At 37.1% G+C, this 70,585-nt stretch overlaps 6 protein-coding genes and 2 pseudogenes across 12 annotated transcripts in view; 5 read left to right on the top strand and 3 right to left on the bottom strand.

Annotated features, from left to right (window-relative positions):
* Window positions 1-9,450, bottom strand: part of LOC143848626 (beta-cubebene synthase-like) — a 10,828-nt gene extending 1,378 nt beyond the window's left edge. For both annotated transcript variants that reach the window (XM_077357612.1, XM_077357613.1), the window contains exons 1-4: window positions 9,324-9,450; window positions 966-1,223; window positions 443-812; window positions 71-289 (exon numbers count right to left, since the gene is read on the bottom strand). In XM_077357612.1, the coding sequence (XP_077213727.1) occupies window positions 71-289; window positions 443-747 (524 nt within the window). In that variant the 5' untranslated portion in view covers window positions 748-812; window positions 966-1,223; window positions 9,324-9,450. The remainder of the gene's footprint in view (window positions 1-70; window positions 290-442; window positions 813-965; window positions 1,224-9,323) is intronic.
* An 11,195-nt stretch (window positions 9,451-20,645) lies between these two features.
* Window positions 20,646-29,485, top strand: LOC143848628 (pyruvate kinase 2, cytosolic-like). 4 transcript variants are annotated; one of them, XM_077357616.1, is made up of 9 exons: window positions 20,646-20,770; window positions 21,035-21,131; window positions 21,223-21,320; window positions 22,858-23,013; window positions 24,489-24,759; window positions 24,885-25,555; window positions 25,701-25,836; window positions 26,419-26,772; window positions 29,339-29,485. In XM_077357616.1, exons 1-5 carry the CDS (start codon window positions 20,702-20,704, stop codon window positions 24,681-24,683), a joined length of 615 nt encoding a protein of 204 aa, XP_077213731.1. In that variant the 5' UTR covers window positions 20,646-20,701; the 3' UTR covers window positions 24,684-24,759; window positions 24,885-25,555; window positions 25,701-25,836; window positions 26,419-26,772; window positions 29,339-29,485. The 4 variants fall into 4 exon arrangements, with proteins under 4 accessions (XP_077213731.1, XP_077213730.1, XP_077213732.1 ...); XM_077357615.1 differs by lacking the exon at window positions 29,339-29,485 and having other exon boundaries at window positions 26,419-27,122; XM_077357617.1 differs by lacking the exons at window positions 26,419-26,772; window positions 29,339-29,485 and having other exon boundaries at window positions 24,885-25,196; window positions 25,339-25,555; window positions 25,701-26,412.
* Window positions 25,488-26,671, top strand: LOC143848876 (sesquiterpene synthase pseudogene; annotated as a pseudogene).
* A 1,429-nt stretch (window positions 29,486-30,914) lies between the features above and the next one.
* On the top strand, window positions 30,915-32,460 carry LOC143848629 (phospholipase D delta-like; annotated as a pseudogene). The gene is made up of 2 exons (XR_013235431.1): window positions 30,915-31,106; window positions 31,933-32,460. The product of XR_013235431.1 is annotated as a phospholipase D delta-like (transcript).
* Window positions 32,461-34,719: 2,259 nt separating this feature from the next.
* On the bottom strand, window positions 34,720-36,653 carry LOC143848875 (beta-cubebene synthase-like). The gene is made up of 4 exons (XM_077357932.1): window positions 36,586-36,653; window positions 36,283-36,418; window positions 35,138-35,350; window positions 34,720-35,013 (listed from the first exon to the last, which is right to left on the bottom strand). The coding sequence occupies exons 1-4, from the start codon at window positions 36,651-36,653 to the stop codon at window positions 34,720-34,722; spliced, it is 711 nt and encodes a 236-aa protein (XP_077214047.1).
* Window positions 36,654-49,886: 13,233 nt separating this feature from the next.
* On the top strand, window positions 49,887-51,191 carry LOC143848630 (phospholipase D delta-like). The gene is made up of 2 exons (XM_077357620.1): window positions 49,887-50,060; window positions 50,898-51,191. Exons 1-2 carry the CDS (start codon window positions 49,890-49,892, stop codon window positions 51,189-51,191), a joined length of 465 nt encoding a protein of 154 aa, XP_077213735.1. The 5' UTR covers window positions 49,887-49,889.
* A 3,339-nt stretch (window positions 51,192-54,530) lies between these two features.
* Window positions 54,531-59,218, bottom strand: LOC143848623 (beta-cubebene synthase-like). 2 transcript variants are annotated; one of them, XM_077357607.1, is made up of 8 exons: window positions 59,072-59,218; window positions 58,777-58,938; window positions 56,981-57,251; window positions 56,458-56,827; window positions 56,086-56,304; window positions 55,826-55,961; window positions 55,147-55,395; window positions 54,531-55,058 (listed from the first exon to the last, which is right to left on the bottom strand). In XM_077357607.1, the coding sequence occupies exons 1-8, from the start codon at window positions 59,201-59,203 to the stop codon at window positions 54,765-54,767; spliced, it is 1,833 nt and encodes a 610-aa protein (XP_077213722.1). In that variant the 5' UTR covers window positions 59,204-59,218; the 3' UTR covers window positions 54,531-54,764. The 2 variants fall into 2 exon arrangements, with proteins under 2 accessions (XP_077213722.1, XP_077213723.1); XM_077357608.1 differs by having other exon boundaries at window positions 55,919-55,961.
* A 7,351-nt stretch (window positions 59,219-66,569) lies between these two features.
* On the top strand, window positions 66,570-68,588 carry LOC143848870 (uncharacterized). The gene is made up of 3 exons (XM_077357929.1): window positions 66,570-67,076; window positions 67,341-68,080; window positions 68,501-68,588. Exons 1-3 carry the CDS (start codon window positions 66,570-66,572, stop codon window positions 68,586-68,588), a joined length of 1,335 nt encoding a protein of 444 aa, XP_077214044.1.
* The last annotated feature ends 1,997 nt before the right edge of the window (window positions 68,589-70,585 follow it).

Genomic DNA, 70,585 nt, shown 5'->3' with positions numbered 1-70,585 from the left:
CAAATCAATTATGTAGAGATTAGAATCTTGCAAAGAAGATGAGAAAGATTATAAGAACCAAATTCTAAACCTTTGGATTGCATTGGTCAATAGCTGGAGTTCTTCCAATGTACCATACACGTTGTAGATGTCATCCATTACCGATACAAATGAAATTATTTTGGTCATAATCATTCTACCTCGGCAATATTGTGGTTCGAAATAAACTCCTAATATCCAAAAGTACAACTCCACAATTCTATCTCTGGCAAAAGGTAACTTAGTTGGGAGGTCAATGTCCTTCCACCACCTAAAAAAAAGGATCAAGATACACTATGTTAAGATGGTAATAGAATTTACCTATTTTAAAAGTGTAAGCTCCATAATTTGAGTTAGCTTTGTTGTTTTTATGTTGTCAAACATCAATATATCTATCAAGTGCATAAACTTTGATGCAATTTACCTTGAGATATCTCGTAACTCTCGTTGATGAATTGACTGTAACATATTGAAATCCAGCTTTGCAAGCTCTAGTAGTACTTCGTTCTTCGTAGATTGTTCTTGGTAAAAAGAGACGTAGTTTCTTGCATTCAACCTTGAGAGGCTCTTGTGTAGAGGCAACCCTAGGGCTTTCTCTACATGTCTCGCAAGAGTAGAGCTTAGGTGGGGTATCATGGCCTTAAGGTGCTTTCTGGTGAAAACCAAGGCATCATCTAGTACAACTTCTCCATGTGTACTAAGATGCGCCGCTTCATATAAACGCAACATACCTTGTGTGTTGCTTAAGGTCACATTGAAGTTTCCTTGGTCGTCCTTAAATTTGCTAAATACATCTGTTTTACAATTAAATGCTTGTGACACTCATCATCAAGAAGCAACAATGAAAATTATGTGCACATATACATAGAATGGATGCATACAACTATACAAACGAGCAAAAATAAACAAAATAATGATAAAAATCAAACAAATGGCAAAGGTGATACCAGATGGAATATTATATCCTTGTTGTCTAAGTAGCCGGAATTGAAGAGAAATGGCATGAAGATTATCAGCATTGTCACCACCATTAGTATATGTATAGTACAACCGGCTTAATGACTCTTCAATTAGTATTTCGAAGTGATAGGCCAATCCAAGACGACTAAATTCATTATTTGCAATGGGTCACTTGCATTCTTTAGCATAGACTTCACTTCTTCTTTCAGTTCTTCAATCCGTTGTGTAGCCCACGCATTACACCCCTGAACGAATACCAACTTAGTGGTTGCAACAGTGTGTGTTTTGAATTCAAATATTATGTCACATGTTCTACATGTTGTAACCACCTTACAAATCATATATATGTAAAACATCATGTCCTCACATTAAGGAAATTGAGTGAGAACCAAGAAATACTTTAAAAGTATATGTTTGGACATCATAAAATATAGGGCGATGATAAATTCACACACCCTGTAGGATAATTCACCCCAATTTAATGTGAATTGACGTCAAAAAGTAGGGCTGTTCATTAATCGGGTTTAACCGAAATAACCGACCGAGCTGAATTCGGTCGGTTATTTCGGTTCGGTTGGAAGATCAATCGGTTCGGTTTCGGTTTTCATGGATGTCAAATTTCGGTTTGCGGTTTCGGTTTCGGTTTTGAGTGGAAAAAATTTGGTTTGGCCGAAAAAACCGAATTATTATAGCAAACTTGCATTCGGTTTGTTCGGATTTCAGTTTTCGGTTTAAGGTTAAAAAACCGAATAATGAGAAAACAGATTAAAATGATATATCACCTCCTTTTTACTTGGGACAGCCACCAGTGAAGTTTAGCAATTAGCAATGGCCAATGGGGTGTGTCACGAGTATTAAAAAGGGGTGAATATAATATAATGAAAAGTAAAAAAGAAAAATCGTGAGTATGAGACTTAGGTTTTCTCTTTTCTTCTCATTTCTATCTTCTTAGAAGTAGAACAGCTCCACCGCCTCCACGCCTCCACCATAACACCACGGCTCCACGGCTCAAGTCCTACCACGGGTTTTCCATTTTCTTCTCCGTTTCAACTTTCAACCCTACTCCGGCGAAAACTCCTACCACGGCTCCACGGCTCCACCATCCGACAACCCTAACCTAGGGTTTTCAATTTTCTTCTTCGTTTCTTCCACCTCCACGGCTCAAGTCCTCAACCTTGACCAGGTACCTTTATTTATTTTAATTTCTTTGGGGGAAATTTATGATATGGGTTTCTGATTTTCATGCTTGAAATGGGGAAATTTATGATATGGGTTTCTGATTTTCATGCTTGAAAGGGGAAATTTATGATATGGGTTTCTCATTTTCATGCTTGAAAGAGGGAAATTTATGATATGGGTTTCTGATTTTCATGCTTGAAAGTTGAAAGGGGGAAAATGTTTGAAAGTAATTTTTGTTCTTATCCCAAAACTAGATTATACTTTTAGAGTTTTAGGCCCTGTTTGTTTTGGATTTTGAGAACATGATTGTCAGTCCAAAACTGATTTTGTATGTTTTGGATATTGACAACATGATTGTGAGTCCAAATCTGATTAGGGCCCGTTTGGATGCCGAGAAGCTTTTGATTTGGATTTCTCACATTTGCAGCCCTTTTTGCATTGTAATTTGGATCGGATCAAAATCTTGGATCCCTAATTCAGCAGCTGACAGTGAAAAAATCAGATTTCTAAATATGCTGTCGAAATAAGAAATTGGAAATCCACAGATCTGGTAGTTTCTTTCACCCTCTTTGCTCCTCAACCTCTCCCTTAGTCCCTTTGCTACCGGATCTATTCATTTTGTACTCAAAACTCAATTCCAAATCCAAATACAACATGGGAGGTATCCAAACGGGTCCTTATTTAATTTTGAGTCCAATAATCAGTTTTGGATTCTCAATTCGTTATCAAAATCCTAATCATACAGGGCCTTAAATTCTTAAATTCCTACAGTAGCTATTACATGCATGTTCCAAATTAGTTCTTGTCCTATAAAATAGCTATTACAGGCCTGTTCCAAAATTAGTTCTCCTAGAAAATAAAATATTTCCAAATTAGCTCGACTGTGGCATCTATGTGTAATTTTTGTTATTGGATTGGATACAGTGGTGGGATTGGGTTCTCTCAACTTCACTCTTCAATTGTGGGGAAGTTATATAGGAAGAAGAAAAAGAAGAAGGAGAAGAGATAAACAGTAAAAATATCAGGTAGTTTTTTTTATTTTCAGTCTTTATAGAGAAAGGATTGCAGTCTCTTTCAAAATCTCCATATTCTTCTTATAAATTAGTTGCATGTACTAGTCATTGCTCTCATTTTGGAGCCATTTTTTTCTTCTTTAATCTATTCATAGAGATGTAGTTGCAATTTTTGAGTTTAAAGTGACCATTTACTTGCAATTTAAGTAGTGGTTTGATATTCTGATATGCATTTATGACGTACATTTCTTTTTCTCCTTAGATGTCGTACGAAGGAGAGGCTCCTAATGTTATTTTGAGCAAGGAATCTTCAAACCCCATTGACTCAAACCAAACAATTTCAACGTCACGTAAGAGAAGCGGGATGAAGCCAATGTCAGATGTGTGGGACCACTTTACCAAATTTGTTAATGAGAAGGGTGATCATAAGGCTAAGTGTAACTATTGTGAGAATGAGTTATATTGTGATCCAAAAAGAAATGGAACCACCTCACTTAGGAATCACCTACCTTCATGTAAAAAGTTTTCCGCCAATATAAACACAAAACAAGCACAGTTGAATTACCAACAGATCAAGGGTCAAGAGGGGGATGGTATTGGTACCCTTACTACTTGGAGGTTTGATCAAGAGGCTATTAGAAATGCCTTGGCCTATATGATCATTGTAGATGAGCTTCCTTTCAAATTTGTAGAGAAGGAAGGGTTTAGACATTTGATGTCGGTTGCGTGTCCTCGGTTTCATATCCCATCACGTTCGACAATTACGAGGGATTGCTACCAATTCTTCTTAGATGAGAGGACGAAGTTGAAAAATTTCTTCAAACACTCGAGTCAAAGAGTTTGTCTCACCACAGACTCGTGGTCCTCTTTGCAGAGAATCAACTATATGTGTCTCACAGCTCATTTTATAGATAATGATTGGAAATTGCACAAAAAGATAATAAACTTTTGTCCAATTTCTAGTCACAAAGGTGAGGCCATTGGAAAGGCGTTTGAGAAGTGTTTACTTGAGTGGGCGATTGATAAAGTATTCACCATTACCGTAGATAATGCAAGTTCTAATGATGTTGCAGTTGGTTACCTGAGGAGAAGAATTGTTAATTGGGGGTCTAGTGTTCTACAAGAAAAATACCTCCATATGAGATGTATTGCACACATCATTAATCTAGTTGTGAGTGATGGCTTGAAAGAGGTGAAAATTTCAGTTGAACGGGTTCGAGCGGCAGTTAAATATGTGAGGAGTTCTCCAGCTAGGTTGAAAGTCTTCAAAGAGTGCGTTGAGACCGAAAGAATCCAAAGCAAGAGCTTCTTGTGTTTAGATGTTGCTACTAGATAGAATTCAACTTACTTGATGTTGAGTACAGCTGAAAATTTTGAAAAGGCATTTGATAAGTATGATGACCAAGATCCTTTCTTTAGTAGTGAACTTGATTCAGGGAATGAGAATGGGATTAGGAAGCCCGATTGTGAAGATTGAAAAAACATGAGAAGAATGGCGACCTTACTTCAAAACTTTTATGAGCTCACCATACGGATTTCAAGCTCCTTGTATGTTACATATAATACTTTTTTTTCATGAAATTAGCGAGGTTGAATGCCTTTTAAAACAATGGAGATAGAGTGAAGACTTTGAGTTGGTAATGATGACCATAAAAATGAAAGAAAAGTATGATAAGTATTGGGGAGACGTTGATAAGATGAATAAGATAATTTATATAGCGGTTGTTCTTGACCCCCGACATAAATTGGAATTTGTGAAGTTTGCACTTACCGCAATGTATGGAGATGAAAAAGGAAAAGAGTTGGGGGGGGGAAAGTGTTTGATGCCATATATGAATTGTTTAATGACTTCAACAAGGGCAATATCAACACCGTCAATACACCTCAAGTTCACTTGGGGTAATCAAGTTCAAGTGAGAATTCTCAAAACTCACAATCTCAACAACCGAAACAATGTGTGAAGAAGATGTTGCAAGAAATGTATAAGAAGCACAAGATCGAATCGGGTGTTGGGGATAACAAATCAGAGTTGGATAGATATTTAAGTGAAGACACCGAAGAATATTGTGATGATTTTGATATTTTAGGGTGGTGGAAGGTTCATAGTCTTAGATTTCCTATTTTATCACAAGTGGCTCGAAGTGTGTTGGCGGTTCCCATCTCTACTGTTACCTCGGAGTCTGCATTTAGCACGGGCGGACGTGTTCTTGATACATTTAGGAGTTCTTTGACTCCTAAGATTGTACAAGCTCTTATATGTTGTCAAGATTGGCTCCGATCATCTTCATCTTCGGTTAATGTTGAAGAAGCTTTAGAGGATCTTGAAACAATTGAAAATGGTAAATTTGTTTTCTTTATTTTTAAATTTTTCATTGCGTTTTATTTATTTTATTTTTTGACTTGGAACTTGTTTTTTTTTTATATTTGTTTTCTTATTTGCAGAATTTTCAAACATTGGGGTCCTTGGGGATGTTTCTTCAACTAAAGATCTTTGAAGCCTGAGGTTTCTGACTTTTAGGTTTGATCTTATATTCTGTTTGTTACTTTTTTCATGATAGCCAATGTATATTTACTAGATTACTAGCCTCTGTCTTGTACTAGCCTCTGTCTTATATTCTATTTCTATTCATTGTGACATTCATCTTTGCAAGACATTGTACTTTTGCAGCTTTAAATTTCTACTGACTCAGTGATTCTATTTCTGCAGGAATATCATGTGTCATGTGTGGATCCAACACTTGTGTTGCTAAGGCATTGCCGCATTGGGCTCTTTTGAGTTTTGAGTTGGATTGCACTTTGTGAATCCTTTTGGTGTCCCAAGCATGTTTCACATCTAAGTGTTGGCATGACTGATATTCCCTCTCTAATATTTGTTATTACAGCAACAAAACCTTCCTTTTGCACTTTTGCAGTTCCCCCATGACCCTGACAAATTTTTTGAGAGGGAATTTTTTGTTCTCTCATGCTCTTGCTCAAGAAATTGCTTGTTCTGTTTATTAATGCAAGAAGTTAGGTACAATCTGTTTATGGGGTAGAAATGTGGAATTATCTGCCCTTGCTTGTGTTCAAATAGATCATGGATATGTTATCCCCTTGGCCGATGGTTGGATGAATCATGAATGATGATATGTTAATATGTTATGTAGTTCTTGCTTCTAAGCTTTCTATTGAAGATTAGTATAATAGTATTAGATCATTTGGGCATGTGTGTTGCAGGTAGTCGTACCACAGGGAAATGTTATCACTTATCAGCACTACTGTCTTTGTGTAGAAAATTTATCTAGGGAAATGTTATCACTTATCAGCACTACTGTCTTTTGATGAGGCCATTACTTTCACTCCTCACTTTATTAAAAGTACAGTATGGACCGCACCATAGGATGATCCAAACCGTCCATTAGATGGGCCACAGCCTAAATAGGTTTTGCCCCAAAAATCATTCCCATAGGTTAATCCTAATCCTCTGATCTAAATGTAAAGGGTTGATCCTAACCCTCTATAGATCAGAGGGTTAGGATCAACCTATGGAAATAATTCTTGGGGCACAACCTATTTAGGCTGTGGCCCATCTAATGGACGGCTTGGATCATCCTATGGTATGGGCCGTACGGTACTTTTTAATAAACTGAGGAAGTGACTCAAGTGAGGAGTGCCATTATAAAAAATACAGCAGTGCAGATAACCTGATACCTTTATGACAAAGTCATAAACTTTATCTAAATCACTTTTCGGTTTTTACCGAGCTAACCGGAAAAACCGAAATATTTATTCGGTTTCGGTTATTTCGGTTGGAAGCAAATTTGGTTTCGGTTTCGGTTCACATTTTTAACTAACCGAATTAAGGTCGGTTATTACGGTTCGGTCTATTCGGTTCGGTTAAAACCGAATGGACACCCCTATCAAAAAGCATTAAAGTCTGCCACATACCCTCCTTTAAAAGGATGCGAATTATCCTACAGGGGGTACAAATTTATCTTCTCCCAAAATATATTCCATTATTACAAAGAATATTGCTGGGGATAGTTGTGAGAGATGGGAGGGAGATGGAGAGACTTGAGAGCGTAGGAGTGAGGGGAACATAAAGAGCTCCCAAAAACCAGGAAAACAAATACCCAAATCTAAATAGGTATTTTATTTTCATTTGTTTTTATGGATTTTATCTGCTATCTGTACTTCCGTCCACCCAATTCTCTCCCTCTCCTTCCTTCTTAGCCCCTAGAACATAGTTGGGCGCCCCACGAATATTCCATGGAATCTGATCAAATTCTCATGAATATGTGTGGGCCGACAAGTAATAGAAGTTCATCCCATAACCATGATGAATCTTATAGATGATCTTTTGGTTTCATTTTTGTACTCTTTCATAACATAAGTCTCTCTCTCTCTCTCTCTCTCTCTCTTGTATATAAAGTAGTATAGCATGGTTTTACAATGGTGGGCCCCACTCTATGCATGGGTTTGGGTAGAGTTGGTAGTCTGGCCCCACCCCATCAATAACATTAGGGACAAAATAGTGGGCCCAACTATACATGGATTTGGATAGACATGGTAGGCTCCACACCCATAAAATGGTAGCCCCATCTCAAAACAAGTGTAAAACAGTGGCTCTATCCCATCAATAACATGTAGAGGTGCAACTTGGGCGGGCTCAACCCGAACCCGACGGGTTCAACCAGGGAGAAAGTCGGGTTGGGTTGAGTTCGGGTCCGGTTCGGGTTCGGGTTGGGTTTTCTCAACCCGGGTTGAGTTCGGGTCGGGTTCGGATTGAGGGCTTGGGCAACCCGACCCAAGTGAGCTCGGCTTTTTTAATAATTTTTTTATTTTTTAAGCTAAAAATCTCGGGTTGGGTTTGGGTTGGCAAAAAGGGTTCCTAGGATCGGGTCGGGTTGGAACTCGGGTCGGGTCGGGTTCGGGTTGACCAATGGTTGCTCGGGTCGGGTTTGGGTTGGAGTCAACCCGACCCAACTCGACCTGAGTTGCACCCCCAATAACATGAGTAGTAAAATAGTGGGCTCCTCACCGTGCATGGGTTTGGATGGAAATGGTGGTTCCACAACATCAAAACATGTGCTGTAAAATGGTGGGCCACCCATGCTTAGGTAGAGAATGATACCATAATCGAGATCGAGTAAAAAACAGGGGAAAATACAGATACACCCCCACTAGTTTCTGACACATTCAACTCCAACCCTGACTTTCAAAACGTGACAAGTACACCTCGTGAAGTTTTTTTAACCTGAGGGAGTAGATGTCGAGGCGGAAATGACCAAAATGCCCTCATCTTCCCCAATTGAAAATTAGGGTTTGATTCAAACCCTTGTTATTTATCAACATAAACCCTCGATTTAGGAGTTTTATTTGTCCTCATTCACACCATTATCATGATTTGCACATAAACACTAATATTTTAGGGCTTTTTTTGTTTTTTATCAATGTTTTTTCTTGAAATGTGGGTTTGATGTAGCCATGGGGTGGGTTTTCATTGTCTGTGGTGGAGGCGACGGTGGAAACGGCGTAACCCTAATCCCTCTGCAAATGAGGGTATTTATGTCCTCAAAATATTAACCATGGTTAGTTTTAGTCTTTCCGTCAGGTTAAACTGACAGACCGTTGACAGAGGGGGTGTACTTGTCACGTTTTGAATCCTTAGGGGGTGTACTGGTCACGTTTTGAAAGTCAGGGTTAGAGTTGAGTGTGTCAGAAACTAGAGGGAGAGTAAATGAAATTTTCACTAAAAAAATCACCTTTTTGGTGAGTTTCCTAAAACAAAGGAGGATTTGTACTTGTGGTGAGGGGGCTACAACTAATCGGTTTGATTGGTTTCCTCCTCCAAGGTTTCTTTACCATTACTCATATATTAATTGAAATTCAAGGGTTGAGATTTTCTCAGTCGGATTTCCCAAGATGTTCTTTCCGTCAAGATAGATGGTGTTGTACCCATGGTTCTAAATTTCGACTGAAATCCGAAATTCCGAAGTTCGGCCATTACCAAATTTAGGCCGAAATTTTGGAATTTCGGTCCGAAATTTTGGAATTTCGGTCCGAAATTTCTAAATGAATTAAATATTATTTTTTAATTAATACCAAATTTCGGTTTTCCGAAGGTCCGAAACGGTTACCGAAACCGAAATTTTAAACCATGGTTGTACCTACCTTTTCATGTGAAGAGAATGCAAGAAATTGATCACCCCAAATATCAGGATGAAAGTTTGCTGACCGACGAACTACCTCCTTTTCATTATTTGACGAATGGAGTGAGGGACAAGCATTGTAGGGGAGGCTTTCAAGAGCAATTACAATATGAGGAATTAAGGTAGTTATGGGCTTTGATTCAAGACTGACACACATTGGAGGCAAGGATGCTCAATAATTTATAGTGCTGGGAGAGGCACACATAGGGGTGTAAACGAGCCGAGCCGAGCCGAGCTTGGCCAGCTCGGCTCGGCTCGTTAAGCTCAAAAGCTCAGCTCGGCCAGGCTCGCGAGCCTCACCGAACTCGGATTATATGAAGTTCACACCCCTCATCTTCCCTGGACAGCCCTATCTAGTGTAATTTGACTACGTTTTTAACATTATGGGGGGTGGTCCAAGTAACAAATGGGGTTCCAAAAATGAAGTGACATATTTTGCATCCCCCTTTCACTCCATGGACAACCCTTTTAGTGTATATATTAATATATAATATATATATTTAAATATATTAAATTCTTAACGAGCCTTAACGAGCCGAGCCGAGCTGAGCCTGGCCTAAATCGGGCTCGGCTCGGCTCGTTAAGGATTCGAGCCGAGCTTTTTTCGAGCGAGCTTCCGAGCCCGAGCCAAAATTGACACCCTTAGGCACACATAAGCTTAAGAGTGAAAATGACCCAAGCAAAAATCGTACAACGTTTTTCATTTCCAATTAGAGAGAGAGAAGATTCTTTTAACTGAAAATTATAGGGGGTTGATATTTTCACCCCTATGCAGTACGCATTCGCCTCCTCGTAACGTGATTTGACGTCAAAAAGCGTTAACGTCAAATCACCTTATAAGGGGGCGAATGTGTACTGCATAGGGGTGAAAATATCATCACCCAAATTATAACAACGTTTTTCTTTTCCAATTAGAAAGACAGGTACTCACTCCCTCGTAAAGTGATTGTTGGTTATAGCTTTTCAAATACGTACAAACATCCAATGTTAGTAGCACCTTGATATTTGATCCAATGGCAGCTTCTCAAAAAGTGAGCTTCAGAGATGCCGCCATTGGATCAAATATCAAGGGCGGTATATACCTAAAAAGTATTCCTTTAATTTTCCTTTATTATTTTTCTTTTTCAACTCATTTATCTTTATTTATCTATTTTCCTTTTGATTTTCTCCTTTTTTCTGGCTCGGCTCATATAAAATCTCACAACAACAATTTCAAGTGAATCTTTATATGGTGTAAGCCCATATTGTCTAGTATTTTTTTAAAAAAAATATTGTACGTCCCACACCATAGGATGATCCAAACTATCCATCTGATGGGCCACAGCAAATAGGTTGTGCCTAAAAACTCATTTCCATAGGATGATCTTCCTCTATAGATCAGAGTAGGGCTGCAACAGGGTCGGGTTTTTCAAAACCCTAGCCCAACCCTGGATCTCATTATCTCGGCCCTGACCCTGAGTCAGGGCCCAAAAACCTCAACCCAATTCCCACCCTACAGGGTTAGCACGGCCCTAGCCCGCCCTGATTGGCCCTGATTGGGCAGGGCCGGGCCGGGCTGGCCCTGATTGACCCTAGTGAAAATACTTGTTAAGAGTGCCAAAAATAAAGCAACCACATATCATATAGAACAAAATGATCAATAAACAGAGAAGGGGAACAAAATAAGACAATATGAATTCAACAACATGACATGCAACAGAGATAATTAATAATAATAATCTAAAGAAACATCAATCCAAGATAATAGAAAACATTAGCAAAAGAAACATGCACAGATTGTTCAATTTTATAATAGAAAACTGGGTCGGGCCGGGTCAGGGTGACCCGAGGCATTAACCCAGAACCCGACCCGACCCTGAGTCAGGGCCTAAAAAATGAACCCTGACCTGCCCTTAGGGTTGGAAAATCCAGCCCAGACCCTGTTCAGGCTCAGGGCGGGCCAGGGCTGACAGGGCCAAACTTGCACCCCTAGATCAGAGGGTTGGGTTCATCCTATAGAAATGACTTTTGGGGCACAACCTATTCATGTTGTGGCCTATCAAATGTACATCCCACACCATAGGATGATGCAAGCCATCAATTTGATGGGCCACAACATAAACAGCTGTGCAATAATTTTTAAAAAGTATTGTACGGCCAACAACATAATCTTCCCGTATAGTCCAATATTTTTTAAAAAGTATTGTACGGCCAACAACATAGTATGATCCAAACCATCCATCTGATGGGCCACGACGTAAATAGGTTGTGCTCAGAAAATCATTTCCACATGATCAACCTAGCCCTCCGATCTATAAAGGAAGATCATCCTATGGAAATGATTTTTTAGGCACAGGCTGTTTATGTTGTGGCCCATCAAATGGATGGCTTGCATCATCCTATGGTGTGGGACGTACATTTGATGGTCCACAACATGAATAGGTTGTGCCCAAAAAATCATTTCTATAGGATGAACCCAACACTCCGATCTATAGAGGAAGATTATCCTATGGAAATGATTTTTTAGGCTATACGTTGTGGCCCATCAGATGGATAGTTTGGATCATCCTATGGTGTGGGACGTATAGTATTTAAAAAAAAATATTGGACAATATGGGCTTACACCATATACAACTCAACTCAACTCACCTTAGCCTTTATCCCAAACTAGTTGGGGTCGGCTAATGAATACTCAACTCAACTCAACTAAGCCTTTGTCCCAAAGTAGTTGGGGTCGGCTAAATGAATCCTTTAGAAAATTTTCAGGAAGAAGGTGAAATGATCTACCGGGCTCAAATTGACTAAGTCTAATCCTGGCACTAGTTGGATTCATCTGCATGAATCAACTTGGCACGAGTCACTTCTCATTGGAGCATCCAAATGCCTACGTTGGATATGCCCAAGCCATCTTAAGCGGTGCTCTCTCATCTTCTCCTCAATTGGTGCCACCCCCACCTTTTTATGGATGTCTTCATCTTTAATTTGATTTAACCTTGTATGGCCACACATCCATCTAAGCAGTCACATCTCCGCTACACTCATCTTATGCACATGCTACTTCTTGGTGGCCCAACATTCTGAGCCGTACAGCATGGCTGGCCTCACAGCTATCTTATAAAATTTTCCCTTCAACTTAGTAGGTATTTTACGGTCGCATAGAACCCCTGAAGCATGCTTCCACTTCAACCAATCTGCTCTTATTATGTGGTTAACATCCTCTTCAATCTCTCCTTCCTTATGCAGGATTGAACCAAGATAGCGAAAGATATCCCTCTTAGGTACCTCCTATCCAGTCATATAAAAGTTTTTATATGGGATTACACCATATAAAAGCTCCTATATAAAGTAGGGAAAGCCTTTGCTCCTTTTCATGCATTGTACGTAGATCCATTATTAAATTTGATAATATTTTACAATTGTAAATAATTAAGTCGTGCAGTTTTCTTAATTGATCATCTTAATTAGGTAAATTTGTATGCTTAACCTGCACTTTATTAGTCTGTTATTATGTACTGGGCTTCGGCTGACGATGGTTTAACAATTTCAGATTTTGAACCTCTCGGCATTGACGAGGGAGCGGAAGTGTAAGACATTCCATGAGAGTTTAATAGATTGTTTACTTTGATTTTTGATAATGTGTATTGTTGGATATGTAATAAAGACTATTTTGATTAGAGAGAGAGAGAGAGATGTTGGGTTAGTGATATAAAATCACTTGGTAATATTTTCTTTTGGAGGGGCATTCTTGGAATGTGTTTATTAAGTCTACTAAATAGGCCTTTTTATCTCTAGTGGGGTGGACTAATTCCAAAGAAGTGAGGTTAATAGCTTTCTCTATAGGAAAGGGGTTTTTCTCTCTCTCCAAGGGTTTCTTCTTCTTCTTCTTTTGCAAGAATTTGATCCAAGGTTATTGGGGTTCCTTTTATGGTGTTTTTTTGGGTTGTGAAGACATTGTAAAGAGGGAGTTGGATTTTTGCTTGAGTTGTAAGAAGAGGGTGTTGGTGGGGTTTTCACCATTGTTGGAGAGGTAAGGGTTTTGACCCTTGTTTGTAATTTCCCATTGTTGATAGTGAAGTTTACTTGCCGGATTGCCCGTGGAGTAGGCCAAAGTGCCGAACCACGTAAATCTCTTGTGTCTCTTGCTCTCTTGTTTTCTTTCTTTATTTCCATACAATCTTGATTTGTGCACATACTCGTTTGGGCTAATTCCGTGGGTTGCCGGAGGCTATTTGGTATTGTTTGGTTCGAGTAGTCTCCGATAACCGGATTATTAGAGGCGGGGTCTTGCCGCAACGAGAGAGAGAGAGAGAGAGAGAGAGAGAGAGAGAGAGAGAGAGAGAGAGAGAGAGAGAGTTTGATTATTGATTTAGGTGACCCATTGTTATCATTTAGAATTAAATCAAAATGTGTTGCCTTTGTTACTCATACTGTAGCCTTGTTTGCTTATGGAATTATCTTTGTAGGTGTACGATGTTACTGTGTTCTAAGCAGTGTATACGGTTTGAGGGAGTGATAGTAAACTCTTCGTCCAGATCAATTCCAAACTACGTTGATCACATACCAACAAATAAATGTATACAAATGAATGGTTGATAAAACATCAAGCTCAAGTCCACTGTTCGAGGCTAACATTTTAAGCAGGGTTTTGTACTAGAGAATCAAATCAAATCAAGATGAAATCTCCTCAAATTTGATTTGATTGGGCTATATTGAGTAGTTGGGAATTAGATAAGGTTTATCTCTTTCCCTTCTTATCATGATCTCTTTCTATGTTTATCCCTATGGGTGTTTTACATAAACGGGCTCTTCGTAAAGCATCTAAGAAATTCAAGAATAATAGAAATCTCTCTAAATTTATCAGTTTGCCTGTCAGCACTTTTAAAGAATATGCTTGTCATATTCTAGAAATGTAAGGCTAAATTTGGAGATTTGAAGAATTTGGTGGGTGTGTGCAACTGCTCGTTATGAAGTTGAATTTTCTCGTGTCCAACCAACAAGGAAGATAGCTGCTAGGCATATTGGCAGGGAGTTCCCTCACTACCTTTCCATATTATGCCACGTTTCTAAATTAAGTATTATGCCCAATTTTATTATAAGAATAGCCTTTACTTTTTTAAAAAATAACAAACACACCTGTAGTTTCCTGCGTGTAACAATACTATGATGTATTCAACAAGCATGTGTGTACTATCGTTTTCCAACACAACCATACCAAAACAAAGGTACGAGAAAGATCCATAAAATATAGATAGTTTTCCATTTCTTGTGCTGATCTGAATTTCACTTGTTTTGCTATTGATCCATGACTATAATAAGCAAAATGCCATTTTAAATGATTTTTAAAAACACACATTTTGTAGGACATACATTTAATACGCAGTTTGAAACCTTTTACTATAAAAGAATTTGTTATTTTGACGAAAAAAACTTTAAAAACTCATTTTTAAAATATTAAATGCAGTCCATTTTCAAGACTGGCCCCTCACTAGAAGAAAGTTGATTTTAACTACCGCTCAAAATCGCCGATAAAAACTCTCCACCTGCAGAGGGATTTAACGTCGATAAAACTTTTAGAGTGATTTAAAAAACAAACAAAAAAACACTTTTAGAGTGATTTGTTTACGGACAGTCATCAATCACCGCTAAATGTGACGTCGATAAAGCTTTTAGAGCGATTTGACATAAAAAAGCTCTGAAGTCTGCCACAATTCACTTTATAAAGGGCAGACTTGTAAAGTGATTTGACGTCAAAAAAAGTTTTTTTTGTCAAAATGACAAATTTTTTTATAGTAAAAGGTTTCAAACCGGTCAAAATCGCTGATAAAAACTCTCCACCTGCAAAGGGATTTGACGTCGATAAAACTTTTAGAGTGATTTTTTAAAAAAAAAACCTTAAGAGATTTGATTACAGACAGTCATCAATCACCGCTAAATGTGACGTCGATCAAACTTTTAGAGTAATTTGACATAAAAAAACGATGAAGTCTGCCACAATTCACTTTACAAGGGGCAGACTTGTAAAGTGATTTGACGTCAAAACAAGAGTTTTTTTTTCAAAATAACAAATTTTTTTTATAGAACCAGAGAGAATAAATACAAGAAGAGAAGATTGTAATCATGCTCTCAACATATCAATATATAACTTGTTTATTTTCTTCTTATATCGGAGTAGTTCGTAATGCTGATCTCTTCTTGTTTCTTCTTTTTCTTTATGTAATTCGAACTGTGTACGGTGAAAGAAGTCAATGGACATCTCCTCAAAGAAGGTATTTGTTCTTTGTTAAATTTGTTTTCTCTTTACACTAAAGGCCTGTTTGGATACCTCAGATTTTGTATTTGGATTTGAAATTCAGTTTTGAGTACAAAATGAATAGATCTGCCAGCTCATGTTGAGAGAGACAGAGAGGGAAGGGGGTACTTCCTACTGCAAGGGAGAGGTTGAGGAGCCAAGAGGGTGATAGAAACTGCCAGATCTGTGGATTTTCAATTACTTATTTCCGCAGCATATTTGGAAATCTGATTTTTTTAACTGCCAGTGGCTGAATTGGAAATTCAAGGATTTGATCCGGATCCAAATGTCAACGCAAAAAGGGCTGCAAATGTGAGATTTCTAAATCAAAATCTTCTCGGTATCCAAACGGGCCCCTAAATGAATTGTTAAGTGCTTGATCACAAGTCATTCGAACCAAAAATAGCCTGACCGAGGTCACAAATTACTCGAATTTGGGGCACATTTTTATTAAATCGGAATGGTTATTGAAAACTTTGATCGAAGGATATTTCTTCTCTTATTAATGCAGAGTGTAGGATTTTTACACAAAGAGAGGGTTGTGCTACTAAAAGGAACTATTATTAAAGATCATGATCCCAACTTGAGGGGCTGCTAGATGTGATGCCCTGAGCTTCCCTAACCTTCATTCCAATGTCAGGCTGATCCGCCTCCACCATTAGTTTTCTTTGTCCTTCTCCATGTAGCAATTATGTCATAGGGCTTCGTTTTCTTTCCCTTGTTTTGAGGCTAGGTGGGATGTCCTCCTCATGTCAGTCCCTTATCATTTATATATTTGAGGTCTGCCCTAGGGCCGCACTCTTTTCCGGGTAAAAAAAATCTCATTTTCTCCTCTACATCACTATTTTCATTTCTGTCTTCATGTTCAAGAACCTCACTACTAATCTCATGTTCAACAATAGAAGCATCCATCTAAACTTTTTCATTAGCCTCACCATCATCACCGCTACTTTCATCAAGCTCAATTCCATTTTCATCTTCCTCTACAATTATAGCTTCCTTGTGTTCGTCATGGCACTCCTGTTGTACATGGTTGTCACACTCATCAACTATATCATCGTCTTCTTGCACTGGCATTGGTTGATTTTGCTTAGGACAATACTCTGAGTCTTTACTGAGAATATCACATCCAGGGCATCTAATGAAGGTTATAGCATCAATACAAGGGCTATAAATTTGCCTAAATTGTTGTGAGGTGGTATAAAAGTCCTGACACTCTTTGGCCGTGATTCAGCTTAAGTTGATAACCAAAGCCTAGAAACTCTTGCCGAATCTCTCTTTCCAATTCATCCTTGTCTGAATTGGTGGATCATCAACATCTCATCATCGCGTCAAAGCTTTCCACCAATCCGCTACTCGAACTCTAAACCTTCCAACCACCAATGGCACTTGCCTTTTCACTGGAACCTTCTTGGATTCAAACACGGCTTCAACTGTGAGCACCCAATCAATTAAATCCATAGCCTCCTTTCCCCAAATAAATTCATGAATGTCAGCCACATTACATGATTCCCATTGTAGGTCATCATGTGGATGAAAACTATGCCTTGGAGCTGCTCTCCTTTTCATTCTTGCTTTGAATTCTACAGGCTCCCCTTCTTGGAATGCATGATTTTCCCATGAAGGCGATCTAGTCTACTATAATACCATCTGATCCCTCTTTTGATTCAAATTTCGAACCTCTGCAATCAATGATTGCTGTGCACTCCGTCTTTGAATAAAAAAAGGGTGATGATATATTTGCACCCTTTTTAACGTGATTTGACGTTAAAAGCATTAAAGTCTGCCACAATTCACGTAACAAGGGGTGCGAATTTATCATCTCCCTAAAAAAATCAATGAATTATGTCCCTTTCATGTGCTCTAGAGTAGTATGTGGACCTGTAGTTGTCATATCTATTTATGCCCTTTTCTAGGTGCCATAGCTATTATGCTTCACGAAATTTCCAAGCTCAAAGTGGTTGTCACTGATGTCACACAATTGGAATGGCCGACGGCTGCCATCACACCTTGTACACTATATTTGAAACCTTGCAGGGGATTATTGTTTGATGAAGTGGAAGGTTCGTAGTCAATGTAAGTCTCGGTTATGGCTGAAATTCAATCTAGATTGGATCGATTCCCACCGACGATCGAAGAGAAATGGATCTTAATCTCATTCAATATATGAGCAGCACAAGAAGCAGATAACCTTTGATCAGTTCACTGACCCAATTCCAATCAAAGCCAGGAATCAGCTCTGTTGAAATAAATTGCAATGCCTAACTTTTCATTGATCTAGCAGTGAAGATCTTCTAAGAATTCTTGAAAAAGATCTTTTGTTAAAGTCTAAAGAATGTTTAGAGATGGGAATAATTTGAGTTTGGATGAGAAAGTGAATCTAAAACTAAAGAACTAAAACCAACCAAGATTTGAGCATGCTGCAGAATTTTTCAGTAATTGTGACTAAGAACTAAGCTCTAAAGAGCTTGCGTCTTGCTGAGACTTCTGAAAGAACGAATGTAGATCTTAAGTACATTGTTCACACAATTCTCAATATGTGAGAGTATCAAATAGATTGATGATTAATCTCGAACTTACACAAACAAATGCTAACCGAAACATGAGGATTCAATTGGTTTTGTCTGAAGAACTTGAGAATTTTCAAATGTTGACTGTTGAAGCTCCCAATCAAACTTGAAGGATTGTTGTAAGATATATTTCGAACTTAGATCAGACATTAATCAGCAATCATATTCGATGAAAAGAGCTGAAAGAATCTCACAAACTTTTGTCCTTCAAGGCTAACCTAGAATGTCCATTTTCTGTACAGATCTTTTTAATCAAACCCAAAAGGACTGGAATATTAGGTGAAAGATCTCTTTAGATCTGTAATTTTAGGAGAGATTTTTATAGATCTGAAGTCTTGTTAGCTTCATCAATAAAAAGAATCAAGAGAAACTAAGGAAGATGACTGAGACTTTGAAACTCAATGCAAATCAAGAATCTGAACTTCAGCGGGATTTTTGTATCGTATAACATGAGAACATTCAGGTCACTGATCTGTGAAACGAGAACACATCTAAGCAAGGTTTCTAAGACCTCGTAGATCTGTTTAAGAGGTTGTCTCATTAGGAGAAATAAGGGCCAAGTCTTTAGAAAAATCGATTCTTACAAATTGTGGTAACTGGAAAACATTCCAAATCTGAGAGTGAATTAGAAGACTTCTTTAAATCTAGCTTTCGGTTTCAAGTTCTCAGGCATATGAAAGTGAGAACCCGAAATAATCTCAGATCTGGTTCACTTTTGGATCTTTTACAGGAAATATTCATCAAAGATGATAAAAACTGAAAGGAATGAAGAGCATTTACTGATCTGATGTTTTCATATGAAATTTGACCCAGAGATCCAATCTTTGTAGCAGAGAAACAAGAGAACAAGTGAAACTAGATCTGGATTTCTTGAGGTATCCTTGCTTTCCATCAAAGAACAAGCGATGTTCTTGCAATGGGGCACAGGAACAATGAAGGATTTCAGTAAAATCCTGCATTCAGCAAGAACAAAGAAAAGAAGAAAGATCAATAAAATGGAAATCTTAGCGTACAACAAACCTTCTCTTCAAAAAGAATCCCACCAGAAAATTTCTGCACAAGTAGAGATCTCTCCCTCCAAATCTCATATCTATTTCTTAATTTCAAATTCCAAAAGTTTGCTGAAAATGAGGGAAAGAGGCATTATATAGACATCCCCATTACAAAATATGAACTTCTTAACATACTCCTAATGACAATTTTCTTTTAAGGACAAATGACAACTACATAATGAAATACAAGTATACTAATACAGCAAGTAATCAATATACTAATCTACTATACAAGGGGCTATATGAGTGGCTGATGTTTGTCAAGGGGACGCTCTTGCCGCAATACCCCTCCATGGCATATCATAAGTGTGCTCCACTCTATTTGTACTCAGAGATGGGGTTGGAAAATTGATCTCTCTTCTTTTTCATCTTCCTTATCTATCGCACTTTCATGAATTTACGAGGAAGGATTCACCTTCACAACTATCAGACTCTTCAGCATAGAAAAACTAAACTTCCTCGTTACTCCTTACAACTTATTTTGCATTCTCCGTCTTTCATCTGCCATTTAATTACCTCTCACCATCTCTCTCCCTCCTTTCTATCTCCATGCCTTCCAAACTTACGGGGGTTCTATCTTATGGAATAGCATGAATCAACTACTTTCATTGTTCAGGTAGGGTTTGTTGTGTATTATGAGGCCACTAAACAAAGAATTAGTCACAAAATTTTGTCGAGGGACTTGGAGTCATAGAATCTATTTCTATGCTATTGTTTATCTATTATGGTATAAAAATTCTAATCAAATTATCATAGCCGTGTGATCAAGTGTGATGAAAAACATTTATCTAATTGACACAGCTTCATATTCCACATGGGTCCACTAAAGTGTGCTTTAATGCATCATTCGTGTGACATGCCAATTTAGGGCTGCAAATGAACCGAGCCGAGCCGAGCTTTGGGGTGTTCGGGCTCGGGATTTGAACAAGCCCCCTCTAAATCTGGCGCCTTAACCACACTCGGCCAAACTTTCATTTGTGATAAACAACCCACATGGTCCACTAAAGTGTGCTCTAATGCATCATTCGTGTGACATGCCATAGGTAATCATGCCCAAATATTCCACATGGGTCCACTAAAATGTGCTTGATGCATACTTCATGATGCCATGCATTAAGTGATCCAGTCCATTGCCAGTTGTGCATGTGGAACATATATAGGGTGATTAAATTTAAGTCCTTTGTTTACCCTGCATAATTGGAATACTAGGAGTCAAATATCCCCCTTAACTTATCTTACATATTTTTTTGGTAGGTAGGTTGGGATCAAACCTCTAACAATACAAATGGTTTGAAGGGCATTTTGGCAATTCAGGTTGGTAGAATGGTAGCACACTCTAACAGTTCCTCGATAAGTAGAGGCTTTTGTCTCTCCAAATTCCGCGCCAAAAAAAATATCATACCAAACCAAACTCCTTTCTCGTTTCTCTCTTCCGATACGATACGATACAATGCAAGGAGGGCAAATGGTGGTTGAAGAACCCGTGCGTCTCGTTTCCGTTCTCACACCCACCATGCCAGTAATCTCTCTCTCTCTCTCTCTCTCTCTCTCTCTCTCTCTCTCTCCCCCCCCCCCTCCCATTTACAGCAGAGGTCTCAGTTAGAGCATCATTTTATGTTTTACATTGAATTTTTCTCTGTTTCTTTTATTTAATGTTGTGTCCAAGGTCCTCTTTTTCCCAATAATTGGAAATTTTCTTTATATAAAGTTTATGGCATAAAAACACATGCAAATTCTTTAGTATTTTAACCCGAATTGTGCTAATGACCTTTAAAATCTACAGTCTTTTGTCCCATCATTGACCAAAATTGTTGGGACCCTTGGACCAAAATCACGCTCTGTTGAAGTGATTGAAGAATGCCTAAAAGCAGAAATGTCAGGTGATATTATGGATGATTCTCAGAATGCATTGCAGAGTTGGAACTTATTTCCATTTCAATGACTAATGTGATTTTATTTTGTAATTGACAGTTGCACGCTTTGATTTCTCTTGGTCAAATGATGACTACCACCAGGAAACTCTTGATAAACTGAGGATAGCTGTGAAAAATGTTAAAAAACTATGTGCTGTAAGTTGCAATTTATGTCCTATTTAGTCTATTTTAGTGAAATTTCATGGATGTTGCAAGGTGCTAAATACCCTTTCGTTGACATAAGATTCACATATTTATAGGCTTGCTTCTTCCAAAACTACGTTAATAAAGTTGGTCTTAGTTTTCATTAAGTGATAGAAAGTATAGCATGTAATTTAGCATCTTCATGTTCAGGTATATAGATATTATATGTTGTGGATGATTCTTTTACTGCTATTTTGATTTCTTCAGTGTTTCATTTGCCACCCCTTAACTGTTAAGGCCCTGTTCGTTTAAGATTATGACAACCGATTGTATGTGCCAAACAAATTATTGGACTCAAAATTAATGTAATTTTGACTCCAATAATCGGTAGGAGGCTTAGAATCGGTTGTCACAAACTCAAACGAACAGAGCATAAGTATTAGGATGGTTCGTCCTTTTTCCTCTCTTTTTTTTCTTATGATGTAAGGCAGGTTATAGGAAGGGTAATAAATCCCCAGAAATTATAGGGATGTGCTGGAATATAGATATTGAAGGATTTTTTTAGAAATCGGATAATCTAAATCATAGACTAAGAGTTCTGAAAATTGCAGGAAATTGCAGAAGTTGCATGGTTTTTCTAGAAGGTATAAAACTAAACCCAGAGGATAAAACTGTTGTAGGCTTATAGAAAGAAAATTAACAGGAATAAACATTGATGAAAACTGAATTAAAGATCAAACTAGAGATAAAAAAAATTAATAATAATGGAAGTCTTAACCTACTGAGGTATTGTATGTTATGGATGATTCTTTTACTGCTATTTCAATTTGTTCAATGTTTCGTTTGAAACCACTTAACTGTCAAGTATTAGGATGAATCATCCTTTTTCTTATGATGTAGGACAGGCTATGGTAAGGGTAATAAATTCCAGAAATTATAGGGATGTGCTGGAATATAGATATTGAAGGAATTTTTTCTGTTCAGAAATCAGATAAATTAATCTGTTTTTCTTTCTTTCTCTGATAATTTCATGTAAGTTGGGAATTATTTCCCATGGCCATTCAGATTTTATGATTGGTTTCTGTTTCTAATGTTTGCTAATATAAAAAACAGAATAAAAAAGAAGAGATCGACTCTCTTTCCCGCACAATTAGCACATTCTTCTGCTGTTTTTTAATTTCAGCATTAGGGACTGTATAACCCGAGGGGAAAAAAGTTCTATTTGCTTCTTCTTCTTCTTTTTTTTGTAAAAGCAAATAGATTGTTGCCTTTGAAGAAATCTAAGGCAAACAGACCCACAACAGAAGTTGGAATCTAGATCTTTGCCTTCGAAGAAATCAGCTCCATTCAAAACTAGATCTACTTAAAATGCTTTTAATAATTCACTGGCAAGAGACCATGTTGGTTCCTCCCAGTATGATATAATATAGACCATGTTGGTTCCTCTCAATGTGATATAGTGACTTATCTATTTTACTATATGCTGTCAATCTCTCATGGTTTTTTTATTTGCATAGCTTTAGTGTCTAATTCATCATTTTTTTTTCAGGTTATGCTGGATACTGTGGGTCCTGAGCTTCAAGTTTGCAATACATCTGGGGACCCCATTGAGCTGAAGGCCGATGCCCAAGTTACGCTTACTCCAGATCTTTCTCAAGAACCCTCAGCTGAGGTCTTACCTATTAATTATGCTGAACTTGCAGAGGTATGCTTGAGATCTTAGTTTTGGAAGAGGGGGCAGCGCTGATGTTGATTTTTCATTCTGCTTTCTCTTTGTTATTGAAGTAGTTCTCTTTCTTTTTTTCTAAACGATAAGTAGGTCTCTGAATTGTGAAGTATTCATAATCTTCCATTCAAATCATATGAATCCTTTGGGAGAAGTGGTGTCAGAAATGATGTAAATATTTTCTGGATAAAAAGCAAATTTTTTTTTCTTCTATCCCACAAATAGCGGAGAGAGCTCTTAAACCAGCTATGTCCTGTCAGTCTGTCACGAAGAAAAGAAAGTAATTTGATACTTTTGGTAATAAACAGTCCTTAAATAACAACTGCCTGTAGCAAAATAGTTTATCCAAGCTTGTTCATGGTGAAATACATCAAACATCCAATAAATAAATGCTAGAATTATTGACCAAATGTTCTCTCTCATTTGCTTCTGAGTTTATATCGCTATTTCTTTATAAGGATTAAAATTCTGAGATCTTAAGACTTAAGTTAATGTAAGACTAAGAACTCTACCCATATTTCAAAAATTGGATTTTGTCGGACAATTTTATCAGAGTTTTAACGAACTTTTAAATTTTTTTGGGTTTGCGATTGCGTAGTGGTGGATCTGAAGGTCATGTTTCTGGTTATGATCACAAATGCCATTTGAAAGTTGGATTTGTTGGGCATTTTGAAAGGGGTTTGTGGCCATTTTAGCATTTGTGTCTTATGTATAATCTAACACGGCCTAGAATATACCCTTTTAATAACTTCGGATGTCTACTATCTGACTGATTCTTTTGAAAAATTAAATCAATAAAATAAAAGAACTTGTTAAAGATGTACATGTTTTAGAGTTGTCTCTTGATTACTAAGATTTTAGTCAAAGGATTTTAAATTCAACAATGACAAGACTATAAAATTCATCATTGGAGCACTACAACTAACAAATGCAAAGCCGGGCATGACAAAATGTGGCTTCTACATATGCTCCTCCTTGGTAGAGGAAAATTTTGTAGATATGTAGCTAATGCGAAAGCGCAATAGATATGTAGTAAAATATTGTTGAGTGACTGAAAAAAGCTAAAGGAATTCTTGGTCCTCGAATTTGGCTCATTAGAGAAATAACCTGCATATCTCGTGGAAAATTTAAATATCAAATGACAAGTCAAGTCCTCATTGGAGAGGGTGAGATCTCTAGGACCCAACAATTCTAATAGCTCTTCTATTTTGAAGGTGATTACATGCTTACTGTGAGTATCCGGCCTAGATAAGTTTCCATATACTTTGGCTTTCTTCGTTTGTTTTTTGTATCCATTAGTTAGTGTATAAAATATTCCTTTTCAACATCTTCATCCGCATCGTCATCATAATTATCCTTACTTGAATCCCCTTTCATTGTTTATCTAGCAATAAGAATGATTCATGCTTTTTAAACTAGTAGGATGTTTTTAATAGTGTAAGGTGTTTGTCCAGGGGCCTGATGCATTGGCTAGACAACGAATTGAAGAACTGAAAGAAGAAGTGAGTTGCATGCTAAGCAATTCCAGTGATCCCTTCCTAGAAATGAATTTGATCGATACACTTGAACTCCTTGGAGTGGCCTATCACTTCGAAACACAAATCGAAGAGGCATTAAGCCGGATTTACATTGCATATACAAATGGCTGATACAATGATGATGATCTTAATGATGTTTCTCTCCGATTCTGACTACTTAAACAACACAGATATAATGTCTCATCCAGTATGAGTAACTATTTGTTTGATGTTCTATTAATTTAGTGTGCTTTCACACATTTGTGCGTATCATTTTCATTTTCATCTTTGATATTTGATGATGAATGACGCAAAATTCTATTTGTCAAACAGATGTATTTCTCAAATTTAAGGACGACGAGGGAAACTTCAATGTGATCTTAGCAAGCGATGCATTAGGTATGTTGAATTTATATGAAGCGGCACATCTTAGTACACAAGGAGAAATTGTACTTGATAATGCCTTGGCATTTACCGCAAAGCACCTCAAGTCCATGATACCCCACCTAAGTCCTACTCTTGCAAGACATGTAGAGAAATCCCTAGAGTTGCCTTTACAGAAGAGCCTCCCAAGGCCGAATGCAAGACAATACATCACTTTATACCAAGAACAGTCTACAAAGGATGAAGTACTGCTAGAGCTTGGTAAGTTAGATTTCAATCTCTTACAGTCAATTCATCAAAGAGAGCTAAGAGACATCTCAAGGCAAATTGCAAGAACTGAATTTGTATGAAGTCCAGCAATATTAGTGTTTTTTGCACTTGATATGTTGATACTTTTCCTTAGGTGGTGGATAGATATTGACCTCCCAACAAAGTTACCTTTCGCTAGAGACAGTTGTGGAGTTGTACTTTTGGATATTGGGAGTGTATTTCGAACCACAATATAGCAGAGCTAGAATGATTTTGACCAAAATAATTTCATTCATATCTATTATGGATGATATTTACAACGTTCATGGTACACTGGATGAACTCCAGCTATTGACTGATGTAATCCAAAGGTCTGGGATTTGCATTCTCATCTTCTTTTCAAATTTCCAATCCATAATTGAGAGATTTATAACTAAAAAGTCATTCCTTTATATTTTCTTTGACCTAAAAATGTAAATTTCAAGCTGAAAATGTGAATTTTTACTGAATTTTCAGATGGGATATTGGGGCCATGGATCAACTACCAGAGTACATGAAAGGGTATTTTCATGCTCTCGTTAACACGGTCTCTGAAATTGAGGAGGGATTAACGCTGGATGAAAAATACCGTATAACTTACTTAAAAGAATCTGTATGATATGCATCGTTAATGTTTGCTATTTATGTATCTAAGTAGATATAGTAACTATATCTTTCATTAATCCAATCTTCGAAAGTTCCCCAAGTCGAACAGCCCTAGTCAATTGTTTTTAGGGTAATGATAAATGCGCCCCTTTTCGTCGCTTGGGACAGCCAGCTGCATTGTACGTGGCAATCAGGTCACTTCATTCCTTCAAATGTGAAGTACATCAGCCCCTTTGCAGTCATAGATACACTCTAGCTGGGTGTCCCAAGTAATGAAAATGGGCGCATATATCATTTCCCATTTTTTACCTTGTCCAGAGTACTCGTCCAAGTATGAGTTTTTCTGTATCAAGTCAATCTAACGCCTTTGACTCAGCTGAGTTATTGAAAAATTTACTGCCAATCATTGACTCACCCAAGTGAATTCCCTCTTACATTGCACGAGTTCTAGTCCAAGTGCATATTTTCAAACACTCCATTAAAAATGACAATAAAGATGGTTTATTGGTTGAGTTTTTTTTCTCTACAGTTGGTTATCCCTCTTACATATACTTCCCAAGTTGTAATTTTCTACAGTTGGTTATCCCAGATGAAATGTTTGAATAGAGCTTACTTCGAGGAGGCCAAATGGTTTCACTCAGGGGATCGTCCAAACATTTGAGGACTACATGAACATTGCGCTAATCACTGCTGGTTACCCATTTCTGATCATAGTTTCTTACATTGGCATGGATGAAATTGTGAAAAAAGAGGCCTTTGATTTGATTAATAGCTTCCCCAATATCATTAGGTCAACTTGTATACTGGGACGAGTCCTTAATGACATCCAATCACAGAGCTAGAGGCGCATGAGAAGTTGCAAGAAATGGTTTCCGTTGCGTGGAAAGACATCAACCAAGAATTCATTAATCTGAATCATATTCCGATGCCTCTCATTATTAGGGTACTCAATTTTGCACGTGCGAATGAAATGATATGCCATTACCGAGATGGATACACTGATTCAACACATGAGATCAAAGACTATATCGCCTTATTGCTTGTTGATCCAATTCCCCTGTGAAAATGGAGACTATGCTTTGATGGTTCCTTTTACTCCGAACTCGTGGGTAAAAGGGAAATTTCCTAAGAGCTTTTAACAATAAATTGTCTCTGTTATGAAGTTTGAAAAAGTCCATCTGTTTGTCTCTCTTAAGCTAAATAAGGGTGCATCTGTTTGTCTTTCTCTTAAGCGAAATAAGTTGTCGTTTTGGCTATTGAGTTGTTTAGATTTTGTTATTGTGTCTGTTGTGAAGTTCAAAGTGCATGTTTGTCTTTATCTTAAGCTTAATAAGAGTGTCATCCTTTTAGGAAACTATGAGAATTTAGCTTTTGATTGAGTGTTTGATATGTTTACATTTGTTATAAGTGTTTTAATTTTGTATGAAGTAACTCGTGCTCATTAACAGTGTGATTTTAACCAACGATACCAATTGTTACGTACCCGAATCGGTTCGTAGCGTGATTGATCTTCTTAGAGGGAAGATCAGCCTCTTGATCCACTTCGAGGGAAGGATCCGTCCTCCTTTGTGCACAAGACACAATTTCTCAAACTAGTTTCTTCCTTCATTAACATTAGTATGTGCTTATATAAAGCACTTACAAATAAACATAGAAAATGATAAATATAGAAAGATCTTATTATAAGAATAGAAATAGCTAATTAGAGACTATCCTAATCTAACCTAACTACTAAATATATCAAGATATGATCTTATTCACTAAAATATCTAATTAATCTATTACACTAAGTGGGACCCATCTAGGTACGTATCATTCCACCTGCCTTGAAATCAACCTTGTCCTCAAGGTTGAAGATTAAGCACTGGTTAGAGAAAAATGAGATCTTGCGTCACTTTCTTCTTCCCTTCGTCTTCTGATTAGTCATTATTGCACATGTCGTCATCAAGAGCTTACGCGGCTCCACCTTAAAACTAGTCTCACCGGACCGTTCATCAAAGCTCATTCGTTTCGATTTTTTGGAACGGTTTGGCTATTGATGCACGGATGGTTGTGGGAGAGGATTTTCATGCTGGTGTTGGATGTGTCGAGAGGAATGACGGATTTTTAGGCGACGAACTCGACGACGCAGAAAATCAATGACGGCTTTCTTTTGTGGTTTCTTCGGTTTTTCTTCTCTCTTCTTTCTTTCTCCGTTCTTTTCTGCTCGTTTTCTTTTTCGTCTTTCTTTTTCATCGTGCAAGACTTCTGGATTACCATGTCGATTTTGTTCAAGCTTTCCACAAATTATCGTTGCCATTAAAATGAGATTTAATCCCTAAGCCACTAAGTCCTCATTCCTAAACTCTCCATTCACTAAATTGAGGCACATATTATATGACAAATCAACATACCCCAATATCATTTTAAGGTAACCAAGTCCCCATAGATATTTTCAAGAAGTTCGAATCAGATATTCTGAGGGTGCTGATAAATTCACCCCTTCTAAGGATGAATTCACCCCCCTTGACCTGGCTTCACAACCGGTACAAAACCAACACAAAACCAGTACAACTCTGAAATACCCTGGAATATCCCCATTTGAAATCCGTTCCTTCCCTTTAGAGGGAGGGTATTTTCGTCCTTACCCTAATTAGGTGATTCGGGCTTTTCTTAAGTTAGTATATATACTAATCTTTGGATAAAACCTACATATCATTTGCAAAATATAAGAGCGGAGGCTGTGGGTGAAGAGCACAACTGGTACATCAAATAGGAAGAAAAAGAAAAATTAAACTTGTGTGGTCGCACATCCATCTAAGCATTCGCATCTCCACTGCACTCATCTTATGCAAGGAAAATTTCTTCCATACAAAGAATTGAAGAATTTGGATAAATTTGAATCCAAAATTTCCCCCATCTTTTAGGGATAGTTGGAAGACTACGTATTATCTAAGACCTTAGTATTTCTCCTTCTTTTAAATACTGTATCTAGGAGATAGAGTTGTTGCTTTGCACTTTCGATTGTAATATCATTTTACCTTGATACACTAGTAAGGTCCTGCCTAACCTATGCTTACCTACCAGAAAAAATTTCGTATGAGAGTCCTACAGGCCAAGTGTGATCTAGCAACGGTAAATCAATCCAAAATCTAATATGGACCATGGTACTGTTTTCTAAGTGACAGAGGGACCCTCCTTTACTGACAATGGCATTTGTTTGAAAATTTAATCGTTAAACAAGGGTATTTTTGTTTTCTTATTAGAATCATTGTTTTATTGAAAACAACTTCTCTATTGAAGCTTTAGATACAGGGATCAAGAAGATTAAGTTGGACCCAATACTAAGCTAATGTAAGCTTCTTTCACGATTATTCGAATTTGTGATGATATCTTGGTGTCATGTTTTTAGTGAAACTCGATTAGTATATGTTTTATTTTATTTGATTTCTAGATTAAAAAGTGATAGGATGAACTTGCACCTGTAATTAATTTTATATTCTTTTGTCCCCATCTTGTAATTACTGCAGGAAAGATCAAATCTTCCCATTAAGAGCTGCTTTTCATATTTCGTGATTCTGCTCGAGGTGCGAGTGTTGTTAAGATTGAGGGCAAATGGCTTCTGAACTTGTTAATTCGGCTACCAGTGAGAAACTGAAGGAAATGGACTGGACTGAACTTATCTTATGTAGTCATTGCTGTATTGGATGTATTATTTTGGATACTTCAACTTGCGTTGCACGAAATTATATTTAAGAAAATAAATGGTAGAGTGAAATGATTCTTGCGTTTCCTGGGAAATGTGGAGGGAAGGTTTTTATGAGAAATGGGGACCGGTGAAAATTATCATTTCCCCATAATTTGATGAGCAATCCACTTGTTTTTAGAGCAGGCCTTGGAGCATAGTCATAATAGGATCCAACGTTAGATGGGCTGTCTAACCAATTTAGTGGATCAGAAACTACACTTAGATCTGTTTGCATACAACGCTGGAAGATTTCGTCTTATTCATTTAATTCATCTGAAGGCGGTTCTCTCCCGTAAAACTGAGCTACGAAATGTCTTTCTAAGAAATTGCCTGTCGTTGGGCTTAGGGCTTAGGGCTTAGTAGGATGCATTAGTAGTGGGTCCAACATTTGAATGCTGTCAACCGTCCATATGAAAGGCCTTGTGTTGGATCCCCTTTGACCCAAAAATAGTGGACTGGCATTCTAACTCTTTTAAAAAAAATTTAATTGTGTACTAAGCTTAGTAGGACATAATAGGACACTCCGATGGACGGTCTGATTTAAAATGGATCGTGATCGTGACGTGGAAAGTAGGATCCGAAGAACAATCCGAATCCGATCCGACCGATAAGGAATTTGAATGGATCGTGACTGTGACATAGGTGGATCCGTTGACACCCCTAGCTAGTTCATTTTACGAGAATCTTTAGTTCTTGCACATGTACAAACAAGAATCGGTTATCACTGCCATTATCAATTACTGACACCAAAGGAATGGAATTGTCTATCCTTTATGACTAGATGGTTGAAAATAATATTTGTTTACATGCCAACTGATAATCCATTCACCAGCATTTCCATCTTTTCAGTTTCCATAAATTCTTTTAATAAATGCTTGGCAATATGTGATGATTCCAATAACCATTTTAAAATCATTCTTTTGAATTCGTCAAGTATATTATCATATGCGGCACACCTGAATTGCTTCTTTTTTAATATGTTTTTGATATCTAGACATAAACATGATTTATATCGCAAATTCGTCACCTGAATTGCTTCTGTTTGAGATATTATTTTGAAAGTGTCAAATATGAAAGCAGGTTTATCTTATGATGCTAATCCAGAAGATTATTTGAATTTTTACTGTCTTGGAAAGCATGAACCTTGTTAGTAATCCTAATTCTTTCTTGGAAGAGAATCTTTTTCTTTTTAAAAAAAATTTATGTCATAGTAAAAGACTAAAAGTTGAGCATATTTAGATACATATAGGGAATTGGTTTTGTCACCCATTAATCTAGGCAATTTGCACCATTTTTTCACATGGAATGCCATGCTTATTACTAGTTGTCTTACCTCTAGAACCTTATTTCGCAGTGTCTATCCAACAAGTTCCTAAGATTTATGATCTATGTTCATTCAAAAGGAATGATAGTTGATGACGAGTATGTACTCATGGGATCTGCTAACATTAACCAAAGATCATTGGATGGTTCAAGGGATACAGAAATTGCTATGGGTGCTTACCAACCCAAACACGTGGGCTGGAAGGCAGAGTCATCCACATGGCCAGGTTTGAAATTTTATTAGTCTTAATAAATGCATAGACAATGTGCCATTCATTTGCTAGGGGAATTTTTATATACTTAAAAGGTTAAATATAAAAATCTTGTATAAATATCTATAATGCTAAAATGATTCTACCAAGTAAATGACTAAGATATCCTGATGCACTTTTATCTGTTAACCATGCTAAAACTAGCCATTCAAAACAAAAGAAACAATACTAGCCAAAACTGTCTACTGAAATTCAGGAACTTCTATGGGAACAATACATATCCTTACTCATAAAAAAAATACACATATCTATGAATCAGAAATAATACAAGGGATGTTCAACATTTGCGCATTAAATTTCTAGACCCATCTTTAATGAACGGAATGTAAATTCTTAAAATTGGAAAGAGTGACCAAACATTATGCAATTATACTTATGGAAATTCGTACAATAATGCTAGATGGAGATTAATAGAGAATTGGGATTGAGCCTCTAGCTCAATGGTCAAGGCTTTGTTCTTCAACCGGGAGGTCGGAGGTTCAATCCCAAGCTTTCCTACACCCAAAAAAAAAGATTAATAGAGAATTTTGTATTTTAGTGCATTGAACTTATCTTATTGATTTTTATTGTTTAAATCCTGGTTGTTTTGGATTTTGAGAACCAATTTTGAGTCAAAAACTTATTATTGAACTCAAAATTAAACGTAAATTTGAGTCCAATAATCAATTTTTGACTCACAATTGGTTCTCAACATCCGAAAAGACAGGTATTAAGAAGATCATTTAGATGTCTTGTGATTATAAATGTACAACTAATCCAATGTGATACGGTTTTTTTATAGGTATATGGGTATCGGATGTCGCTCTGGGCAGAGCATTTAGTAGGCTCTCTGGAGGATTCTTTCCGCGAACCACAGACATTGAAGTGTGTTAGGCATGTAAATCGGCTAGCAAAAGATAGCTGGAAGTCATATGTATCTGATGATATGAAAGAAATGAAGGGGCACCTGATGAAATACCCAATTCAGGTGGAGAGAGATGGAAGAATTGGGCCATTACCCGGTAATGAAAATTTTCCTGATGTGGGTGGTAAGATTCTTGGAGCTCAAACCACTCTCCCTGATGTTCTAACCACATAATTTGTCAAACCCAAAGAAACTGGATAGACTGAGCTTCAAAGAATTTAATACAGTCCAACCTTTCGAAAAGAATTATGGGTTGGAATAGTGTGCTAATTCATGGGTTAGATGAGATTTTTTATTTTTGATTCTTTTTGTTGGCTAATTGTAATCTAGATCCCTTATTTATCACTGATATCAATTGTTACAAGGACATTAAGTTTTCTCAATGAATGGAGTAAATTACTGGTACAGTTATTTTATGGTTCATGGAATTCAAATGATCTGGCTGAAAATCCTGTAGTTAATTTTTTTTTATCAGTTTCTCTTGCTTGATCTTGATTCAATGGTAATAAGACATGGGACCCACTTGATCGATCGGCCTCCTAAAGAGTCAAAGCAGGTGGGGCTAACTTCCAATGATCAAATAAACTGCAGTAAGTTTCACAATTGCAAAGTTTCATTGGGGGTAAAGTCCCATACAGGGCTAAAGCTTAAAATCATTTTTATACTAACAAAATTATATACTGCTTGTTTGGGATCACTTGAATTTGGATTCTTTTCAGAAGTATAATTTTATAAAAGAAGGGCAGGTACTGTTAAATGATATTTTCAGATTATGGGTTAAATACAGCTCAACTCCACTAAACCTCAACAGTTCTAAAGAAGCTTGGACCAAGATCCAATAGGCCGGAATGGGTGAAAATGGACGATGACAATGAAAATTTGGTTGCTGAAAAACAAATTTGACACAAAAACAGTTCTGTGGCAATTTATTTGGAATTCTGAGTTTGAAAAATGGTGATTGTTCCTGCAGTTTGTGGAAGATACTATCCACTCAAGAATAAGACAAGAATTCAATAGAATTCATTGAGGGAAACATTGGAAAGCAGATTCAAAGCGATTGATTTGAGCGAAAAATGAAAATTATAGAAGTTTGCACTTGGTGGGAAACTTGTTTTGCTCAGATTTTTTTTTTGAAAATGGTTAAAGGCACATGTAATTCTTTCAAGCAGAAAATTGAAAAAAAAAAAAAAAATGCTACGAAATTGACATAAAATGGGGAAAATTGGAAGAAATTGTGAGCTTAAAAATATATATAGGAATTTGAGAATTTCATTATGAATTCACTACCAATGGTGATTGATCAGTCACTATTTTCGTTTGAAACAAAAGTCAAATGCAAACTACCCAATCAAGGAGATCGAACGGAATTTTAAGCTTCGGATCGTGGAAAAATGAGAATTTATTCCAGATCTAACTCTAATACCAAATTTGATGTAGACTTAAGGTACATCACTCATGAAAGTGCAAAATTTCAGTAGGAAGCTATTAATAACAATTTAGAGCATAAATAGAATGAAGAAATTCCTCAAAAAACAGTCCAAAGCAACAATTACAGTCCAAAACAATGTATGAATAGTAACATGCATAAAATGGGCCGAGAATTGATGAAATATAGCAAGAAAAATGATTAAGACTAGGAAAATATTGGATAGGAATCGAGATGGATGGATGGAAACAGAATTTTTGTTGAACTATTTGGTAGAAAAACAGCAGGAAGTACTTAGCTTGGAGATGGAGTCATGCCAAGAGGAAGGAGATGAAAGGCCTTCAACGTATACGAATTCCTTTCTAACATCACACTAAGAGCTCCTTACAAGCTCCAACTTCTCCCTCCCCCAACCTGGGGTTACAAATCCTTCTCCAAATTTGCCAAAAATCATCTAAGTCACCTCAAAATCCAAAGACCCCTTATATAGTGGGCGTCCAACTCTATTCCCTACCAATTACAAAAGCTCTCACTAAAAGGCCCCTCAAACACTCACTAATTATAAGTATACCCTACATACAAATACACCCTACTAAAAAAGAAATAACAAGTAATGCCACTTAAGGATTATTATATTTGTGTCCCTACCCTTTGTCCTCATCATTCTTGCAATTCGATTGTGCACGGTAAAGACATCAATGAACATTGCCTTGAAGAAGGTATAATCTGATCCTATTCTTTTCTCATTACACTAAACGAATTGATAAAGTCAATCAAACCGATAGTCGTATGATTGTAGTTCGAATATTACTTGAATTTGAGGCATATTTTTGCCAATTCGAAAGGCATTCGAATACCTTGTGTCGAAGGATATTTTCTCTTATATCAGTAGAGTGTAGGATTTTTGCACCAACAAAGGAGTTAAAAATAGTTGTCTACATTGTGACTATTGGATTAAATCTCATTTTATGACATAATCATTGGCTAAATTTACACAAGCATAAGTTCTTATTTTATATAGAATTAAAACATTTCTTACTATCAAAATCTAGAAAACTTGAATGCTCAAACAATAGCTAATTTCTCATAGCTTCCTCATAAGATAACCCTTAGTATAAGAGAAATACAAATAGATGGACTCTTTGAAACCTTGTAGCAGAGTCATTTATTATTAAAAAGGTCTCTTGGAATATTTCCCTTGTACTCATACAAGGGACCATCAAACGATGTTCTACATTTTAAATGGGAATTGGATCAACCATCACTAAGGTGATACGCTCTTTGGTCTCATGTGTTGAATTCGTGTATCCATCTCTGTACTGGTATAAGACTTCGATCACACGAACAAGATTGACAATCCGAATAATGAGAGGCATCGGAACAGGAGTTGGTTTAATGCAGTCTTTGTTGATGTCTTTCCACGCAACGGAAACCATTTCTCGCAACTTCTCACATGACTCCATCTCTGTGCAACTGTGCTCCTTCATGTAGAGCTCCACACTAGAAGAAATGTGTCCTCTTTCTTGTTCAATCTACATGTTTGAACACAAAAATTATTGGTGCTCAAGTTACAAATGTTGAAAATAGGACTCTCTTTTTTTTTCTATGAATTCATCATACCTTGTGTGATTGGATATCATCAACGAGTCAACAAACTATAGAAGCCGACCTAACGAGATTGGGGTTGCTATTAATCCAATCAAAGGCTTCTTTTTTCACAATTCCATCCATCCCAATGTAAGAAACTATGATAAGAAGTGGGTAAGCAGAACTGATCAGCGCGGTGTTTATGTATTCCTCAAATGTTGGATGATGCCCAGAGTGAAACCATTTGGCCTCGTTGAAGTAGGCTGTATTCAAACATTTTATCTGGGATAACCAACTGAAGAAAATTAGAACTTGAGAAATACATGTAATAATATATAAAAGTTTAGTAAGCATAAACTATTAGGGTTGCAACTTGGGACGGTTTTACCCGACCCACATCGACCTGAACTGAAAATATCCTGGGTCGAGTTTAGAAATCATAGGTCTTGGGTTGGGTCAGGTTTCATGTTGAAAATCCCAACCCTACCACAAATCAGGTACGGTTTAAAGAAAAAAAAAAAAAAACCCGGCCCGACTCTAATAGGTGTGCTATGATTTTCTTAAATATCTCTTAAATAACATGCCAAATTATTTTCAAGTATACTGATATAATATTTTTCATTGAAGTGATAAGGTTTGTGACGTGAAAAAGTAGTTCTTTCCTAAATTTATCCACTTGAGAACTTAAATTTAGAGATTTTCGGTGTGAAGATTTGAAATTAATCACTATTGTAAGCTAAACTTTAAAAACCCGACCCAACCCGAGAAACTATCTCGGGTAGGGTAGGGTTTATGAATTATGGGTTTCCATAATGAAGGGACCCGACCCCAGATAATTCTCGGGTAGGGTAGGGCAGGGTTGTGAAAAACCCGACCCGAGATTCAACCCTATCTCTCTTATCAGTTTACTGCAGTGTTTCAAAACTCAAATTTGGACTAGAAATTGGCCGGCGTAAAAGGGAGTTGACTTAGGCAAGTTAATGGTTGGTACAATCAAATTTTCATTAACTTATGCATGTTAAAGGAGTTTTGAATGACTTGGGGGGTAGGGAAAAACTAATACTTGGATGAGAACTTGGTCAAGGTAAAGGGAATTGACTCATGTGAGTCAATGACTTACTCGGAGAGTATTTAAATATATTTAAATAGTGATTTAATGAAAGATGTAGTTATAATATCTTGAAGTGGATAAAAAATAGCAATGCATATCATACAGCTTCTTTCAAGTAGGGCGCACGATATTTTTCATCTGGCATTAATCCCTCCTCAATTTCTGAGATAGTATTGAGGAGTGCGTGAAAATATACTTTCATGTACTCTGGTAGCTTATCCATTGCCCCAACATCCCACCTGAAAGTTAAGAACATACATTTTAGCATTAAATAAGTTTTTTTAGATCTAAGAAACCTATAAGGTTTTTTAGATCTAAGAAACCTAAAGAATAACACAAATCACGCATGTAGAGATTAGAAACGTTTAAAGAAGACGAGAAAGATCATAAGATCCAAATTTCAAACTTTTGGATCGCATTGGTCAATAGTTGGAGTTCCTCCAATGTACCATGCACATCGTAGATGTCATCCATTACCGATAACAATGAAATTATTTTGGTCATAATCATAATTATTTTCTTTTTTCTTCTCTCTGTTTTTTTTTTTTTTGTAAATTTAAAGAATAGTTCAATAGCAATCATGCTTGGGCACCATATAAAAATCTCTCTCTCTCAGTGATCTCCTTTGAACTCTTAATGTGAAGAGTGATCGCATACCATTATGTATTTGAAAACTATCACCATTAGAGAGTAGGCTTTCACTCGGATGCCTTACTTATTGGAAATAATCCCATTTCCCTCGAGGTTTTCCATATTCTATCACTTGATTATTTCATCACTGAATAACACTTTAGTAAGAGGGTGGCCACTCCCCTTTCCTTACTAGTTTTTCGGATATGGATATGTATTTTAATTTTCTCATAGACAATATTGAATATTGATTTCACTAGCTTCTTGAGAAGATAAAACATTTCTCAGGAAATACTATTATCCGTGTTAAAAATTTTACCGGTTTAGTAGCAATATATTGCCACTTACTCCGACTTCATGGATAAAATAATTTACCTTTAGTGACTCTCAGTGTCACTTCTCCAATCTCATGGAATATTATCACATTTATGCTCTTGGATTTCTTTGAATCCAAATCACGTCCTTCATTCTGGATTTTCAATCCAAATCTCATCTCTTTGCTTAGATTTTCAAATCCAAATCTAACTTGTAATCTTGGATTTACTTCAATCCAAATCATATATTGAATTTGCTCAAATTCAAAATGCTCAGAATATTTTTTTAGTTATGCATACTATCTTCTCAAAGTAGATAACTTGATATCATTTTTAAGATAGAATTTCTCTATATAGCATGCTACTATATACATGATACTCTTTAACCATGTATTTTCAAATAAAAAAGATGTTCACTTTATGATTATGTCGATCATATATTCACAATATGAATACCAACTGATGATAACTCAATCATAATGCATGAAACACAATATCTATCAATATATAGGCATAAATAAACCTTCATCACAAGAATGACCTTCATCTCTGATCATATCCGACATCCATGTGTCTGTTTTTCTCTTTCTTAATTACTTCTAAAAATCATGTCATGCATGAAATGTACATGCCAGATTTTACGTCGCTCTAGTAGTATGGTGCACAAAACTCTAAAATTTAAATTATCCATTAGCCAAAATACTAATAGAATGTATATGCAATCACAATCATTCGGTTGATTGTCAAGGATGCAAGCACGATGCTTGATGCTACTTTGGATAATCACCAAATGACAGCCCTAAGCAATAAATTATTCATATGAAACTAAATGCGTACCTCTTTCTCCAATTCTACATTGAGTTTCTTACCCGCAATCACCGAATCGATAACCAAATCGAACCAGTCTTTTAATCGCCACCAAATGGAGGGTAATTAAAGTCTTTAAATTGTTGGGACAAATTGGTATGGTGGATGAACAAAAATGTTTACAACAAAGGAAGAGAAGTAGGCAAGGCAAGCAAAAGGCTTTCTCTAAAGACTTTAATTTCCCCACTTATGCAGGTGGCTACCATGGAAATAAGTCCCGAGGATACAATGCCTACACTAAGAACAAGGGCTGCACCCCAAGTTCAAAGCAACCAGTATGCCCTTTAAATAACAAGAAAATAGAAAGAATAAAAAGGAGAAAGACGCTTTAAATATGAGATCCCAAGTCTTCTTTCATAGAAGGTAAAAAGACACGAAAGCACCCTTTCAAATGAATCCTTTCATTTAAAACAACACCTTTCCATATATAACACAAGTGTCTTTTGATTAGAAATACATTTTCACATAAAAAGAAGTGTCTCTTTGTAAAATCTCATTTTTCTATTTTACAAAATAAAATATTTTAAAAATATCCAACAGATCTAGCCTAACTTTCCTACGTTTAAGCGAAATTAAAACATTGCGCTTTTGGAGAGAAGAATAAAATCAATTTTAAAGTTTAGAATTTTGAATTTTCTTGTATGTCTTGAAATCTCTTGTATGTCTAATTGCATTGGTTTTATTTCTTTATAAGGATTAAAATTCTGAGATCTTGAGACTTAAGTTAATGTACGACTAAGAACTCTACCCATATTTCAAAAATTGGATTTTGTCGGACAATTTTATCAGAGTTTTAACTAACTTTTTAATTTTTTTGGGTTTGCGATTGCGTAGTGGTAGATCTGAAGGTCATGTTTCTGGTTATGATCACAAATGCCATTTGAAAGTTGGATTTGTTGGGCATTTTGAAAGGGGTTTGTGGCCATTTTAGCATTTGGGTCTTATGTATAATCTAACATGGCATAGAATATACCCTTTTAATAACTTCGGATGTCTACTATCTGACTGATTCTTTTGAAAAAATAAATCAATAAAATAAAATAACTTGTTAAAGATGTACATGTTTTAGAGTTGTCTCTTGATTACTAAGATTTTAGTCAAAGGATTTTAAATTCAACAGTGACAAGACTATAAAATTCATCATTGAAGCACTACAACTAACAAATGCAAAGCCAGGCATGACAAAATGTGGCTTCTACATATGCTCCTCCTTGGTAGAGGAAAATTTTGTAGATATGTAGCTAATGTGAAAGCGCATTAGATATGTAGTAAAATATTGTTGAGTGACTGAAAAAAGCAAAAGGAATTCTCGGTCCTCGAATTTGGCTCATTAGAGAAATAACTTGCATATCTCGTGGAAAATTTAAATATCAAATGACAAGTCAAGTCCTCATTGGAGAGGGTGAGATCTCTAGGACCCAACAATTCTAATAGCTCTTCTATTTTGAAGGTGATTACATGCTTAGTGTGAGTGTCACGCCCCGAACCCAGAATTCGAGGTAAGGCGCACGTGACAGCCGCCGCATATCCATAGGGTCGCCCCCACAAGCATGCAAGGCTCCTTTACAATCAACTATTCTCAACATTCAGAGTAACTAATAAATGCGAAAATTTTAGTCTCAATTAGAGCTCAAATGAAATACAAATATAGATTAGGTCCATAAGTCTAAATCCAAACAATTCTTATTAGACGACAATCACCTTAATAAAGTAACAAAAGTCTCTAACTCGAATAATGAAAGAAAGCAAGAAATTTCCTAAGCTCCAATCCAAGTGCCTGATCTCAGCAAGTCTACTGTCGCTCCTCTGTATCTGAAAATTGTTAAACCACATAATGAGCTAACAGCCCAGCCGGTTTTCCAAATCCAAGCCAGCTAATAGGAAAACGAAAACAATGCTGGTGCGGAAAATAGGTAACATGCTATAAAATTTAGCCAATGAAGAAATTGATAAGAATCAAGAAAATCATTTCTACATAAGCTATATAAGAAAAATACATGTTTTTACAAAAACAGTTCCAACCACTCGGTTATGCAGTTTTCCACTTTGAAATCATTGACAAAGAATATACATTTTCAAACACTTGGTTTTGCATTTTTTTCTACTTGGAAATCAAATACTTAACAGTCTTCTCTGTGGCCAATTTCCAACCTTATTGGCAAGTAGCGTAACCCAAGGCGAACACTCGTTCGCGGCGAACACTCGTTCGCGGCGAACACTCGTTCGCAAGACTCACAGGTCCTAAAGCGCACAATGTAATATTATCAATAGCCAGAGGACTCCCTACTGGCCGCCCGAGATCAACCTTACGGGTAGATAAAATTTAACCGGTCTACGTGATCACGTCCAGTGTACTCACCCACTGGCAGGTTGGGCACTAGATCCCCACCAGAGATCAACCTTACTGGCGGAATCCATTCCATACCAAGACTGTATATAAATATAGAGAGAAGCAATTTAATGTTTGCAATACTGTGCCATAAATTTTGTAAACGCTTCAAGCCATAGGGGACTCCCCCCATCCCAATCTATGAAAACCATATCGTAAACAAAATGCTTTTCAAATTTTTGCTTCATGAATTCTAGTTTTCAAAATCATGTTCTTCATAAAGCTTTTTATGTATAGGAATGAAAACATTTCAAGACTAAAGGATACCATGCATAATGACATTCAACTATTTAGAATGACATGCTAAAAAACGGTCAGTGAGAATCTTCTCCAAAACAAGTTCCAAGTGAGAGTAGATATGCAAAAATTGTAATAGAAAGCTTTCAACTTAGCTAAATGTAAATATTTGATAATACACTGACATAGGGTAGGATCACCTACTTTAAGCGCTACTCCAAGAATTTCCTTTAGCGAAGTACCCAGTTTGAAACTTGCGGCTGCTAAATTAGCAGAGATTCACCAACGAATGGAGTTTATGGGCGAGATCCAATGCTATTATAAAACTATCAAGAAATGCAACTTTTATAAGTTGTTTGCAGATTTCTTGAATCCGCACGATGAGGGCAGCAGAGGCTTCCAATGGCTAAAAATATAAAAATCTACTTGAGACAAGAGTTGCAAGGTAAGGCTCATCAGTTTCTAAACCTTGGAAGCAAGCTTCAAGTGGCAAAAGAAATCCATTGCAAGTTTGGGTAGAAGTAGATATCATAAGGCTTCTGTGCATTTTGAAACTCACGACCCTTCTCACCTTCTATATGATTTCCCTCAAGATTTTAGTGATTTTCGTTCATGTATAGAGGCACCCTCTTTCCTAGAAAGTAATTCAAATCAATTAGGCAGTTACCATTACATTTAGTGTCTTACTTTATTAAGAATAGAATCCTAATTAAATAGAGAATTAAAGACCTTCAATTAGCCTATGAAGCAGCTCCTTTCTAAAGATATGATATCCCAATATTTCCCCCCATAGGAACTGTCCCAAACGATGTGGCTCACATGCCCTTTTCGTTGCAAGCAATATTTTGAAACAAGGAATTATTGACCTTCCCTTTTTCCTTTTTGAAATGTTTGCTACCTTATTTTCTGTTAGCTGAAAATCCATAGGAGGAAACCTATCAAGATTGAATCTTGAAAAGATAGAGATTCCTAAAAAATCCTACCCACTAGTGGAAGATTCTATTCAAAGCCAAATTTAACTTTAGTGAAGGTGTTATATACGGTCAACCTTAATGTGCTTTCCAAAATGAGCAGCCTTTTAAAAGGTGTTTAATGGACTTTACTCCATTGATGATAATAGCACCCTTTACCATTTTCAATAAAATTAATCTTAAGTTCATTTGGTATTAACTCCCATTTCAAAGAAAATTCACAAGCTTCATTTTGGTAACGACACTCATTTCTAAGCAATTAATCCTGAGCTTGATTTTTGGTAATGACACCCATTTCAAGAAGTTAAAACAAGTTCAAGCATTGGGGCTGGGTGTTACAGTGAGTATCCTAGATAAGTTTCCATATATACTTTGGCTTTCTTCGTTTGTTTTTTGTATCCACTAGTTAGTGTATAAAATATTCCTTTTCAACATCTTCATCCGCATCGTCATCATAATTATCCTTACTTGAATCCCCTTTCATTGTTTATCTAGCAATCATAATGATTCATGCTTTTTAAACTGGTAGGATGTTTTTAAAAGTGTAAGGTGTTTGTCCAGGGGCCTGATGCATTGGCTAGACAACGAATTGAAGAACTGAAAGAAGAAGTGAGTTGCATGCTAAGCAATTCCAGTGATCCCTTCCTAGAAATGAATTTGATCGATACACTTGAATTCCTTGGAGTGGCCTATCACTTCGAAACACAAATCGAAGAGGCATTACGCCGGATTTACATTGCATATACAAATGGCGGATACAATGATGATGATCTTAATGATGTTTCTCTCCGATTCCGACTACTTAGACAACACAGATATAATGTCTCATCCGGTATGAGTAACTATTTGTTTGATGTTCTATTAATTTAGTGTGCTTTCACACATTTGTGCGTATCATTTTCATTTTCATCTTTGATATTTGATGATGAATGTCGCAAAATTTTATTTGTCAAACAGATGTATTTCTCAAATTTATGGACGATGAGGGAAACTTCAATGTGATCTTAGCAAACGATACACTAGGTAAGTTGAATTTATATGAAGCGGCACATCTTAGTACACAAGGAGAAATTGTACTAGATAATGCCTTGGCATTTACCGCAAAGCACCTCAAGTCCATGATACCCCACCTAAGTCCTACTCTTGCGAGACATGTAGAGAAATCCCTAGAGTTGCCTTTACAGAAGAGCCTCCCAAGGCTGAATGCAAGACAATACATCACTTTATACCAAGAACAGTCTACAAAGAATGAAGTACTGCTAGAGCTTGCTAAGTTAGATTTCAATCTTTTCGTCGCTTGAGACAGCCAGCTGCATTGTACGTGGCAATCAGGTCACTTCATTCCTTCAAATGTGAAGTACATCAGCCCCTTTGCAGTCATAGATACACTCTAGCTGGGTGTCCCAAGTAATGAAAAGGTGCGCATATATCATTTCCCATTTTTTACCTTGTCCAGAGTACTCGTCCAAGTATGAGTTTTGCTGTATCAAGTCAATCTAACGCCTTTGACTCACCCGAGTTATTGAAAAATTTACTGCCAATCATTGACTCACCCAAGTGAATTCCCTCTTACATTGCACGAGTTCTAGTCCAAGTGCATATTTTCAAACACTCCACTAAAAATGACAATAAAGATGGTTTATTGGTTGAGTTTTTTTTTTTTCTACAGTTGGTTATCCCTCTTACATATACTTCCCAAGTTGTAATTTTCTACAGTTGGTTATCCCAGATGAAATGTTTGAATAGAGCTTACTTCGAGGAGGCCAAATGGTTTCACTCAGGGGATCGTCCAACATTTGAGGAGTACATGAACATTGCGCTAATCACTGCTGGTTACCCATTTCTGATCATAGTTTCTTACATTGGCATGGATGAAATTGTGAAAAAAGAGTCCTTTGATTTGATTAATAGCTTCCCCAATATCATTAAGTCAACTTGTATACTGGGACGAGTCCTTAATGATATCCAGTCACGCAAGGTATGATGAATTCAAAAAAAGAAAGAGAGAAAAGTTGTATTTTCACATGTTTTAATTATCACAATATTGCATATAATTCATGGGTTTCGAACATGTAGTTTGAAAAAGAAAGAGGACACATTCCTTCGGTTGTGGAGTTCTACACGAAGTCGTTCTACACGAAGTCGCACAGATCCGCAGAGCTAGAGGCGCATGAGAAGTTGCAAGAAATGGTTTCCGTTGCATGGAAAGACATCAACCAAGAATTCATTAATCTGAATCATATTCCGATGCCTGTCATTACTAGGGTACTCAATTTTGCACGTGCGAATGAAATGATATACCATTACCGAGATGGATACACTGATTCAACACATGAGATCAAAGACTATATCGCCTTATTGCTTGTTGATCCAATTCCCCTTTGAAAATGGAGACTATGCTTTGATGGTTCCTTTTACTCCGAACTCGTGGGTAAAGGGAAATTTCCTAAGAGCTTTTAAAAGAAAATTGACTCTGTTTTGAAGTTTGAAAGAGTCCATCTGTTTGTCTTTCTTAAGCTAAATAAGGGTGCATCTGTTTGTCTTTCTCTTAAGAGAAATAAGTTGTCGTTTTGGCTATTGTTGTTTAGATTTTGTTATTGTGTCTGTTGTGAAGTTCAAAGTGTATGTTTGTCTTTATCTTAAGCTTAATAAGAGTGTTATCCTTTTAGGAAACTATGAGAATTTAGCTTTTGATTGAGTAATTGATATGTTTACATTTGTTGTAAGTGTTTTAATTTTGTATGAACTAAGAACTCGTGCTCATTAACAGTGTGATTTTATACCAATGATTATCTCATTAAAATGAGATTTAATCCCTAAGCCACTAAGTCCTCATTCCTAAACTCTCCATTCACTAAATTGGGGCACATATTATATGACAAATCAATATACCCCAATCTCACAATATACCCCAATATCATTTTAAGGTAACTAAGTCCCCATAGATATTTTCAAGAAGTTCGAATCAGATATTCTGAGGGTGCTGGTAAATTCACCCCTTCTAAGGATGAATTCACCCCCCTTGACCTGGCTTCACAACCGGTACAACACCAACACAAAACCAGTACAACTCTGAAATACCTTGGAATATCCCCATTTGAAATTCGTCCCTTCCCTTTAGAGGGAGGGTATTTTCGTCCTCACCCTAATTAGGTGATTCGGGCATTTCTTAAGTTAGTATATACACTAATCTTTGGATAAAACCTACAAATCCTTTGCAAAATATAAGAGAGGAGGCTGTGGGTGAAGAGCACAACTGGTACATCAAATAGGAAGAAAAAGAAAAATTAAACTTGTGTGGCCGCACATTCATCTAAGCATAAGCATCTCCCCCACTCATCTTATGCAAGGAAAATTTCTTCCATACAAAGAATTGAAGAATTTGGATAAATTTGAATCCAATTTTCCCCCTATCTATTAGTTCTATTTTTAGGGATAGTTGGAAGACTATGTATTATCTAAAACCTTTTGTATTTCTTCTTCTTTTAAATACTGTATCTAGAAGATAGAGTTGTTGCTTTGCACTTTCGATTGTAATATCATTTTACCTTAATACACTAGTAAGGTCCTGCCTAACCTATGCTTACCTACCAGAAAATTTTGTTTGGTAGAACATGCATTTTCAAATTGTATCTTCTTAATGGATGCATATTTTTTCATTAAAACAATTTTAAAGCATATTTTCTTTAGTTGCGCCGTGGATTGCATGGGGTTTCTTACTAGTGATATATATAAGCGTGATCTTGATTTCCTAATAGAGGGTCTTGAGGGCCTCTGTGTTGTAGATGACAATACATGGTTGTAGAGAGAAACAAATTAGGTATTCACATAGGCTAATGGGGACCGGTGAAAATTATCATTTCCCCATAATTTGATGAGCAATCCACTTGTTTTTAGAGCCCCTATAATCAGGCCTTGGAGCATAGTCATAATAGGATCCAACGTTAGATGGGCTGTCTAACCAATTTAGTGGATCAGTCATTTAATTCATCTGAAGGCGGTTCTCTCCCATAAAACTGAGCCACGAAATGTCTTTCTAAGAAATTGCCTGTCGTTGGGCTTAGTAAGTGGGTCCAACATTTGAATGCTGTCAACCGTCCATATGAAAGGCCTTGTGTTGGATCCCCTTTGACCCAAAAATAGTGGACTGGCATTCTAACTCTTTTAAAAAAAAATTAATTGTGTACTAAGCTTAGTAGGACATAATAGGACACTCCGATGGACGGTCTGATTTAAAATGGATCGTGATCGTGACGTGGAAAGTAGGATCCGAAGAACAATCCGAATCCGATCCGACCGATAAGGAATTTGAATGGATCGTGACTGTGACATAGGTGGATCCGTTGACACCCCTATCCCTATGCACTAAATTACAAATGCACATCCTTATGTATTTATACTATTTGCTACTAAACTACTCACCCAAGAAATAGCAAATTGGTCTATCCTTGAAAGTCCCTTCTGAAATTAGATTTATAATTTGAAATCTTATTTGATAATTACACCATTTGCTCGAAAATTGGCTCCATCCAGTATATTGCGGACTTGTAAGCATTAATAATTTTTTTTTTTTTACTTCAAATTCTCGCACGCATGATTGAAATATTGTGACCGTATTTAGTCCTAACTGGACCACCCATCAGAGATAAACTTGCAACCCTTTACGCCAACCCTAGTTCCAACACCATGTGTTTGCATATAGCTCCTAGCTAGTTAATTTTACGAGAATCTTTAGTTCTTGCACATGTACGAACAAGAATCGGTTATCACCCCCATTATCAATTATTGACACCAAAGGAATGGAATTGTCTATCCTTTATGACTAGATGGTTGAAAATAATATTTGTTTACATGCCAATCCTAACCCAGATTAGACCCTTATGACTGTTAAAACAACAATTTTTACTTGTAACAAAAATGAGAGCGATGGCCCACAATCCTACCCTACATTAAACCCTATTTCAAAAAGGGAGACATTACTAGTCCTTCCCTCCCAAGATTGCTTGTCCTCAAGCGATTCAATCAAGGTGATGGACGGAGGCCAATTTTGAATCGAAGCTATCTTTTGTTGATCTACCTTAACTCTTCCCTTCCTTATTATGTGCCCTAGACACCAAAGTTCCATCATTCTAAATATGGAAACCATGATCATACTACGTCTCCCATATATCAACCTAATGTTAACCCATAAAAGCAAGTGAAGGATCCCCTGTTTCCTTATTGTGTGGTACTATTGGTTATGAAGGTAACCTTTATGCCCTCATTGACTCGTGACTATGTTGTGAAGTAGAAGTTTGATATATGTTACTCTAAAATGTTTCTTATGGTCATGACTGGTGCGGTTGGAAGGGGCATGTCTGGGAAGTGAATTGTTCTGAAGCTAAACGACAAGAGGAATGGAGGAAGAGTCTTTGGTAACATATTCTTTGGTTAAGATGTAAGCATTAACTAGATCTTTTGCAGCAAATCTGTGTTTTCTTCATTGTTTTTTAATACTATTATGTACTCCTCTATATGAGTACTATTATATAATATGTTTGTTTTTCTAGAAGTTTGTAGTTGCATACTGGGTGGGCATTATTCTGAGTGTTGACATGATCCTGAAGGATTAGAAACTGCTCAATCAGACATAGCCAAATATGTCTAGGGAAAGTGTTAGATGTATCAAAATTAGTTAGATAGAAACATACCATGATACTATCCCAAGAAGAGAAACTCATGTTAGTCGCATGCTCTATTTCTCAGTGTGAAGAAAACACTTTCAATGGAGAGAATCGGATGAGTTTTGCGGTTGCTAGTGTGCCCCACCATGGACAAGTGGAACAAGTTGGAGTTAATAGGACGTCCATGTGGGTCCCACTAAGCTACTCAACCTGGGAATCCTTGTAAGACTCTTAGGATTCCTCATATGAGTTGGAGTTGCATTCTCTCTGTGCAACTCACTCCCAAGGAGAGTAGGAGTTTCGCAAGGAGTGTGCTACTCATTCTACAAATACACCTTATGAAATCTTTCCCTCTGTTTTCCTGTGTCATCTTCCTATAGTTGGTGATGATCTCCGGTTCTATTGTTTCCTTCGGATTTAGATCATGGAATACACCAATCGTTCTTGTAGCATTTGATCCCATTCGGACAATTGATCGGATGGTCTCAAAATTTGTAAGACGAATCCACCTTTGATACTCTCCCCTGTGCTCTTTGTGCACAGCTAAGCCAACTTAACCCTTCACCTAGCTACCAATGATGGAACCTCGACTCAACACTTGAATAAATATCAAGTCTTGAGTTCAATGAGTCAAAGTACATCATATGGAGTGATTGCAAGCACTATAATATATATTATATTTCCATCCCAAGGTAAAGTGCTTGGTACCTGTAATGTATAAAAGGGAAAGGCTGAGCATTTGAGCTCTTAATAGACTTATAACAAAGTGTTGGAGTGTTATAGTTACAGGGGCACTCTTGATAAGTCTACCTATGTGAGTGTGGGAGTGGTGCCGCTTCCTATGAGACCTGGCTAGTTTCTAGAGCACTCATGAAACCAAGATATAGACACAAGGCCAATTCATGTGTCGGTTTTTTAGAAATTGCCTAAAGAGATAAATTCTTATGTGTGAGATGTGTCCGGTTAACCAAATAGAATCGCTAGTTCAAAGACATGTCTACTATGCAATTCTGGTTAACTTTGATGTGTTTTCACTAAGTAAAGGTTCAAATCGAAAGATACCTTTATTTATGCATAAAAATTCCAAGCCTGATGAGAAAATCTTTTTTGATTTTGAAAATGGTGGGGGATTGTTAAAGATTTTTCAAAATCAAGTGTTTTTGGTCAAAACAATTTTTGGAAAATATTTTCTTTAAGTGTGTTTTGGAAAAAGAAAAACTTTTCTTTGGAAATAGTTGCTTTTTGCAAGAGAAAGAGAATAGTGTAATGTAGTTGAAAAGATAGTCCCAAATCGGATGAGAGAAAAGAAAGAGAAGGGCTTATAAAGCACTACACTTTTCTATTACTTGTTTGATTGCACTTTGGGTTGAACCCATGGTTGGACCCGCGGGACGGTGCAACGCACCGTTCGCGCACGCGCACGCGCACACGCACGCGCGGCGTGGGCAATGGGCTATAGGGCGCATAGTGGCGCTTTATTGGCGCTTTTTTAGGCGCACTTTGCACTTCGCACGCCGCATCGTAGCGAGGAGCGATTGGAGCCTTTAATTTTTCCAGATCTGATCTGGACCGTTGGATCTAGACGATTGTGGATCGGTCTAGTGGGTGGGCCGAATAGTTCAAAGGCCCATCAAGCCCAAGCCCAGTGTCGAATAGTTCGATTGGGTTGGGCTTTGATTCGAGCACAACGGTCGGCCCAGCGGGCCCAGTGCTCCAACGGTCAGTGGGTGCGATCCATTGGGTTGTGTCCCTTCCCAACGGTCAAGGATCTAAGGGGTGCGATCTGTACCATAGATGGATCATCTAACGGTTAGATGGGAGGACGGGAATTTAAATATCCCAACAGACTCTCTAGGATTGATCTGGTTCGTTGAATCGCGTATGGGCGCGATCTAACGGCCAGAATTCAAACCGATCTGGAAAGACTCTATACAGGGGTGCTTTTCACACTGAAAAGACACCAGAGGCTCTATAAAAGTTGCAGAACCCAACCATTTCAAAGAACAATCGAATTTACCCATTTCTGGATAAATTCTTAAGACTTCTAGTGCATTATACTCTCTTTCTTGCTCCCACCAAAATTCGTTTTACTAAACTATTTTCTTATTGTTTATCTAATTACTGTTATACTGCAGTAACAGAAATTAGACTGATTCTCTCAGGCTTGTAAGATTCTAAGGGCATTTCGGATTTGACTCCGCTTGTGCATAGCGTCGTCAAATTAGTAGGACATTCCTACTGGCTTCATTGTATCTTGGAGGCAGTTCGCGGATCCCCTTTGCACACTTCTAGTGGGGGCGAAATCTGTCTTAAGGAAAGCGATTTCGCGCCTTGAAGCAAACTGGTTACTTCTTTTTCTTTCCAACAGATACATAATTATTTCTCTAACAAAAATTACGTTTAAATTTGAGTCTAATAATCAGTTTGGCACTCACAATCGGTTGTCATATTCTTAAATGAATAGGGCCTTAGCTTTATGTGGTTGCTCAATTTTATTTTGAAATGAAAGATTCAAGCACTTCAAAAAGAAATGTGCATATTTTTCTTGTAACTTGAGAATGGAATGCCATGCTTATTACTAGTTGTCTTACCTCTAGAACCGTATTTTGCAGTGTCTATCCAACAAGTTCCGAAGATTTATGATCTATGTTCATGCAAAAGGAATGATAGTTGATGACGAGTATGTACTCATGGGATCTGCTAACATTAACCAAAGATCATTGCATGGTTCAAGGGATACAGAAATTGCTATGGGTGCTTACCAACCCAATTACACGTGGGCTGGAAGGCAGAGTCATCCACATGGCCAGGTTTGAAATATTTTTAGTCTTAATAAATGCATATGCATTGTGCCATTCATTTGCTAGGGGAATTTTTATATATTTATAAGGTTAAATATAAAAATCTTTTATAAATATCTATAATGCTAAAATGATTCTACCAAGTAGAATGACTAAGATATCCTGATACACTTTTATCTGTTAACCATGCTAAAACTAGTCATTCAAAACAAAATAAGCAATACTAGCCAAATCTGTCCAGTGAAATTCAGGAACATCTATGGGAACAATACATATCCATACTCATCAAAAAAAAAAAAAAAAAAACATATCCATGAATCAGAAATAATACAAGGGATGTTCAACATTTGGGCATTAAATTTCTAGACCCATCTTTAATGAACGGAATGTAAATTCTTAAAATTGGAAAGATTGACCAAACATTATGCAATTATACTTATGGAAATTCGTACCATAATGCTTGATCGAGATTAATAGAGAATTGGGATTGAGCCTCTAGCTCAATGGTCAAGGCTTTGTTCTTCAACCTGGAGGTCGGAGGTTCAATCCCAAGCTTTCCTACACCCAAAAAAAAAAGATTAATAGAGAATTTTGTATTTTTGTACATTGAACTTATCTTATTGATTTTTATTGTTAAAATCCTGGTTGTTTTCGGATGTTTCGAACCAATTGTGAGTCAAAAACTGATTATTGAACTCAAAATTAAACGTAAATTTGAGTCCAATAATCAAATTTTGACTCACAATTGGTTCTCAACATCCGAAAAGACAGGTATTAAGAAGATCATTTAGATGTCTTGTGATTATAAATGTACAACTAATCCAATGTGATACGGTTTTTTTATAGGTATATGGGTATCGGATGTCGCTCTGGGCAGAGCATTTGGGCTCTCTGGAGGATTCTTTCCTCGAACCACAGACATTGAAGTGTGTTAGGCGTGTAAATCGGCTAGCAAAAGATAACTGGAAGTCATATGTATCTGATGATATGAAAGAAATGAAGGGTCACCTGATGAAATACCCAATTCAGGTGGAGAGAGATGGAAGAATTGGGCCGTTACCCGGTTATGAAAATTTTCCTGATGTGGGTGGTAAGATTCTTGGAGCTCAAACCACTCTCCCTGATGTTCTAACCACATAATTTGTCACACCCAAAGAAACTGGATAGACTGAGCTGCAAAGAATTTAGTACAGTCCAACCTTTCGAAAAGAATTATGGGTTGGAATAGTGTGCTAATTCATGGGTTAGATGAGATTTTTTATTTTTGATTTTTTTTGTTGGCTAATTGTAATCCAGATCCCTTATTTATCACTGATATCAAGTGTTACAAGGACATTAAGTTATCTCAATGGATGGAGTAAATTACTGGTACAGTTATTTTATGGTTCATGGAATTCAAATGATCTGGCTGAAAATCCACTTGATCTTGATTGATCTTTTTTTTATCAGTTTCTCTTGCTTGATCTTGATTCAATGGTAATAAGACATGGGACCCACTTGATCGATCGGCCTCCTAAAGAGTCAAAGCAGGTGGGGCTAACTTCCAATGATCAAATAAACTGCAGTAAGTTTCACAATTGCAAAGTTCCATTGGGGGCAAAGTCCCATACAGGGATAAAGCTTAAAATCATTTTTATACTAAGAAAATTTTATACTGCTTGTTTTGGATCACTTGAATTTGCATTCTTTTCAGCAGTATAATTTTATAAAAAATAAATGATATTTTCAGATTATGGGTTAAATGCAGCTCAACTCCACTAAACCTCAACAGTTCCAAAGAAGCTTTCTAAACTTTGGAGGACCCAGATCCAATAGGAATGGGTGAAAATGGACGAAGACAATGAAAATTTTGTTGCCGAAAAACAAATTTGACACAAATTAGGTTCTGTGTCAATTTTTTTTTGAATTCTCAGTTCGAAAATGGTGATTGTTCCTGCAGTTTGTGGAAGATACTATCCACTCAAGAACAAGACAAGAATTCAATAGAATTCATTGAGGGAAACATTGGAAAGCAGATTCAAAGGGATTGATTTGCACGAAAAATGAAAATTATAGAAGTCTGCACTTAGTGGGAAATTCTTTCAAGCGGAAAATTGAAAAAAAAAATGCTTCGAAATTGACATAAAATGGGGAAAATTGGAAGAAATTGTGACCTTAAAAATATATATAGGAATTTGAGAATTTCATTATGAATTTGTCACTATTTTCGTTTGAAACAAAAGTCAAATGCAAACTGCCCAATCAAGGAGATCGAACGGAATTTAAAGCTTCGGATCTTGGAAAAATGAGAATTTATTCCAGATCTAACTCTAATACCAAATTTGATGTAGACTTTAGGTACATCACTCATGAAAGTGCAAAATTCAGTAGGAAGCTATTAATAACAATTTAGAGCATAAATAGAATGAAGAAATTCCTCAAAAAACAGTCCAAAGCAATAACAAGTAATGCCACTTAAGGATTATTATATTTGTGTCGAAGGATATTTTCTCTTATATCAGTAGAGTATAGGATTTTTGCACCAACAAAGGAGTTAAAAATAGTTGTCTACATTGTGACTATTGGATTAAATCTCATTTTATGACATAATCATTGGCTAAATTTACACAAGCATAAGTTCTTATTTTATATAGAATTAAAACATTTCTTACTATCAAAATCTAGAAAACTTGAATGCTCAAACAACAGCTAATTTCTCATAGCTTCCTCATAAGATAACCCTTAGTATAAGAGAAATACAAATAGATGGACTCTTTGAAACCTTGTAGCAGAGTCATTTATTATTAAAAAGGTCTCTTGGAATATTTCCCTTGTACTCATACAAGGGACCATCAAACGATGTTCTACATTTTAAATGGGAATTGGACCTCAACAGTTCTAAAGAAGCTTGGACCAAGATCCAATAGGCCGGAATGGGTGAAAATGGACGATGACAATGAAAATTTGGTTGCTGAAAAACAAATTTGACACAAAAACAGTTCTGTGGCAATTTATTTGGAATTCTGAGTTTGAAAAATGGTGATTGTTCCTGCAGTTTGTGGAAGATACTATCCACTCAAGAATAAGACAAGAATTCAATAGAATTCATTGAGGGAAACATTGGAAAGCAGATTCAAAGCGATTGATTTGAGCGAAAAATGAAAATTATAGAAGTTTGCACTTGGTGGGAAACTTGTTTTGCTCAGATTTTTTTTTTGAAAATGGTTAAAGGCACATGTAATTCTTTCAAGCAGAAAATTGAAAAAAAAAAAAAAAATGCTACGAAATTGACATAAAATGGGGAAAATTGGAAGAAATTGTGAGCTTAAAAATATATATAGGAATTTGAGAATTTCATTATGAATTCACTACCAATGGTGATTGATCAGTCACTATTTTCGTTTGAAACAAAAGTCAAATGCAAACTACCCAATCAAGGAGATCGAACGGAATTTTAAGCTTCGGATCGTGGAAAAATGAGAATTTATTCCAGATCTAACTCTAATACCAAATTTGATGTAGACTTAAGGTACATCACTCATGAAAGTGCAAAATTTCAGTAGGAAGCTATTAATAACAATTTAGAGCATAAATAGAATGAAGAAATTCCTCAAAAAACAGTCCAAAGCAACAATTACAGTCCAAAACAATGTATGAATAGTAACATGCATAAAATGGGCCGAGAATTGATGAAATATAGCAAGAAAAATGATTAAGACTAGGAAAATATTGGATAGGAATCGAGATGGATGGATGGAAACAGAATTTTTGTTGAACTATTTGGTAGAAAAACAGCAGGAAGTACTTAGCTTGGAGATGGAGTCATGCCAAGAGGAAGGAGATGAAAGGCCTTCAACGTATACGAATTCCTTTCTAACATCACACTAAGAGCTCCTTACAAGCTCCAACTTCTCCCTCCCCCAACCTGGGGTTACAAATCCTTCTCCAAATTTGCCAAAAATCATCTAAGTCACCTCAAAATCCAAAGACCCCTTATATAGTGGGCGTCCAACTCTATTCCCTACCAATTACAAAAGCTCTCACTAAAAGGCCCCTCAAACACTCACTAATTATAAGTATACCCTACATACAAATACACCCTACTAAAAAAGAAATAACAAGTAATGCCACTTAAGGATTATTATATTTGTGTCCCTACCCTTTGTCCTCATCATTCTTGCAATTCGATTGTGCACGGTAAAGACATCAATGAACATTGCCTTGAAGAAGGTATAATCTGATCCTATTCTTTTCTCATTACACTAAACGAATTGATAAAGTCAATCAAACCGATAGTCGTATGATTGTAGTTCGAATATTACTTGAATTTGAGGCATATTTTTGCCAATTCGAAAGGCATTCGAATACCTTGTGTCGAAGGATATTTTCTCTTATATCAGTAGAGTGTAGGATTTTTGCACCAACAAAGGAGTTAAAAATAGTTGTCTACATTGTGACTATTGGATTAAATCTCATTTTATGACATAATCATTGGCTAAATTTACACAAGCATAAGTTCTTATTTTATATAGAATTAAAACATTTCTTACTATCAAAATCTAGAAAACTTGAATGCTCAAACTATAGCTAATTTCTCATAGCTTCCACATAAGATAACCCTTACTATAAGAGAAATACAAACAGATGGACTCTTTGAAACCTTGTAGCAGAGTCATTTATTAAAAAGGTCTCTTGGGATATTTCCCTTGGGACCATCAAATGATGTTCTACATTTTAAATGGGAATTGGATCAACCATCACTAAGGTGATACGCTCTTTGGTCTCATGTGTTGAATTCGTGTATCCATCTCTGTACTGGTATAAGACTTCGATCACACGAACAAAATTGACAATCCGAATAATGAGAGGCATCGGAACAGGAATTGGTTTAATGCAGTCTTTGTTGATGTCTTTCCACGCAACGGAAACCATTTCTCGCAACTTCTCACATGACTCCATCTCTGTGCAACTGTGCTCCTTCATGTAGAGCTCCACACTAGAAGAAATGTGTCCTCTTTCTTGTTCAATCTAAATGTTTGAAACACAAAAATTATTGGTGCTCAAGTTACAAATGTTGAAAATAGGACTCTCTTTTTTTTCTATGAATTCATCATACCTTGTGTGATTGGATATCATCAACGAGTCGACAAACTATAGAAGCTGATCTAACGAGATTGGGGTTGCTATTAATCCAGTCAAAGGCCTCTTTTTTCACAATTTCATCCATCCCAATGCAAGAGACTATGATAAATAATGGGTAACAAGAAGTGATCAGCGCGAGGTTTATGTATTCCTCAAATGTTGGATGATACCCTGAGTGAAACCATTTGGCCTCGTTGAAGTAGGCTCTATTCAGACATTTCATCTGGAATAACAAAATGAAGAAAGTTATAACTGGGGAAATACATGAAATAATATATAAAAGCTTCTTACGTAAACCTTGAGCATAAACCTTGAGCATAAACTATCTCTCTTATCAGTTTAATGCAGTGTTTCAAAACTCAAATTTGGACTAGAAATTGGCTATGGTAAAAGGGAGTCTACTTAGGCAAATTAATGGTTGGCACAATCAATTTTTCATTAATCTCCGCATGTTATATCAAGGAGTTTTGATGGACTTGGTAGCTAGGGAAAAACTCATACTTGGACGAGAACTTGGCCAAGGTAAAAGGGAGTTGACTCATGTAAGTCGATGACTGACTCAGAGAATATTTAAATAGTGGTTTAATGAAAGATGTAGTTATGATATCTTTAAGAGGATTAAAATATAACAAAAATAGCCATGCATATCGTACAGCTTCTTTCAAGTAAGATGCGCGGTATTTTTCATCTGGAATTAATCCCTCCTCAATTTCTGAGACAGTATTGAGGAGTGCATGAAAATATACTTTCATGTACTCTGGTAGCTTATCCATGGCCCCAACATCCCACCTGAAAATTAAGAACATAAAATTTCTGCATTAGTAAAATCCCAAATGAATGACACAAATCAATTATGTAGAGGTTAGAATCTTGCAAAGAAGATGAGAAAGATTATAAGAACCAAATTCTAAACCTTTGGATTGCATTGGTCAATAGCTGGAGTTCTTCCAATGTACCATACACGTCGTAGATGTCATCCATTACCGATACAAATGAAACTATTTTGGTCATAATCATTCTAGCTCGGCAATATTGTGGTTCGAAATAAACTCCTAACATCCAAAAGTACGACTCCACAATTCTATCTCTGGCAAAAGGTAACTTAGTTGGGAGGTCAATGTCCTTCCACCACCTAAGGAAAAGGATCAAGATACACTATGTTAAGATGGTAATAGAATATACCTATTTTAAAAGTGTAAGCTCCATAATTTGAGTTAGCTTTGTTAATTTTATGTTGTCAAACATCAATATATCTATCAAGTGCATAAATTTTGATGCAATTTACCTTGAGATATCTCGTAACTCACGTTGATGAATTGACTGTAACATATTGAAATCCAATTTTGCAAGCTCTAGTAGTACTTCGTTCTTCGTAGATTGTTCTTGGTAAAAAGAGATGTAGTTTCTTGCATTCAACCTTGAGAGGCTCTTGTGTAGAGGCAACTCTAGGGCTTTCTCTACATGTCTCGCAAGAGTAGAGCTCAGGTGGGGTATCATGGCCTTAAGGTGCTTTCTGGTGAAAACCAAGGCATCATCTAGTACAACTTCTCCATGTGTACTAAGATGTGCCGCTTCATATAAACTCAACATACCTTGTGTGTTGCTTAAGGTCACATTGAAGTTTCCTTGGTTGTCCTTAAATTTGCTAAATACATCTGTTTTACAATTAAATGTTTGTGACACTCATCATCAAGAAGCAACAATGAAAATTGTGTGCACATATACATAGAATGGATGCATACAACTATACAAACGAGCAAAAATAAACAAAATAATGATAAAAATCAAACAAATGGCAAAGGTGATACCAGATGGAATATTATATCCTTGTTGTCTAAGTAGCCGGAATTGAAGAGAAATGGCATGAAGATCATCAGCATTGTCACCACTATTAGTATATGTATCGTACAACCGGCTTAATGCCTCTTCAATTAGTATTTCGAAGTGATAGGCCAATCCAAGACATTGGAGTGCATCGACTAATTTCATTATTTGCAAAGGGTCACTTGCATTCTTTAGCATAGACTTCACTTCTTCTTTCAGTTCTTCAATCCGTTGTGTAGCCCACGCATTACACCCCTGAACGAATACCAACTTAGTGGTTGCAACAGTTTGTGTTTTGAATTCAAATATTATGTCACATGTTCTACATGTTGTAACCACCTTACAAATCATATATATTTAAAACATCATCTCCTCACATTAAGGAAATTGAGTGAGAACCAAGAAAGACTTTAAAAGTATATGTTTGGACACCATAAAATATAGGGCGATGATAAATTCACACACCCTGTAGGATAATTCACCCACCTTAATGTGAATTGACGTAAAAAAGCATTAAAGTCTGCCACATACCCTCCTTTAAAAGTATGCGAATATTTAAAAAAAAACAGATTTTTAGGGTCAAATTTAGGAAAAACAAAAATTTCGGCCGAAATAAATGACCGTTTCAGATTTAATCGATTTCGGTGTCGGTCTCCACCGAAATCTGAAATTTCGGTCGAAATTTAAAACCATGCTCCAAACTACTATTTTTCTTCCTATTTAAACTCAACACTGTGGAGGTAGAAATCCAAATTAAAGCCGTTAGGTTTTGTGACTAGTAACTCCCTATTTCAAGTCAAACCATTTAGGTGAAGAACTTTTCCAATAAAAATATTTCTTGGAGAAAAAGCGAATGACCCCAGGCCCTCATCTGCATGTACCCCATAACGCAACCTTCCTAGTATGGTCACCCAAGGGTTCCAAACCTAGGTGCACCACCCCGAACAGATCAAAATGATATGAAGGGAAAGAAACATGCTTAGTATATATTATAGATAGATAGATGGGATTTGCTTGGGACCATTGCAGAAGGCATTTTGCAGACCGGATGGTGCATGAGAGACTGGTGGGGATGCAACTCGGATCAGGTTCAACCCAAAAAAAGGTCGGGTCGGATTCGGGTTCAAGTTCGGGTTGAGGGTTTGGGCAACCTGACCTAGTGAAACCCGACATTTTTTATTGAAATTTTTTTGTAAGCTTAGAAACTTGGGTTTGGTCGGGTTGAACTCAGGTCGGGTTGGAAAAAAGGGTTCCTCGGGTCCGGTTGGGTTGGCCTCAACCCGACCCGAGTTGCAACCGTAGAGAGCAGCCACTCCAGATGAATTAAATGAGTAAGACAAAATGTGAGCCTATGTACCTGCTCTCACATGCAACAGGCAGCTGCAAAAGCCCTTTAGAGAAAGTCGCTAACAAATCCCTAGATGGATAGATGGTGTTGTACCCATGGTTTAAAATTTCAGTTTCGGTATCCATTTCGGATATTCAGAAAACCGAAATTTCGACCGAAATTCCAAAATTTTGGTCCTCCCGTTCTAAATTCCGAACAAAAATTTTGAAATTTCGGATCAGAATTCGAAATTCCGAAATTTCTGCCGAAATTTTGGAACGTTTGTTTTTTTTTTTTAAATATAAATTGCATTTTCTAGAAATTTCGGACCGAAATTACCGAAATTTGGTAAATGGCGAAATATTTAATTTTGCCAAATACCACTTTCGGTCCCCACCGAAATCCGCAATTTCGGAAATTTCGGTCGAAATTTAAAACCATGGTTGTACCTACCTTTTCATGTGAAGAGAATGCAAGAAATTGATCACCCCAAATATCAGGATGAAAGTTTGCTGACCGACGAACTACCTCCTTTTCATTATTTGACGAATGGAGTGAGGGACAAGCATTGGAGGGGAGGGCCATTACTAGAGTTGCACCCCTAGAGTGCAGCCACTGCAGATGAATTAAATGAGTAAGACAAAATGTGAGCCTATGTGCCTGCTCTCACATGCAACAGGCAGCCGCAAATGCCCTTCAGAGAAAGTCGCTAACAAATCTCTAGATAGATAGATGGTGATGTACCTACCTTTTCATGTGAAGAGAATGCAAGAAACCGATCACCCCAAATATCTGGATGAAAGTTTGCTGACCGACGAACTACCTCCTTTTCATTATTTGACGAATGGAGTGAGGGACAAGCATTGGAGGGGAGGGCCATTACTAGATGAGGAGTTAAGGTAGTTATGGGCTTTGATTCAAGACTGACACACATTGGAGGCTCAATAATTTATAGGACTGGGAGAGGCACACATAAGATTAGGGGTGAAAATGCCACAAGCAAAAATCGTACCACATCTTTCATTACTAATTAGGGAGAGATGCATCTTTGGAGAATTTACATGATGGGTGGCCGTGAAAACACGTGAAGTCTAAAAAAGTAGTTACGGCCCACTTTTTTTGATGATCCAAACCGTTCATCTGTTTGGGCACAACGTAAATAGGTTGTGCTCCAAAAATCATTTCCCTAGGATGATCCTAACCCTCCGATCTGAACTGATCTGAATATGGAGATTTCCAAAAGTCATTTATGAGATCTTCTACAGATCGGAGGGTTAGGATCATCCTATGGAAATGATTTTTTAGGCACAACCTATTTTCGTTGTGCCCAAACAGATGAACGGTTTGGATCATCAAAAAAAGTGAGCCGTACCTAGTGTTTTTAGACTTCACGTGTTCTCACAGCCACCCATCATATAAATTCTCGCATCTTTGATACCGCGTCTTTTCATTTCCAAAATTCTGTGCGGGCACATGAATCATGAACCCCCGCCCCCCATGTTTCATTGGCTCGTAAGTCTGACACATCTCATGTCCTTTCCGAACTGTGGACTACAAATACGTACAAACATGCCCTTGATATTTGATCCAATGGCAGCTTCTCAAAAACTGAGCTGCAGAAATGCTGCCAGGGCAGTATATACCTAAAAAGTATTCCTTTAATTTTCCTTTCTTTTTTTTTCTTTTTCAACTCATTTATCTTTATTTATCTATTTTCGTTTTGATTTTCTCCTTTTTCTGGCTCGGCTCATATAAAATCTCATAACTACAATATCAAGTGAATCTTTATATGGTGTAAGCCCATATTGTCCAGTATTTTTTTTAAAATATTGTATGTCCCACACCATAGGATGATCCAAACTATCCATCTGATGGGCCACAACGTATTGGTTGTGCCTAAAAAATCATTTCCATAGGATGATCTTCCTCTATAGATCATAGGGCTGGGTTCATCCTATATATATAGACATGATTTTTTGGGCACAACCTATTCATGTTGTGGCCCATCAAATGTACGTCCCACACTATAGGATGATGCAATCCATCCATTTGATGAATAGTCATGATTTTATACCTAAGCATTGTGATCTTTGGTGAATAGTCAAGATTTTATACCAACAATCACATTTGTTCCGAAATGAAGCATCTATTCGAATGAACAGGCACATCTGTTATGAAATGGTGCATATGTTCAAATGAACAGACACATCTGTTTTGAAATAATGCATTGATTCTAATAGACATGTCTATTCATTGATGATCTTTCGGAATAGACATGTCTGTAGAAAGTGAACAGACACATCTGTTCTATAAAGATGCATTGATTCAAATAAAAAGATAATAGACATGCCTATTCATTGATGATGTTTAGAAAGTGACTATTGATTGGTTATACTGTTTTCAACAATTTTTGGAAGCGTTCTGCCCTTTAGGTAAAATAATTTGGCAAGTGGCTCATTCCGATCAACAATGTTCACGTCCGTTCATCAATTTGATGATCTAATGGTTGATCCGAGGGTCCAAACTGATCCGATCATGGTTTGGAAGCGTTCGGGCCTTTATATGCAAGATCTGATTGATATGACCATGGATCTTAATCAACCAGTCTTCGAACTTCGTGCAACTGCTCCTTGAGAAGTTGAACTTTCTCGCGTCCAACTAACAAACAAGATTGCTGCTAAGAAGACGCGCATTGATAGGGAGTTCCCTCACTTCCCTTCCATCTTACGCCACGTGTCAAAATTAAGTATTATGCCCAATTTTATTATAAGAATAGCCTTTACTTTTAAAAAAAATAACAAACAGACCTGTAGTTTCTTGCATGTAACAATATTAGGATGTATTCAACAAGCATGTGTACTATCGTTTTCCAACACAGCCATACTAAAACAAAGGTACGAGAAAGATACAAAAAATATAGATCTCTTTCCATTTCTTGTGCTGATCTAAATTTCAATTGTTTTGCTGTTGATCAGGATTATAATAAGCAAAATGCCATTTTAAATGGTTTTAAGAAACACATAAAGAAACGTTAGCACATCTTTTATATTAAACATAAATCCCCATCCTAACACCTTTCTAAAGCTAACCATCAAACTTCTAAATAATTTGGAAAACCGCTAATAATAGAATCTTAATAAAATTAAAAATTTGAAACTACTAAAATAAAGAAACTGTTGAAGATATAAAACTCCTAACAATATATCTTAGGAGTTTTTATATGGTGCCTGAGCGTGAAGTCCCGTGTGGGTAGTACTGTCATTGATATTTGATCCAACAACAGCTTTCTTTTTAATCAAGAGGATGTTGTTGGATCACACATCAAGGGTGTTACTTTTGTCGTACCACCCACACATGACTTCATGGGTGGGCACCATATAATTTCCCTATTTCATAGAATCTAAAATATAATTCGTTGCTAAAGATAATGGTAACTATTCGCAACAAAATGCCTCGGCTCCAAGTTGTCAAAAGATGCGGTTGCATCTACATCTCTCTCTCTCTCTCCAGATCTTCAATTTCTTACTGTCTTGATGTAATGTATTTTTGTAGTTTCTTGATTCCCCTTGAACTCTTTCTTTTATCAACTTTCCTGGTCGGGGCTTAATTCCTTCTCTTAATATAATTGTGAACGTTCTTCTAACTTCAAGGGCTAAGGCCTATTCATTTTGAATTTTAATTTCGATTCCAACAATCAGTTTAAGGCTCAAAATCAAATTTATGTTTAATTTTAAGAACAATAATCAGTTTTGGACTCACACTAGGCTGGGATTCGGAATCCATTCTCATAATCCAATACTACTTCTACTTTCTTTTGACTGAACCGAGAACTTTCTTTAAAATATAAATCAAAACTATTCGAGATTTTAGCAAGAGAGTCCAAAACGTGCCTCACGTTCTTGCTTTCGCCTTTCCCTTAAAGGAAGACCTAATAGGCTAATAGTACCTGAGTCCGTGGTCCTCCTCCGCTATCTTTGCTTCAATTATTTAAGTTTATTAATGAAAACTGGGGTTGTACATCTCTATCTTCCAACAACTTTATTAACTGCACTGCCCCAATTGTAAATTGCCAATGTACCTTCTCTATGAGAACTAGGCCCACACTCACGTGATGCCCAGCAATATGGACCGTTCATCGGCTAGAAGGTATGAGTTTAAAACGTCTCATCGTTCAAACGTCATCTCATTGACTTTAACATGTCAAGTCACATGTCAACTTTTGTCCCATACAGAGCTTAAGCTTAAATTCATTTTTATACTTCTTGTTTCGGATAGTTGAATTTTGAGAAAATGACAAAAAAAAAGGGCTTTGATATGATAATGACGTGTCAAGGGGGAAGAGTTGTAAATGACCAATGTAGAGTGACTTTGACGAGAATACCCTTACATACGTATTTCTCTCTCCCTCTGCCCCCCTCTCTCTCTCTCTCCCCCTATCAAATCAAATTAGAGGTTATGATGATTACTTTCAGCTGTTGGAAATTTAAATTTGAGAAACCCAAAGCACTTTACAGTATACACCCACCCACCTCTCTCTCTCTCTCTCTCTCTCTCTCTCTCTCTCTCTCTCTCTCTCTCTCTCTCTCCGGCAGTCTTCTCTACCTCTCTCTCCCTGCCACCGGCACAAAAGAGGTTGGTATCCCTCTCACTGTGACTTTATTTTCTTGAAATGATATTTTTTTTTTTGGAAATGGCCTCACTGTGACTTTCTCCTTCACTTTTGTCAAAGATCAATGGTTTAAATCACTAAGTTTTGGAAAAAATGGTTTAAATCAATATTTGTGAAAAATTATTTTTTAAAACCCTTAATATATTGAAAATCAGTTGTAATTTTTCAAAGATCAATGGTTTAAAGCAATAGTTTCTCAGAAATTTATTTTCAAACCCATAATCTGCATGGTTTACACCACAAATTTTAAGAAAATCAATTGGAAAATTCCTAATTTCTGCAAAATCAATGGTTTAAACCTACAGTTTGTAAGAAGTTGAGATAGCATTGGTTTAAACCACTAATATTTTAGAACTCAGTTTAGAAAACCTCTAATTTTTCAAATATCAATGGTTTAAATGAACAATTTCTTTCAGATTCTTGGTTTAGACTCCACAATCAATTGTTTAAACCAATAATGTGTGAGATATCATTGGTTTAAACCACTAATACTTTAGAAGTCAGTTGAGAAAACACCTAATTTTTCAAATATCAATGGTTTAAATCAATAATTTGTAACAGATTATTGGTTTACACCTCTAAAGTTTGAACAATCAATTGTTTAAATCAATAATGTGTTATATATCATTGGTTTAAACCACTAATATTTTAGAACACAGTTGAGAAAATCCCTAATGTTTCGAATATCATTGGTTTAAATCAACAATTTCTTACACATTATTGGTTTATACCCCTAAAGTTTGAACAATCAGTTGTTTAAACCAATAATGTGTGAGATATCATTGGTTTAAACACCTAAAATTTTAGAACTGAGTTGAGAAAACAGCTACTTTTTCAAATATCAATGGTTTAAATCAATAATTTCTCAGAGATTATTGGTTTACAACTCTAAAGTTTGAACAATTAATTGTTTAAACCAATAATGTGTGAGATATCATTGGTTTAAACCACTAATACTTTATAACTCAGTTGAGAAAACCTCTAAATTTTCAAATATCAATGGTTTAAATCAATAATTTTTCACAGATTATTGGTTTACACCCCACAATCAATTGTTTAAACCAATAATGTGTGAGATATCATATGTTTAAACCACTAATATTTTAGAACTCAGTTGAGAAAACAGCTAATTTTCAAATATCAATGGTTTAAATCAATAATTTATCACAGATTATTGGTTTACAAACCACAATCAATTGTTTAAACCAATAATGTGTGAGATATCATTGGTTTAAACCACTAATATTTTATAACTAAGTTGAGAGAACCTCTAAATTTTCAAATATCAATGATTTAAATCAATAATTTATCACAGATTATTGGTTTACACCCCACAATCAATTGTTTAAACCAATAATGTGTGAGATATCATATGTTTAAACCACTAATATTTTAGAACTCAGTTGAGAAAACAGCTAATTTTTCAAATATCAGTGGTTTAAATCAATAATTTCTCACAGATTATTGGTTTACAAACCACAATCAATTGTTTAAACCAATAATGTGTGAGATATCATTGGTTTAAACCACTAATATTTTATAACTCAGTTGTTGAGAAAACCTCTAAATTTTCAAATATCAATGTTTAAATCAATAATTTCTCACAGATTATTGGTTTACACCCCACAATCAATTGTTTAAACCAATCATGTGTAAGATATCATTGGTTTAAACCACTGATATTTTAGAACTCAGTTGAGAAAACCTCTAATTTTTCAAATATGAATAGTTTTAATCAATAATTTCTCACACATTATTGGTTTACACCCCACAATCAATTGTTTAAACCAATAATCTGTGAGATATCATTGGTTTAAACCACTAATATATTAGAACTCAGTTGAGAAAACCTCTAATTGTTCAAATATCAATTGTTTAAATCAATAATTTCTCACAGATTATTGGCTTACACCACACAATCAATTGTTTAAACCAATGATGTGTAAGATATCATTGGTTTAAACCACTGATATTTTAGAACTCAGTTGACAAAACCTCTAATTTTTCAAATATCAATGGTTTTAATCAATAATTTCTCACACATTATTGGTTTAAACCCCACAATCAATTGTTTAAACCAATAATGTGTGAGATATCATTGTTTTAAACGCCTAATAATTTAGAACTCAGTAGAGAAAACCCCTCATTTTTCAAATATCAATGGTTTAAATCAATAATTTCTCACACATTATTTGTTTACACCCCATTCCATTGATTCCTTCGTAGGGGCATAAACCACCATTCGATTGGTTCACTCCAAAGTACCATTCTATTGCATTGCACCAATACTAACCTCCCTTCCATGGAAAGGTATGTACTTCCCTTTCCATTCTCCTCTCTTTCCATTTTTAGCACATTTAAATTGCTTTAAACAACTTCTAATCAGTGTTTAATTTTGTCTTTACAGGAGAGAGGAACGAAGGGCTTCTTTTGTCTTACACATCGACGACACTCTAAAGGATGTGGTATCATTTGAATACGTGGGCGGGAAGATGTTGCCTCTTATTGTTGGTCGGAGAGCAAAATATAGAGATTTTGAGAATCTAATTCATAGCAAAATTGGGACCAATCGAAGTGACGTTTCTCTATCTATAAAGTGTCGATATGTTTTCGACTCATCTCATATCATCTTATATGATATTCGAGATGACGACGACCTTGATTTAGTAATGATGCTCTTTGATAGTACGGTCATTAACACTGTGAGCCTATATGTAACTAAAGATTTCAGATTCGGAGGAAACAATTCTCCGGAGCCTATGATTCCTTCCTCATTTGCTGAGGCTTCGAGGCCGAATATTAGTACTGTCCCCGTGGTTCCTGCATCACCGATTGTAACGGCCGTTGCTCGAAAAGAGAAAAGAACGCTTGACGGTATTCATACCATACATCGGTAAATTATAGTATTGAACGTTGGGTGCGATTAATATTCATTCCTTTCATTTGTAAATCAATTACTTTAACTTTAATTGGCTACCGATGTGCAGGTATGAAGTGGACTTGAATCAGGATTTTGAAGATCCCACTTTGAATGAGACCGACGCGACTGAGACCGAGTTTGAGAAAACCCAACTAGGCAGAAACGATTGGGGACTTCTGTAGGGATTTTGGAGGTGATATTCATGCTATTGATTTGTTTCCACCGAACGATGGCAGTAATAACGACGATGAAGAGGACTTCGGTTATGATGAAGAGGACTTCTGTGACGATGATGAGATGGGTGATGAGGAGGAGGATGAACCTAGTAATTATCTAGGCGATGCTTTGGGAAATACCAATATAAGGCAGCCGATGGAAGCGGATGAAATGGTTGTAGGGGGTGATGAAGTAAATGTGATCGTGGGACCTGAGGATTTCACGGTCGGGGCAATCTTCCCAAATCTTAAAGTCTTTCAGAAGAAAGTCACAGAGTAAGCAATCCGGCATCGGTTTGTGTTTGTCCCACAAGAGACAAATCTCACAAAGTACGGCGTTAGATGCAAGGATCGTACATGCCCATGGCGTATCACAGGGACCACTTATACATATTATGTTAAGGTAAAAAAATTTATCCCTCAGCACACATGCTCAAGCACAATGAAAGGGAATGATCATCCCATGGCCACTGCAAAGTGGGCTGCTGAGTGCTCTCTAGCCTTATTCGAAAGCCCAAAAGATGTTAGGGCTCCTATGATAAGACGGTACATCAAGGCCCACTGGAGAATAACAATGTCGTATCGAAAAGCCCACATGGCAAAGATGATCATACAGGAAATTATGTGTGGGAATGCCGAGGCGTCATATCGCATCCTGCCTGCATATGCTGATGAGTTGGTAAGAAGGAATCCTGGCACAGTAGTGCGGTTGTGCCGAACTCGAGAGCTGCGGCCAAGAGGGGATGATGCATTTGGGCGTTTCTTTTGGTCATTTGGCGCTAGCATTAGTGCGTTCAACCGAAGTGTTAGGCCCCTCGCCCTAATTGATGGGACCCATCTGTGGGGGAAGTACAGGGGGACTCTACTAGCCGCAACTACGATAGATGGCAACAATGGGTTATTCCCGCTAGCACTTGCAGTAGTCGAGGCCGAGACGTATGATAGCTGGGTATGGTTCCTGCATTTGTTCCGTCAGAATTTCATTTCGGTAGGACGAGATGTCATCACGATTGGGTCCGACCGGATGAAGGGGTTTCCTAGAGCCGTAGCGGAAGGTCTCCCAGGGTCGCACCATTTCTATTGCATCCACCACCTCAGTGCCAACTTCCATGGAAAATTTATGAGTGAAGACCTGCGGAAACTTTTTATGAATGCTGCATATTCCCTAAGGGAGGGTGCTTTTAAGGATGATTCCTAAACAAAATGGATATAGGAGATTCCTAAACAAAATTGGGCCAGCGCTTATTTTGAAGGTTCTAGATATAACGTGCTGACAACTAATGCGGCTAAGAGCTTCAATGCACTTTTAAAGGGCGCAAGGGAGTTGCCTATTGCAGCACTTGTCGAACAGACAAAATGGAAACTATCTGACTTCTTTCAGTACCGTCAGAAGGCAGGTCAGAAGTGGACGACTCGTTTGACCCCAAACGTGGAAGACTGGTTGGCCGAACAATGTATTCTAGCAGGTGCTTATATGGCGCACCAGTGTGGTTGGACCGTATATGAGGTCAAGTCCAAGTACCACGTTGATGAGGTGGACTTAGAAAAGAAAACATGTACGTGTCGTTTGTTCCAAACGATGGGAATGCCGTGCTCCCATGCGATAGCAGCCATGGGACTGGACCAACGAGACCCATACAGTTACTGCGAGGAATGGTATCATGCCGATACGTATTGGAGGAGTTACGATGGAACAATTTACCCCACGTTAGACCGATCGCAATGGCCTGAGCGTACCCATCCTTTGCCGTTGGTATTGCCGCCAAAATCAAGACGACAGCCAGGCCGACCGAAAAAAGTGAGAACGGAGAGAGGGATGCAAAGAGGAGTGCACCATAAGTGCGGTACTTGCGGTCAACTTGGACATAATAAGAGATCGTGCAAGAATTCGCCCATCGTAAGTCCTCAGCCAAACGCGGTCCCAATCGGGCCTTCCGCACCAATGGGAAACCGGTATGTAATTTTTTAACTTGTGTTTTCCCTTATATTATGATTCTCAATACAATCCGTGCCCCAGCTTTAAATTATTCTTCTAAATTTTATTGCAGGCCCGTCCTATCCCGGCCGCCTCCGTTCTTTTAAGTATGATTCTTTTGTTGTATTTTTGGGATCATTTGAATAGAAGGGACTTGGATTTCGTTGATAGAAACTGTTTTGAGGGTCGTCATCTAGACGCAGCTCGAAAATTTTTGGTCTAAGGACCAATGAACCACTGCGCAATTCAACCAGTGAGGATTCATCTGAAGATTATGAAGTTATATGGGAATGGCCTAGCATTATGTGTAGATATATTTTTTGAGAAATTTTACTGTTTTATACCCTATAATGTACAGCCTTCAATTTGTACCTAGAAAATGGTTGATTATATAACAGCTCTAGCGTTGGATTTGCGCGTAAGAAAATTGTTTACTCTCTATATTTCTCTTCATCAATGAAGTTTGCAACAGAGGTTTCATTTTAGATGCTACTTTCATGCCATTTGCAAATGGGGTATCCTTGATCTTTATTGCACTGGGGGCAATTATGAAGCCAAGTTTTGTTCCGCCTAAAATGGGTATCCTTGATCAACCACACTCACTGTCAAAAAGTATAATGCTATATAAATATAAAGCTCCAAAAATATCCAACCATCATATAGCAGCTGTAGAAATATAAAGCTAATACAGCCTAAAACATCTACAAAGAGACTCCGAATATTAAAAAGGAGTCGGACCCAAAAAATTGAGCCATCAGCAAATAACTGCATCCATCTACTGCTCTGGAGGAGGTGGTGGTGGATAAGAAGAGGAACTGCCCGGGTGCTGACTCGACGGACCACCGGAGAGGTACTGATAAAGGGTAGAGAACTGGGCGTCAACTTGAGTGGAGAGCGACTGGAAACGCGTAGACATCTCTGTGTCAACATGGGTAGTGAGCCGCTCAAACTGCGTGGTCATAGATCGCTCAAGAGCCTCCTGCATGGCTGCGAAACCCTGAGACAAATCCGAAGAGGCATAGGGCGCCGCAGGGGCCTCAGTGTCCGGAGCGTCCTCGTCTTCTTCTTCATCAGGGTCTACGGCAAATTCTTCATCAGGGTCAACGGCAACAACTTCATTCGCAAGTGCCATGCGCCGGAAGGTCCGATCATCAAAAGGAGCGGTGGGAGTGTCAGTTGCCTCACTCTCCAGAGTGATACCGAAGTGGCGAAATACACAGGTAAGGAGCATGCCATACGGCAGTGAGGCGCGGTGTAGAGAAAGAGTCTGGAACATGAAGCGAAAGATGATGTATGGTAGACAAAGCCGGTGACCCTCAAGAATGCAATATATGAGGTATGCCTCAAGGGGTCGGATGGCATTGGTCATGCCACCGCGTGGGGTGAAGTTGTTGAACATGAAGTTATGAAGCATTTTGGCCACGGGTATGAGGTCAGAAGTTTGCACAAGCATGTTGGGCCGATAGTGCTTGGCAATTCGGCCAAACACAGTGTCGTGATCAAGATCTGGGAGGGAATGGATCCCATTGCTTGGCCAAAAGTAATGGTCAAAGCCGTCGGAACTAATTGCGAGAATCTCAGCAAGTTGATGAATATTGAGTTTGATGGGGGTGTTCTTGACACGAGATTCAATTCAGAAGTAAGAGGGAATGATAGTGAGATTGGTATAGAAAAGACGAACTAACCGAGGGTAGACAAGCTCGTTGAGATGAAGAAATTGGGTCCACCCAACGGCATCAAATCGCGCTTGAAGGTCGAAATGGTGGAGAACGTCGGGCTCAATGAATCGGCCGGTGAGGATGCCCCGATTAGCCAGTTTTGGCCATGTCTTCTTCGCTTGGGCGGAGGAGAAGTATGAATCGAAAATAACCTCAGTTTCTGGAACCGGAGCTTTAGCCTTGGCTTTCTTTCTTGATGGTCCTTCATCGTCTCGCCCGCCGGAGGAACCGCTAAGGTTTGGATTTTTTGTTCTAGGCATGCTTGGAAAATTAGGGTTTGAAGAGAAGGAAAAAAGAGAGAGAAAAAGAGGGATTTGAAGCCCTAAATGGAAGAATATGATGAAAGAAGGGGAGAGAATGAAGAAAAACGGGTTGGATGTAGGATGGAGAGGAGAGATTGAGGAAAAGAAGAGGAAGGGACACCTAAAAGATGGAAAAATGAGAGAAAGAGGAAAGGGTTTCAAGAAAAATGGTGTGGGTAGGGTTTAGGAGAGAAATGTAGGGTTTCGTAAGGAAGAAGAGGATCGAGGATGGAGGGAGGATGGATGGTGGATTTAGGGAAAAAAAAGAAAAACAAAGGAGGTTTTTGAGATAGAGGAGAAAAAGGGAAAAATAAATAAATGAGAAAAAAGGAGTCCGTCCACTCATTATGCACGCTTGGGCCGAGTCTCGGAATTCCGTAAAAACATTCGGAATTCCGAGACCTTTTTTTTTGCCTAATTAGGTTATTGCGGAATTCCAAGAAAAACCTCGGAATTCCGACCG

The sequence above is a fragment of the Tasmannia lanceolata genome, unplaced genomic scaffold, assembly GCF_043159265.1.
Source record: "Tasmannia lanceolata isolate RefF3 unplaced genomic scaffold, GAP_Taslan_0.1 ptg000016l, whole genome shotgun sequence".
In the NCBI taxonomy this organism is placed as follows: Eukaryota; Viridiplantae; Streptophyta; class Magnoliopsida; order Canellales; family Winteraceae; genus Tasmannia; species Tasmannia lanceolata.
Note: the sequence above shows the minus strand (reverse complement) of the source record. Positions and strands in the feature narration are given on the sequence as shown.

What these genes read in the sequence shown, in the direction of transcription:
- LOC143848870 (XM_077357929.1), top strand. Translation starts at nt 66,570, where the DNA reads ATGAAAGGGAATGATCATCCCATGGCCACTGCAAAGTGGGCTGCTGAG. An exon ending in CCGAGACGTATGATAGCTGG is followed by an intron (nt 67,077 to 67,340) that starts GTATGGTTCCTG and finishes AAATGGATATAG; the next exon opens with GAGATTCCTAAACAAAATTG. An exon ending in TCCGCACCAATGGGAAACCG is followed by an intron (nt 68,081 to 68,500) that starts GTATGTAATTTT and finishes ATTATATAACAG; the next exon opens with CTCTAGCGTTGGATTTGCGC.
- LOC143848630 (XM_077357620.1), top strand. Translation starts at nt 49,890, where the DNA reads ATGATCTATGTTCATGCAAAAGGAATGATAGTTGATGACGAGTATGTA. An exon ending in AGAGTCATCCACATGGCCAG is followed by an intron (nt 50,061 to 50,897) that starts GTTTGAAATATT and finishes GTTTTTTTATAG; the next exon opens with GTATATGGGTATCGGATGTC.
- LOC143848628 (XM_077357616.1), top strand. Translation starts at nt 20,702, where the DNA reads ATGCAAGGAGGGCAAATGGTGGTTGAAGAACCCGTGCGTCTCGTTTCC. An exon ending in CCTAAAAGCAGAAATGTCAG is followed by an intron (nt 21,132 to 21,222) that starts GTGATATTATGG and finishes TGTAATTGACAG; the next exon opens with TTGCACGCTTTGATTTCTCT. An exon ending in ATTATGCTGAACTTGCAGAG is followed by an intron (nt 23,014 to 24,488) that starts GTATGCTTGAGA and finishes GTGTTTGTCCAG; the next exon opens with GGGCCTGATGCATTGGCTAG.
- LOC143848623 (XM_077357607.1), bottom strand. Translation starts at nt 59,203, where the DNA reads ATGGCCCTCCCCTCCAATGCTTGTCCCTCACTCCATTCGTCAAATAAT. An exon ending in CATTCTCTTCACATGAAAAG is followed by an intron (nt 57,252 to 58,776) that starts GTAGGTACAACC and finishes GTATTCGTTCAG; the next exon opens with GGGTGTAATGCGTGGGCTAC. An exon ending in AGGATATAATATTCCATCTG is followed by an intron (nt 56,828 to 56,980) that starts GTATCACCTTTG and finishes ATTGTAAAACAG; the next exon opens with ATGTATTTAGCAAATTTAAG.
- LOC143848875 (XM_077357932.1), bottom strand. Translation starts at nt 36,653, where the DNA reads ATGGATGACATCTACGATGTGCATGGTACATTGGAGGAACTCCAACTA. An exon ending in TTGACCAATGCGATCCAAAA is followed by an intron (nt 36,419 to 36,585) that starts GTTTGAAATTTG and finishes CTTAACTTTCAG; the next exon opens with GTGGGATGTTGGGGCAATGG. An exon ending in CGCCCTACTTGAAAGAAGCT is followed by an intron (nt 35,351 to 36,282) that starts GTATGATATGCA and finishes TGGTTATCCCAG; the next exon opens with ATAAAATGTTTGAATACAGC.